This window comes from Coenobita brevimanus, chromosome 62 (assembly GCF_032717465.1).
Source record: "Coenobita brevimanus isolate Jiangsu-jjx chromosome 62, ASM3271746v2, whole genome shotgun sequence".
Lineage (NCBI taxonomy): Eukaryota > Metazoa > Arthropoda > Malacostraca > Decapoda > Coenobitidae > Coenobita > Coenobita brevimanus.
In genome coordinates this window covers 3,876,293-3,937,278 of record NC_137015.1, presented here as the reverse complement: position 1 = coordinate 3,937,278, position 60,986 = coordinate 3,876,293, and the positions used below count along the sequence as shown (strand labels likewise).

Below are 60,986 nucleotides of genomic sequence, written 5' to 3'. Positions count from 1 at the left end.
GTGGATTAATCAGCAGCTCTAACTCACGCTTGATCTGGACAGTAGAGCATTTATTACATTTTTGTCCATTTTACCACTACCATAGCATCCACTGTATGGAAGTGAAAAAGCAGATTTTGCTTACTCAAAAAACAGTTTCTCTGGGTTACAGGGTTGCCTAGACATTGAAGGAAGACTGGCCGAAGCTATTTATCCCTACAGTATATGCAGGAATGGCCAACTGTAGGAGGGAAAAACTCAATATCATAATGAGTTACATTCATATGGCTTGGACATACAGATGTTTGCCTGTGTTCACCTCTGCATCGAAAAGAAACACATTCCACATAAGATCTGCATCATTGGATCTGTACACATTCACTTGTAGCATTAGAGAATATTGCATGTGTATGATGCTTTTGTGTGTGTGTTTTAAAATAATTTATTTTGTTTTTCTTATGAATTTTGCTTCAATCATTTAGTAGAAACACAAGTAACTGACTTTCAAGGAGCTGTTGTTTATAATATTGTACCATATTTTGAAAGATCATAGATTATGTATGGTATAAAATTTACAATGTTGCTTTTTTCATATTTTTGTATCCATTTTCCTTAACGAAGAACAGTTGTCAGAAATGTAATGTTACTTGAAAAATATTCAAGTAAGTTTTATCTTAGCAAAAGCATACTATAGTCATTTTACCTTAACTTGGTCTGGATTTTTGTCCTTTTGCAGCTTATTTCACATAGGAGGTGTGGAGGACAAAGAGAATATTATGGCTCTGCATCCTTTCCATAGCACTTCTTCATGAAAAACTTCATATTTCAGCATTAATCTACTTTTACAACACAGCATTCAAGATGGAGAGATGTCAGTTTAAGGCCAGGTTAGTGTAAAAGCAGTATACAATAAAACCTCACTATAATAGACTAATTGGGGCCCAAGCCATTCCAAAAAATGTGAAAGACTGATAGAAGCGACATCTGGGCTTCCCCCTGCTGACCCAGACTTTTTCTGATATATCAGACATTAGTCAGGATTGGACCAACGTTTTTTCACTACCATTACCATATTGTACTGTATTATACATTCACTACAGTAATTAAATGGTATTATATAATTATACTGTACTGTATACTGATAAACATGTCTTTCATTTACCTTATTGTGGCGAACATAGCTGAAGTGGTCAGGCAGTCCGGACTGCTAGCTTTATCGTACGTTTTCCAACACACAAGGATTTAGTCCTGTCGGCTCCTCAATTCCGATAAAAGCAAATTCCGGTATATTGCAGTCTGTTATATCGAGGTTTTACTGTAGTACTGTACTTATTTTCAGAAATGCACCTGGGAAGAATTGCCAGTGCAGTTGAGAGTCTCTGGTAATATATAATAGCAATAACACTAGTATAAAATTACTATGCTCCTTTTACACTAGCTTGGCCAAAATTCCCATCTCCCCATCTTGAATGCTGAGTTGTAAATGTATATTGACACTAGATTAGATGCCAGTCAAAAAGAAGAGCAATAGAAAGCTTGTAGTGGCAACATTGTCTCTTTTGGCCAGAGCAGTGTGAAATTAGCTGCAGTAAGATGAGAGTAAGACAGGGTGGCAGTGAAGTTAGCAGGGGAGTGAAAGATAAAAATGGTAGATTATTAGTGGAGAAGGGAGAAAAAGTGAGCAAATGGAGAGAACACTTTAAGGAATTGTTGAACATAGAGAATGGAAGTAATGCGAGTATAATTGGCTAGCAAATGGCTGGGAGAAGGAGGGAGGTGAGAAGACAGGAAGAAATCTGTAGGATAGAAGTTGTGGAAGCAATGAAGAAAGTCAAATTGGGGAAAGCCCCAGGAATTGATGGAGTGTGTGATGAAATGCTGAAGCATGGGGGAGAGATAGTAGTAGAATGGATGTGGAAGATGTGCAGATTGGCCTGGGAGGAAGGTAGAGTTCCGGAGGCTTAGAAGTCAGGTATAATTATTCCCATGTACAAAGGGAAAGGGGAAAAAGAAGAGTGTGGTAATCATAGGGGCATTTGTCTTCTTAGTGTAATAGGAGAAGTGTATGGTAGGATACTTATTGACAGAGTTAGGGAAAGAACAGAGGAATTAGTTGGAGAAGAACAGGGAGGCTTTAGGAATGGCAGAGGTTCTGTAGATCAGATATTCATTCTTAGATCTTTAGTGGAAAAGTTTCTAGAGAAGGGAAAGAAGTTGTACAGTATGAGGCTTTCATGGATTTGGAGAAAGCGTATGACAGGGTGGATAGACAAGGATTGTGGAAAATATTAAGAATATATGGAGTAGATGGGAAGTTATCGAATGCTGTGAAGAGTATGATGGTGCTAAGGCTGCAGTGCGTGTGGATGGTGAACTGAGTGAATTTTTCTCTTTGAAGGTTGGGTTGAAACAGAGATGTGTCATGTCTCCTTGGTTGTTCAATCTGTACATGGATGGGGTAATGAAAGAGATACAAGGTAGGGTAGTGGATGTTGGAGTGGCCCTGGTGAGAGACAGTAGTGTTTGGAAACTCCCTGTACTGTTGTTTGCAGATGATACTGTGTTGTTGAGTAAAGACAAAGGGGAGCTGCAAGGCTTGGTGGATGAGTTTGGGAGAGTGTGTAAGAAACGGAATCTAAAGGTGAATGTAGGGAAGAGTAAAGTGATGGTCTTTGAGAGAGGTGAAGTCAGTGAATGTACAGTGAGGTTGGATGGTGAGGAAATGGAAAATGTGAGTATGTTTAAGTACTTGAGTAGTGTGATGAGTAAGGATGGAAGTTTGGAGGGTGAAGTGCTTGAAACGGTACAACAAGGAAGAAAGGTTGCTGGTTCCTTGAAAGCAGTGATAAGAAACAGGGAAGTGAGCATGGAAGTGAAAAAGTTACTACATGACAGTATTGTGATACCAACTCTAATGTATGGAAGTGAAGCTTGGACGTTGCTGGAAGGACACAAGTCAAGAGTGAGAGCAGTGGAAATGAGTTATTTAAGAGGAGCCTGTGGAGTCACATGGAGAGACAGGCTGACAAATGAGGATATAAAGGAGTGTTGTGGTGTGGATGTGGATGTGATAGGAAGCATTAGGAGGAACACATTGAGGTGGTTTGGCCATGTGGAGAGGATGGAGGGTGAGAGACTGATGAGGAGAGTGTATGTGAGTAAGGTGGAGGGGGGGAGAAGGAGGGGGAGGCCGAGGATGAGATGGAGAGTTGGGGTGGAGAGGTATATGAGAGAAGGGTGTGTGAATTGGGAGCAGGGCAGTGAAATGGCGGGGGATAGGGTGACGTGTTGGCGATTTGTTTGTGGCCACCCCGTATGGGATTTAGGCATCTGAAAATAGATAGATAGATAGAAGATGAGAAAGTGGGTCAAGTTGAATTAAAAAGAGTATAGAATGAGAGGGTAGGGTTTGGAAGTTACTGGTACTATTGTTTACTGATGATACTTTTCTGTTAATAGGGGGGCGCGGTAGCACAGTGGTAGCGCGCCGGACTCGTAATCGGGGGATTGCGAGTTCGAGCCTCGCCCGGTCTGCCGTGCTGGGAGTGGTAGCTCGCTCTTGTAACCCTAGCGGGGCTATATAGTCCAATACAGGGCTTAGCTCGGGGGAACTCCATTTCTCCCCCATTTTCTGTAAATAGTGGGAGTTGCAAGACTTGAAGAATGAGTTTGGAAGTGGGGAGGGGGAAAAAAAAAAAACATTCAAGAATGTAGCATATATGAGAGAGGGGGGTGTGAGCTGGGAGCAGGGGAGTGAAATGGCGGGGGACAGGGCGACTTGGAGGCGATTTGTTTGTGGCCACCCCAAACGGGATTGAGGCGTCTGGCAATAGATAGATAGAATAGATAGAAGAATGTAGCAAAGAATAAGGTTATGGTCTTTGAGAGGTAATGAGGTCACAGAGTGCAGGGTGAGGCTGAATGATCAGGAAAGTGAATGCCTTCAGATATCTAGGTACCGTAGTTTATAATCAAGGCTGGGAATTTAGTGTAGGAATTGCAAGAAAATGAACACCAGGGAAGGAGGTTGCAGGTACACTCTTGAGGGCACAGTATTAAGGAATAGGTGAGTGAGCATGGAAGTAAAGCAGTTACTGCATGATAATATTGTGATCCCCATTCTAATGTTGTTGTTACTTGAACCGTCTGGCTGAGCAGACTCTTTGACCACTGGTAACTGCTTCTGTAGGGTTGTCCTACAGGTAGAGTACAGTACATAAAGCATGTAGGGTTCCGGTGTTCCCTTGTGGTAAACAGTGCTGCACAAGGGTCAAACCAACCAGGGTCCTTCGCATGGTGAGGTACGGGGAATATGAGGAGGTTTGGCTCGAGGGTTGAAGACATGAGGAAGTACTGTACTGATCAAAACATTATCACTCCCTTGAAGTTTATTCAGGTTGTGTTTGTGGTAGTTTATAGCTGTAATATAGCTACTGTGTTAAGTTCTTAGCATAATACGGGAGTGTAAGATTTGTTGAGTGACCTTGGTTTATCTGGCCGAGCAGACCCATCAGCTGCCCCTGCAAAGCCTCCCTGTGCAGTGAACCAGAGTCTGTGTTGCAGATAGCATACAGGGAGATTTGTTCCCCAGGTGGCTGCTCCATTTGCACCTCTCCAGCCAGTTAACAGAGACACCATAGTAGGCTCCACATTGCCTGGTTATTTGGTTCCATGTTACACTCCAGCATTGTAAATGGTTTCTTGGGTTACAGGAAGCCATTAGGCTTGTCACTCAATGATAAGAAGGGTAGTAAAAGGTGACAGGAATGTTGGGAGGAAAGTGGAATACAGGAGGGGGCATACACAGAAAAGAATGATAAAGGTGAAGGAAGATGTAGACAGCACTACATTGTGTGTGGATGATGAGCACCCCTACCAGGAGATAGTGTTTGTTTGGAATGAAGTATAACTGAGCATTATATAGTATGTGCTTGTAGACAGAATAATGCCTGTGTGTGTCAGTGCCATTGCAGTTGAAAGAAGTCAGTACCTGAGTATCTGATCATAAGGTTGAAGTATGTAATGTGAAATTGGGTGAAGCACGAATGAAACTGGTGAGAAGGTTGCTTAGCATGAAAGTCATCCATCATCAAATCCTATGTTGCCCCATGAGGAGCGTAGGAGCTTGGGGCTAGGCAAGTTGGTCCTGACATTTAAGATGAGAGTGACCAGCCTCACTCATCCCTGAGTGGCATTACTTGAGCAATAACCCCAACCATCCCTTGGATATAAACCTTCATGGGCTCAATCCGATTGGAGCGACATAATTACCCACTAAACCACCAGACACCACAATTTGGTTATGCAATTGAGTGGAAAAATTCAGAAGCAAATCATTACAATAGCTAAGGTATGATTATGGGTTGTATAAAACAATAATACCCTGTAACTGCTTTATTCATAGTCACCTGTAAATACTACAACAGAAATGAGTGCTGTTCTATTATATTTACAGTACAGATGTATTATTTACATCATTGTGTGAACATTTGTGTTAAGTTGCCGTACTTGTCTTATTTCCAAATGAATGAACACTTGCAGCCTGAAAAGGAAAATAAATAACATTTAGTTCTTCCTGAGTACCTGAAATTTTGTACGACCTTTAATTTTTCACACTTAACAAGTAAATGCTGCCCATGTCATAGAAAACCAAGATACAATAATTATCGCTGGATTACCCCTAAGTAGTGATGCAGCGGTTGTGTTTTGGGAAGTACAGTCTATCTATCTATCTATTGCCAGACGCCTCAATCCCGTTTGGGGTGGCCACAAACAAATCGCCTCCAAGTCACCCTGTCTCCCGCCATTTCACTGCCCTGCTCCCAACTCACACCCCCCTCTCTCATATACCTCTCCACCCCATCCCTCCATCTCATCCTCGGCCTCCCCCTTCCTCTTCCCCCCTCCACCTCACTCACATACACTCTCTTCGTCAGTCTTTCACCCTCCATCCTCTCCACATGGCCAAACCACCTCAGTGTGTTCCTCATAACGCTTCCTATCACATCCACATCAACACTACAACGCTCCTTTATATCCTCATTCGTCAGCCTGTCTCTCCACGTGACTCCACAGGCTCCTCTTAAATAACTCATTTCCACTGCTCTCACTCTTGACTTGTGTCCTTCCAACAATGTACAGTACTGCATATTAAAAACTTCCCTATGCAATACCTGTAAAGCAAAATCTTGGCAATCTGTTATAGTTTTGCAGTTTGCTAAGTGGATTTCAAAATGCAGTGCACTGCATTAAACTGAATGTGCCATAATACATATGTATGTGCATATTAAAGACTAAGCCTCAACATGGTCAAATGACAGAAAACACTGTCAATTTTGAGGCTCTGTGCTTGATCTTAAGAGTCACTATCTGATACCAGGAAGGGCATCTGGAGAGGGACGCTTTCACACACAGCAACTGCACGGTTACACAGATGTCCATGAACTCTCTTCCTTCTCCCAAAAGAAGGATGGAGGGCTGTAGGTGAGGTGTAGTTTAAACCTACTGTTTCACCAGCTTCATGCTCAGATGAGCATGGAGCTACAACAGCAACAACAGTGTTGCAAGACCCACAAGACACAACATAAGCTGTTCAGTCATGGGTGAAAGTTAGCCTAATATTTCACCTCTTCTACTTTATCATTTAACTCTGCTAGCTAACATTCTTAAGCTGAGAGGGCCTGATGCTTTCTTCTGCCCATAAATGATAAATCTCTTTGGTGTTGTGTGTCAGGAAGGAGAGTGATATGATGAGAGTATGCAGTAGATGGAGTGTAGTAGTAAATACACTTTTGACCCTAACTGTACTTCATATAACTGACCTGTTATGCAACTCACATTTAACATAACTGGTTTGAGTGTCAGGATGCTACGTTGTCTCCATTAGGCAACACCAAGTGACACTTAAAAACTTCTTGAAATGCTTGCAAGAAGAGAGGCTCCACCTCCCTTATGGTTACATCTCTTTCCAGTTCCTGGGAAATACTGGTCACACCTTTGTGTGGGATGCCACACGGTACAATGTGGCTAAACCAACGTAGTTCAGTGTTGCAGTTAAGACCCAAACCATGTGTCGTCACATGCCGACCCTGCAGACCTGAAATAACTGTGAGTATAAATACCTGATATTTAATCCACCTATGTATAACCAGAAACCTTAATCATGTAAAAGGCAGCCACAAGCAAATCACATCCATGTCACCTGTCACCCTCTTCTCGGCCATTGGCCTGCCTTCACTCCAGTGCACACTCCCTCCCATACCTCTCTCCAATTCATCCCTCCATGGCATCCTTTGTCTCCCCTTCTATCTCACTCACATTACATTCTTCTAATCAGCTTCCCATTCTCCACCACCTTCATAAGGCCAAACCATCTCAGGGTACTTGTCCTAATGCTTTCAGTTGCATCCACATCAACACAACAGTTCTGTTTCACTTCCTTATTTGCTTCTCTGTCCTTCCATGTAATTCCACATGCTCATCTCAAATAACTTATTTCAGTCCTTGCAAAAATTAAGCGACAGGAAACATCAGATGGGACAGGTCATAACTTTGCCATGAACCTAAAACATGTCATGCTTCTGAATGAACTTCCACCTAGGGGGTGGCTATGGTGCAGCTAATTCTCTTCTATGAACTAGAAGCTTAAGTATGTTTGATGACTGTAGTTACAGGCTTGTAACTACGCATCAGTCCTACAGTAGACCTCCCAGGATCAGTGGTTGCCAAACAACAACCATCTACTTCAGACCGAAGTACTAAACATGTGGAACCATGAAGGCTGTAATATAGGGCTTTGCTAAAGTATGTAGAAATGAAGCATCTTGCATCCCAAAATTTGGAGGGTGTGACTGTCTGAATGGACTGCTCCAAATATATTCCTACATCTAAAAACTATATAATTCTTTCACTACTATAGTACTCTCCTTGGATTAATAATACTGTCTGGCAGAAGAAAAAATAAAAATTATATTCTCAGGCTGAAGGTGTTAACTGTAATTTATATACAGACCCAATGCACATATCTTGTTTTCTCCAACCCACACTCCTGTATGAGGTGATGTGTGTGCACTGATGCCCAACCATCGCAGTGTGCGGATGACAGTCTTCTCTAAAGCACACACGTACCTGCACAAAAATGAATCAGCTGGACAGCTGTCAACACTAAGAATAAGAATATTCAAAATCTATGCTGGAAAAAAATGCTGTGGAATTGTTTTAGAGTTTGTATTTAGCTTACTGGTGACCTATTACTAGTCCACAAATTAAATGTAGATGGGTGACAGGCTTTGTGCTTCACAATACTGTATTAACATCACATACTTTCAAACTGAGCAATATGGAGGATACAATACTACCTAGAATCTCACCCAGCACCTCACCATTTGATTCCTGGACTGAAGGATGGGAGGTGCAATATTGGGTATACAATGAGTTGACCAGGCCCATGGAAGGTAATGAGTCCTCCACGATTAGTGCAGTAGAAGTCAGCCCCAGTCGCCCTCAACTTCGTTTCAATCTCAGGTGTGTAGTCAGCTTTGCGGATACCAGTTGTGTACACTGCAATGAAAAAAAAAGATAAGCAACACAACATTGTGGGAATCTAACTTGTCACACAAGATGCTGCATGACAAAGTGTTAATCCCACATTTACTATATTTATTGGTAAGAGACAATAGCATACCAAGAATATGAAATGTCAGTGGAAATGAGACAATTCAAGAACTGATGCTAGTAAATAGATAGGACAGTGTATGCAATAGTGTGACAATACCAAAACGAAAGGAGCAAGGATCTACTGATCAAAATGTAGGTAAATAGGAATGTAAACATTATCATCACATGGAAAATAGATTATCTGGCATGGCAGAAATTACCTAATCCTTTATTGTTCCATCAAGAATGTCTGGGCCAAGCATACAGTAATCATTCCAGGCATTTAAGGTAAGGATGACTATACTGGCTTTCTTCTAACTTGGCCAAGAGTTTTGTCTACTGCAGCTTAATTCACAAATCTCAGTGGCAGAATAGTACAATACTATGGCTCTACATCCTTTCCACTGCACTTTTCATGACTAACATCATATTCTAAGGTTGAGCTATGGCTATAGCTGCATTCAAGATGAAGAGTACGAAGTTTAGGCCACATGAAAGTAAAAAGGGTATACTGGTAGCTGCTTGACCCTAAATGACATTATGGGAGCAATAAACCCCAACCACTCCACAGATGTAAACTAGTAAGGGCCACAAAGCATCAAAAGATATATATATATAAATATATATATACTGTATATATATGGTATATACATACATACCGCTATATATATATATATATACATATATACGGTATATACGTACATACCGGTATATATATATATATATATATATGTATACGGTATATATGTACATACCGGTATTGTATATATATATATATATATACCGAATATATATATAGATATATTAATCTAGTGGCTCAGTGGTAATGCTCCTGCCTAGCATCGGCTAAGATGGGGGTTCATGCCTTGCTCGGGATGCGAAAAGTTTGACGAAGCGGGTGGTTACTGTTCCCTTTGAGGATGGGGATGGGTGGGTGCATTTGTGAAGGTCAAGGCTTTGTCCTTACATTGGACTCTATGAGCTCTCAGCTCTCTTCTGGGAGGGTAAAAAGCTGGATCACAACCATCACATGATCCTGACTGACCCGTTGAATTACCATACACACACACATGTATCCTGTGTGTATATGTATATATATATGTACTCTCAATTATCTGGCATAATTCAGCCAAGCCCTATGCCCATTTACAATGCCGGATATTACATAGTACCCATCCCACTGGCTCAATATTCTGCTTTGAGTTGGATACTGTGTTACTATCTGTCTTGAACCTTTTTCCTAAAAATGTTCCCATGAGTAAAAGATGAAAATTAAGCATAAAATACAATAAAGTAATGATACAATACTGTAATACACCTTTAGTTGGCTATGGTTTACAAGCCGGTTGATACACCTCAACGCTGGATATTGCATAGAACTGCTGGTTACATCCCATTTTGGTGCCAGATATTGCATAATTTCACCAGATATTGCTTTAACAGGCAAGCCAGCAGCTCCGGATATTGCACTGGGCCAGATATTGTGACAACGTATAATTGGGAGTTTATATACCAGGTGTGTATATATATATATATATATATATATATATATATATATATATATATCTGTCTATCTATTGCCAGACACCATAATCCCATAATGGGTGGCCATTGACTTTGAGCTATTTGTTTTACGGGGAGGGGCACTAACCCTCCACCAACCCACTTCTTGACACATTGGGAGCACGTATGGTTTGGTTATATGGTTACCACCCAGTGTTGTAAATGGTTTCTTGGCTTACAGGAAACCATTTGGCTTGTCACTCAATGTAAAGCTACCTGTAAAGGAAAGAAAAACAATAAGAAGTGACAGGAAAGATGGGAGAATATATATATATATATATATATATATATATATATATATATATATATATATATATATATATAGATATATATATATACTGTTTATAAAAACACTACTATACATGCTTTGCATGTAATCATTCCAACAATCATGATTAATCTAGTCCACATTTCCTAGCCTCACCAGAGTCATGTTCCAGAAGCAGTAACGTGTGCCCTGCCTCCTTTCCCATCTTCACATTGTTGTGCACCGTTGCTGCCACAGATTTCTGGTATTCCCATGCTTGCATATACTGCAACCGACCCAGTCTCTGGACATGAACCAATTTACTGACCATAGTGAAAAATATTGCAAGGTATCAAATGCACGACCATGCCTAAATGACTCACAACGGAACAGCTAAACAGGACTGTTGTACATGTGTCTTATTTTCCATCAAAAAAAGTCTATATAGTGGTTAAAATAATGAATGCAAAATTGTTCACTTCTGAAAACGACCCATGCTATCTACAAAAGGGTCTTGCATCATCTTCAGTTTACGCCAGCCTTGCCTCAGTAAATGTTCAATCCTTAAGATTTCAGTTTTAGGTATGGTGGCATTCTTTCGAAACTCGTACTGTACATTAGTATAAAACCCTGTTTTTTTTTCAGCTGCTCGAAGACACTGCTTGTATAAACGAAGAACTTCCAATTGTATTTTACTATGTCGTGTCATTGCTTCAGACAACCATTCAGCGTTATGTCACCTGCCCGTTTACTTGCAACAGAACCAGTATCATGTACGTTTTCTTACCAATACATTATTCAGCTATGTAACAACCAATGAAGACATGAGTGCCAGAAATGCCCGGGACTTAACATAGATTCAGGGAAGTAGACCAGAATTCTCTGCGTGGTGTGCAAGACCTAAATACACAGCGACGAAGCTGCACACTCTGGGTTTTCAAAGTTATTATCAGTGAAAAGTTAAAATTTCAGTGATACTCTGGGCGAAAGTTGACTGATGAAATTCACCCGACGATGTATTCTCCCAAACTCTTGTTTTGGTGTTACGTCATGAACGAGTGGCAATCTCCATAACGTTTGTAAGGGTTCACATTTCCATATTTTATATATATATATATATATATATATATATATATATATATATATATATATATATATCTGATTTTTTGTGTAATAAAATATATACAGTAATGTGAATAGTGTGCTAATAAGGCTGCTTGTGTTGCCAGTTTTCAAAATTTTCGCATTGTTTTCTCCAGAAATTGAGTTATTTGAGTCACGCTTTTATAAAGTATATTATGAACGAGTATATTGCACTAATGCGCTTTTCATAGCTGTGAGGTCAGTAATGTTCCCCGAATAAAGGGTGGGGAATCTTATCTGTAGACTACTCCATCCGGTTGTCCTCTCAACCTGATATTGTACATCCTTTGTTTTATGTCGAGTTAGTCCGTACTTAACCGTCGTAATTGTAAGTTGTTGTGTCCCTAAACTCCGCCTCAAGCGTAAGTAAAGAGATGAACCATGGGGTAAACATCATCCAAGTTACTGACGTCCTCTTATGATCGTTAAGCAGTTTTTCATCACAAACTTGATATTCATATTAAACAGTGGCGCAGTCACAGGCAGTGGGGCTAAGCCGTATCTTTGAGAGGCTTACAAGGCCTACAATGGAGGTGTGTTATTAATCAGAAATTTCATATGGGGGGAGAGTAGATGGGCAAGGCGATTGGAGGATACGGGATTATTCCCCTCAACTAAACAGGTAGATCATTATAGCTCTGCTAGGGTTATAGGAAAGCGCTACCCCTCCCAGCACAGGCGGCTACCCGGGCACGGCGCGAACTCTCGACTTCCCGATCTCGAGTCACACGCTTTACCACTGAGCCACCCAGTTTCCCAAGGCGATTAGGAGGCTCGGGCCACTCAGTCCCCCCGCCCCCCAAAAGCTACGTCCTTGCTGATTCGTTGAGGTACAATACTGTTTATTATCCACATTATAGCTTTACATTTTTTCTTATTTCCATTTATGGCTGCGTTTCATATACACTTGTGAAACGGTCAGTCCGTCTACTATCATCTTAATTAAGGGTTCCAAACCCTTATTATGAGCTTCCCACTAGCTTCATCCAACCATCTCAGTTCCCTAGCCTCATCACCATCCATATTTCGCCTTCTCACACCCTCATTCATTTATCTTTTTAGCCTGCCACGCCTCGTTCCACATTCAAATTCACTCAGTTTTCATATTACCGGAGGCAGTCAGGTCTGCTCGAGTGGGGAAGCTAGGATGGGGGTGTTCTGGGTGGGTGAGGAGTCACTGGTACCATAGGGGGCAGCGGGGACCAAGAGTCTGACTGGGGGGGCCCCAGACCCCTCAGATCCCCACGTAGCTACACCAGTGCATTTTGCAAACAAAAAGCAAGACTGTGCTTAATTATGAAGAATCATGGAATCTCGCCATTTTTTTATCGTTCTTTTTGTGTTCCGCTGGATTCATGGTGAATACCGTGTGGGTTGTTAGCTGTCATTCTCAGTAGTTCATAAATCAGTATTTGGGTTAAGTTACAATTGGTCCGTCCACACGATCCGGGGACACCTGTGGTGTTTCAATGGAGTGTGGTATTGGAGAATGCTTAGAAAATAATCGTGTCGTGGTAATGAACTTAAGCACAGTCCCTGCATCTGACCCATTACTTCATCACCATGCTGCGAAACTGATAAGCTTGCTCTGACACCTCAAGTGCATGATGATAGTGTGAAAGGGCCTTAACAATACGATACTGTTATCCCTTCCCCTCGTTTCTATTATTTCTGCAACATGGTATCGAGGTATATTGGTATTGGTGATGTGGTTTCTGCTGTCACTGTTCATTTGACATTGCTTGCTGTGGTTTGCTTTTTATATATTTATCTGTTTATTTTTATTTTCACTTCTTAAATCTCGTATCTACTATTTTTCTTCCCTAATACTGTTTCTGCCACTTCATTTTCATTCTCTATGGTGTGGGCTTGTTACTTTGATTTTCTTTGCAGTCATGTCTGTTTTTGCATATTGTTTTTGCCTTTTCGTTCTTTTTGACATCCAAGTATAGCGTAAGTGAATACATCAAAGACTGTGTGTGAAGACAGTATTTCGTGTACCCGTGCCCCGAGTCATTTAACATGCTAGCAGGTCTCTTGCTGTACCCCCAAAATAGATAGGTAAGTAAACAAAAATATATAAATAAAATTGAATAATAACACAGACTTCAAACATTACTTAGAAACCATTTACAACGCTGGGTGGTTACCATATAACCAACCCATACGTGCTCCCTACGTGTCAACAAGTGGGTTGGTGGGGGGTTAGTGCCCCTCCCTGTAAAATAGGTAACTCAAAGTCAAGTGGTCACCCCTTACGGGATTATGGCGTCTGGCAATAGATAGATAGATAGATAGGTTATGCTCTGTATGTCTCTTCTTTCGTTCTCTTAAAAACCTCTTCTGCCACTGGACAGGGGATGGAGTGTGAAGTGACGTGTGGAGTGTGTTCTGAGGTATATGGTCCGGGTGAGGGTGAGCCCGTAATACTCCCAGGATGTGGTCACGCCTTCTGCAGGGGGTGCCTGCGAGGAGTTGCAGAGGCAGGAGCAGTGGTCACCTGCCCCACCTGTAGAACCCCCCATGAGGGTCACCCACCTCACACTTTGCCCCCTGCCTTCTCGCTGTTGAATATTGCTCTTCACTATGCTCGAACACAGGTGAGTAATATTGCTTACAGGAACTAGAAGACGAATCACAACTAAAAATGACATGACAAAATGTCAGTGCATTATAGAAATTCTCTGTAATATTTACCATTCTTCCTAGGGTGACGGTACGATGGAGGAATGTGGGGTGCACGGACGGCAGCGAGAGTTTTGGTGCCGAGTGTGCTGCGAGGCATTGTGTGGCCACTGCCTGCTGGAGGCCCATGTGCTTGAGGGCCACTTAGTACAACCAGCACATCAGGTGGTGATGGAGCAGCAGCGGGAAGTGAGGCAACGAGGTCGGCAGCTGCTGATAGAGGTGAGGCGTCGGCAGGAGGTTCTCACAGCGAGTCTAACGCACCTATTAGCCCGCCTGGCCCGTGTGGCACAGACCTCTCAAAGCCTGAGTGCTGCAGCTGCCAGAACCATCACCCTTCTCCACCAGGCCAGCGCTGCTACCACCCTGGAGCCAGCCTTCCTCACCACAACCCTTATGGAGAGTCTGCAAGCAGACGTGGCCAAGATGGAACTGGAAGCAGGAGAGTCCAAGAAACCACTCCGGGGACGCTGTGCCTCCTGCAGCCAGGCGTCAGATCCAGCGCAGTTCCCACCTTGGGTGGAGGTGAGCCAAGAAGCACCCTCTGGACTACAATCATCGGAAATGACGGAGGCTTCCAGACAAGAATCAGTGTGGGAGCAGGTGGAGGCAAATGACACAGAAAAGCATCCTGGCCTTCCTGTGGCCCACCCACAGCGAGATACGTCACACCATCAGCAAGGCGAGTGCAACCTTGTGAGAGAGGAGGTCCAGGACGAGGAGGAAAGCCCCATAGAAAATTTTGGACGGCCAGTGCGGTGTTTTGTGGAAGACGGACAGGGACGGCGCGGGGTGCTGAGGTGGGAGAGTGGACGCCTTCGGATATATGCCCTCACACTCCAACCACACAACACTGACGACTACCACATCACTCACTCTGACGACCACCGAGACTCACGCACACCTGATCACCAAACCCACAGGGACATCATCATACAGGTTTGTGTTGAAATGAAAAAATACAGGAGAGTGCCATCAGAAAGTAACTGGAGAACTTTTATTTGTTGTTGTTGTCTCTTTTACCCCTGGGGGTAGGGGGTTTCAAGAATACTCCCCCAGTATCCCTGCTTGTCGTACGAGGCGACTAAAAGGGTTGGTGGTGGGTTAGTGCCCCACCCCGTAAAAAGAACTAACTAAAAAAGCAAATAAAGTGCCTCGGACCCGGACGGACCATACGTTGACGACTAAGGAACGGACAAAGGACATTCTTAGGGTGGGAACATGGAATGTGAGAGGAGTGAATGATGAAGTGAAAGAAAGAGAGATTGTTCAGGTGCTTGAGGATGCAAAAGTGGATACCAGGTATATGTGGATTGACTGAAACTAAATGGAAAGGTGAAAGGGTGAGAGAATGGGAATATGGTTTAGGTATATGTGCGGGAGTCAATGAGAATGAGAGGGCAAGAGAGGGAGTATGTCTGATGATAAGCAAGAAGTGGAAGGAGAATATAAGAGAGTATGGAACAGTGGGTGCAAGGATTGTATGGGTGAGGATGAAAGTAGGTATACAAGCGTGGGCGATTGTATGTGTGTATGCCCCAACAGAGGATCGAGTGGCAAGAGTGAAAGATGAGTTTTGGGCGAGAGTAGAAGCATGTATGGACAAGTTTGAGAGGAGCGAGAGAGTGCTGTTGATTGGAGACATGAATGGCAAAGTTGGGAATGTACGAGTGGATGGAGTGGTTGGTCAGTGGGGTGTGCCAGCTGAAGTAGATGGGAATGGTAGTGCTTTGGTGGACATCTGTGCTTGTAAGGGGTTGGCAATAGCCAACACCTACTTTCGTCATATATAAGATGATCCACCGGTATACATGGAGAGTAATGAGGAGGATGGATGGTGAACTTGTTGAACGAAAGGCAATGATAGACTACGTGTGTGTGGATGAGCGAATGAGAAGACAAGTGTTGGATGCAAGAGTGTGGAGAGGGTGGGGGAATGGAGTCTCGGACCATCACTTAGTGATGACCAAGGTAGAGCTGCAAAGAAAGTGGTTGAGGAGACGAAGGGGAAGACAGGAGGAAGCAGCTCCTGTGAGAAGAGTGGAGAAATTGCAAGATAGTGAGAAAATGACAGAGTATAGGAGCATAGTGGAAGAAAGATTGGGAAGGTATGAGCTAGAGCAGATGGAAGGGGTGGAAGACGTATGTAAGATATTCATGGAAGAGATAGGCGCAGCGTGTGAGGCGGTTTGTGGAGTGAGGAGGAGATGCAATGGTGTGCAAGGGACAGCATGGTGGAATGATGAGGTGAAACGAGCTGTGGGACAAAAGAAGAAGGCATATAATGAATGGTTAGCGAGTAGAGGTAGCGGAGATGAGTGAGAGAAGAGAGAGGTATATGTGAGCAGGAGAAGGGAGGTTAAGAGACTGGTGAAGGAGAGTAAGAAGAAAGTGGATGAAGAGTTTGGGAGGAATCTGAGTGTGAAATGGAGGGAGAGTAAAAAATTGTTTTGGAAGGAGGTAAAGAAAGTAAGGCAGTGTGAAAGGGGAAATAGTAGAGGAGTAAAAGATAGGAATAATAGATTGTTAGTGGAGAAGAGAGAGAAAATGAGGAGATGGAAGGAGCACTTTGAGGATTTGTTGAATGTAGAGAGTGAGAGCAGTGCGAGTATAAGTGGTTGGGGAATGGCTGGGAGAAGAAGAGATGAGAGGAGGGAGGAAGAGATCAGTAGGGCGGAAGTAGTGGATGCGATGCAGAAGATTAAGTTGGGAAAGGCCCCAGGAATTGATGGAGTGTGTGGTGAAATGCTTAGGTATGGGGGTGAGATTGTTGTGGAGTGGATCCGGAAGTTGTGTAGATTGGCTTGGGAAGAGGGAAGGGTTCCAGAGGACTGGAAATCAGGTATAATTGTTCCTTTATACAAAGGAAAAGGGGAGAGAGAAGTATGTGGTAACCATAGGGGTATTTGCCTTCTTAGTGTGACTGGTAAAATATATGGTAGAATACTCATTCATTGATAGGGTTAGGCATATGACAGAGGAGCTAGTTGAGAAGAACAAGGGGGATTTAGGAAGGGAAAAGGGTGTGTAGATCAGATATTTGTTCTAAGATGTTTAGTGGAGAAGTATCTAGAGAAGGGAAGGAAAGTGTATGCTGCCTTCATGGACTTGGAGAAAGCTTATGACAGAATAGATAGGCAAGGTATGTGGAAGGTATTAAGAATATATGGAGTGGAGGGAAAATTGTTGAGTGCTGTGAAGAGTATGTATGAGGGAGCTAGGGCTACGGTGCGAGTGGATGGTGAGCTGAGTGAGTTCTTTGATCTCAATGTGGGACTGAAACAGGGTTGTGTGATGTCTCCATGGCTGTTTAATATATACATGGATGGGGTTGTAAAGGAGGTGCAAGGTAGGGCAGTGGATGTGGGGGTGGCTCTAATGAATGAGGGTGAGATTTGGAAGCTTCCGGTGTTGCTGTTTGCTGATGATACAGTATTGTTGAGTGAAGATGAATGGAAGTTGCAAGGTTTGGTGAATGAATCTGGGACAGTGTGTAGGAGGAGGAATCTGAAAGTTAATGTAAACAAAAGTAAAGTTATGGTGTTTGAGAGGAATGAAGTCACAGAGTGTGCAGTGAGGTTGGATGGTGAGGATATGGAGAATGTGAGTGCATTTAAGTACTTGGGTAGTGTGATGAGTAAGGATGGAACTTTGGGGGATGAAGTGCGTGAAAGGGTACAGCAGGGAAGGAAGGTTGTTGGTACACTGAAAGCAGTGATGAGAAATAGGGAGGTGAGTATGGAAGTTAAGAAGTCACTGCATGATGGTATTGTGATCCCTACCCTGACGTATGGAAGCGAGGCATGGACCTTGCAAGAGGGGAACAAGTCAAGAGTGAGAGCAGTGGAAATGAGTTACTTGAGAGGAGCATGTGGAGTGACGTGGAGGGACAGGTTGACGAATGAAGAAGTGAAGGAACGTTGTGGGGTGGATGTGGATGTGGTTGAGAAGATTAGGAGAAATACACTGAGGTGGTTCGGACATGTGAAGAGAATGGAGAATGAAAGACTGACTAAGAGGGTGTATGTAGGTGAGGTGGAGGGAGGGAGAGGGAGGGGTAGACCGAGGATGAGGTGGAGGGATGGAGTTGAGAGGTATATGAGGGAGGGGGGGTAAGTTGGGAGGAGGGTAGTCAAATGGTGGGTGACAGAACGACTTGGAGGCGTTTTGTCTGTGGCCACCCTTTGCGGGATTAGGGCGTAGGGCTATAGATAGATAGATAGATAGTTGTCTCTTCAAACATTACGTTCTCACTATATCTACTGCACAGTCTTACTTTTGCTTTAATCTACCTATCTATTACTACACGCTTTAATCCCGTAAGGGATGGCCATAAATAAATCGCATTTACATCGTCCTGTCTTCAACCATTCTCTTTCGGCTCTTTCGTAGATCTCGCAACTCCATCTCTCAACCTCATCCTTGGTCTCCTTCTCTCCCCCTCCGCCTCACTCACATACACTCTTCTACTCAGTCTTTTATTTTCCATCCTCTCCACATGAACAAACCATCTCAGAGTATTTCTCTTGACTTTTTCAGTCACATCCACATCAGTACCGCAACGGTCATTTACTTCCTCGTTTACTGTACCCGTCTGTCTCTTCATATACCTACACATGCTCTTCTCAAACGAGTAATTGCCACTGCTCTCTGTTTTAATAATTTCTTTACTTTCCTGTAAGCTTAAACATCTGTCAGCCCAGACCATAATTCCTTGCAGTAGTCAGGGATAGTAAAAAGGTGTAGTCAAGGACAAAAGTTCACCTACTGTTTTATTATATGTCTGCCTCACACTTGGCATGCCTGTCACTTTCCTTCCTGACGCATCTTATCACAGAATCATCTATGAGCGGAGAAACATACGGACGTTCTCTCAGCTTGGGAATCTTAACCACTAGACGAAAGTGAGAAGTGTGAAATAATAGGTGAACATTTTGTCTCCATTTGTATCAGTATTATCTTCCTTAGTCTCACATAGAATGATGAGGTGTTTCCATTCATCTTGAGTAATGAATTCATAAAACTAGGATCTACCTATATGCCTAAATATTTACATCTTTTCCTGGAGAATCTCTGTATCTGCCTCTCTACCTCTTTGTCATCCTCCCTATCTTCGCATTTGCCTCCATACGTACTTCCATATGTATATTCTCATCTCCTTACCTGCCTGCCTACCTCTGCCTGATCGACTATCTTCCTTCATCTTTACCTCAATGTTTTTCCGCAGTGCCACCCTACCTGCCTGCCAGCCAGGCTGCCTGTCTGTCTCCTCACTTCTTCGCCCAGCATTCTTCTCATAGCTGAATTTTCTGTATATATGTATTTGCAGCAAATAGTTATACAGCTACGCGGATTTCTTTTGTTTTCGTTTGAGTCACCACTAAATACAGTATGTAGTCACAGTAATTTCTACACACTCGTTTCTAAGCTGCTGATAACGTTGCTGGTGCCGTAGGGTGGGATAGGTGTTGTTGTTGTTTATGATATATGATTTGAATGCGTGTGTGTGTGTGTGTGTGTGTGTGTGTGTGTGTGTGTGTGTGTGTAACGATGGTTTCTATGTGCTAACCACCCAGGCACCGCCGTCGTGGTACAATGCTGGCTAGAAAGCTGACGGCCCGATAGCGATAGGGTTAAAACCGTGCAAGCAACTGGTGCCACTAAACTCAGGTGTCCATTAACACTTTTTGGGTTCGTAGGTAAAGAGTACACAGAGTGACACTTAGAGGAGGTAAGTGTGGTAACCTGGATGAGGCAGTGGCAGTAGATCCCTGTAGGCTATATTGGGTGAATAGCCCGCCACAGGCCCAGAGATCTACTGTATGGTATGCTGATGAGCGACATGGTTTAGCGCATCATGAGCCTGTCCCCACCTTTACCTTATCTTTATGGGATGATAAATTATTACTGTGCTTTGACTTGTTTTGATTCACTTATTCTCTATGAAGAGCAGCCTCACAGTGTATAATTTATTTATTTATCTGTAACATTTTCTTTGTCTCATAAATTTATTCCTGTCCACACTTTACTCTTTTGTGTTTCTTGACATTTCGTCTTCATCTTTTAGCCTCACTTATAACATTGCCTTCCATCTCCTGCAGCTGCCCCTGGTGGAGTTCCTCATTCCTCGTGATGCCCCTGTGGTCTTTCTCGACATCAGAACCAAAGAACGCTGTTTGGGCCGTGTTTACATACGTCTGTGGGGACACCTCCGCCGGGCACGGCATTTCCTTGCGCTCTGCGTTGGGAGCCGGGGACCCTCCTACCGTGGGGGAATGTTCCACGGGGTCGCCAAGAGAGGTGCAGATGGAGAGACACTGGCTGGAGGGCGCTATCTCACCGGGGATGGAGGTACTAGCGTAAAGGGAGTGATGGGAGGGTTGGAGTGGGGAGGAGAGTACGCCGTAGAGAAGCGGGAAGGACTGGTTGTTGGAGCGAGCGGTGGACGGCCGGATTTGGACGCTTTCTTCCACATTTGCACACGTCCTGACACCAAGGGGAGGTTTGGCTGTGCATTTGGAGAAGTCGTGGACAGAAAGGAAGAAACAGAGGTGGAACAAGTGGAGAAAAGAGCAGGAATGGAGGCGCTGCGTGCGGCCGTTAGTCACTTGTCTTCAGAGTCGGTGTACATTGCTGACTGTGGCCTCGTACTACATCCACCAGATCTGTAATTATCAAACAAATTCGGAAAAGGAGTTATGAATCGGAACCTCTGGAGAAAGGGATAAAATGAACAACGAAAAATATTCAGGAGTTATCAGAATTAATAAGGACAAAAGGAAATACCAAAATCTTTAATGCTCCTATATAGAATATTTTAATATCTGGGATAGATACGGGACATGCTCGTAATATACCGAGTAGAGAAAGAATGCCAAAGCTATTTTTGGGCAAGTCTGTTAGTGGCTGGGTGATACGATAAACAGCGTTGCAGTCTCTCACGTTGAAGTTTCGTGTTCAAATCCAGCCGGGGGTATGGAAAAACACCCTAAGATTAAAGCATCAGAATATAACAAAAACGATACCTGAAAGGGAGTCATGAATCGGGACACAGGAAAAAAAAAATACAGGTACTACTACTACTACTAATAATAATCTGGGACAGGAGTTATGAACTGGGATTAAGCAAATGGAACACAAATGACGAATCCGAGAGAGAAGTAATAGACGGGGGGGAAAAAAAAAATCATGATAAACACTGGATTTATGATAACCAATGTGAGCAAATTGTATTGCTAGAGGTGCCTTGTCGATGCAAATTTAATGTGTTATATCAGGTTATATGTTGCACATTAAAAGATTCCTTGTGTTTGTTTGCATCTTGGAGAACATGTTTTATTCCAGTGGTTTCCAACCTGTGGGGCTCAGCCCCTTAGGGGGGCACGAAGGGCTGCCTGGGGGGGCGCGAAGACTTGATAAAGAGGGTAATTATATTTGAAAACTATGAATTATGATGGAATTCAGTAATTTCTAAATATAGAGAAAATATTTCAGATATGAATAAGAAATCTAGTTATGTGAATATATAAACAAAGATTAAGAATCTATGATATTTATTAACATGTGCCAACTATGCCGGTAAAATACAGTATTTGAGGAAGGAGGGTGCAGGGAACGTGTCATTCAGTGAGGGGGGGCGAGAATTAGAAAAGGTTGGAAACCACTGCTTTAATCCCATCAAATAAATAAATAACGCTAGAAAACTATGACATTATTTTCATTTGCTGCATAAGAAAAGGAGTTGGACTTTATCATAAATGATTTCCGAGCTGTTTATCATGGTGAACTGCAATGAATGCAAAGTTGTGAGAGGAAATAATAAAGATGTAGTTGGACCGACCGTTTGTTGCCTCTGTGCTGCCCCCCCTCCCTACTCTTATTACGCTTTAAAAATAACTCTGGTGTGATGATTCAGTTATGTTATACCTGCCCCCACCTGCTACTCAAAGAGATGAGTCACCAAAAGAACGGCCATCCTGTCAAGTGGACGATTCGTTGCGGGGCCCTTGGGATCAGAGCCATGGCTCTGCTTGGGATAATATGTGAACTTTTTCTGAGTTCTAAATTCTTGTATGAAATTACGTTCCTTTGATATTCTTGTTCAGTGTTTAAATGATTTAATTAATACATTGCAACACCACTGATACATAAAAAAAAAATAAAGTTAATTTTCGCTTTTACTCGAATGCCACTAAGCACTGCAGCTGCTTGTTGTTAGTTGATTGTTGATGATCGGGAGGGTGTTGTGCAGTACCGTTTTGGATACTGACTGTCCCCGCTCTGCCTCAGTATTGTGAATGTCTCTGCCTGCCTTTGATATCATAAGGATTCAGTGATGTGGATTACAATTGAGCTACGGAAGTGGTGTACTGTGGATTCGGCGCCTACAGAACACATCCTTCAGTGCCGAGCTGAGGACTGAGGTAAACCGTTTGTTCTGTTCATGTGAAATACTTCTCTAATAATATTAAACTGTGATCCTTTGGCTTGTTAGGCCATTGTTTATCTGATGTGCACATCAGGACAAGGGCAAAGTTACGCGTTAGGTCATTTGTTCACTTAAGCAAGCAGAGTAACCATCCAACTTTTTTTTTTAATCGGTATTGTTTGTATTGTGCTAAATAATTTCGTATAAATTGGTCTCGACAAAAGCAATGTTTTCATTTTGTATTTATTTTTGTATGACAGGAATGATGACTTCCTAGACATTACTCAGTTCTGATCTTGGCATTCTTGGGTCCCCAGCCTTGGCACTTTTCGATGCTAGCCATGGTCTCACATTGTGGGATAGTTATAAGAATCACACAGACCAAACGTAACAACCTAACCGAGCCGAAAACGAAGGTCCTAACAGGCGGACCTTTTTTGTGTATCAGCTGCACAAAAAAGGTCCGCCTGTAGCTCATTGACCAGACGACATTTTCAGTGGTCCCCAGTGGCATCCCCAACAGCCTACACAGCTCCGAACACATTTTGGTTTTCACAGTTGCCCCCAGCCCGCTTTTCGGGGCCTTCGTTCGGCGGATGGAGACCGCATTCGAGCTGTCCCCAGCTGCATTGGAACATTACTGGGAGGGATGGGGCCATAGGGATAGGGCTTCCTAACAGATGGACCCGAATCAGCTAATATAAAAGAAACATTGTCAAGTTCATATATTTATCAATGACTTGAAATGAGATACCCGACGTAATATTGCCAAGATAGTTTATACCCCCCGTAAAGAAAATACGGAGAGACTGTTATGTGCCCGAGCACAAGGCATCTTGCTGCTTATCTCGCAGCCTGTTGGAGGCTCCACAACACTCTGACCCGAAAAAAAAAAAAAAAAGTCTGATGCATATTATCATCAGAATTTAGTATCAGATGCCCAATGGAATATTGCTGATATAACTAACACACTCCTTTCAGAAAATACCTCATGTTCATGTACTAATAGTATACCTATTAATAAACCAAACCAGTAATCATTAGATATTATAACTTCTCCATAGTTGTTTACTTACGCCTTTTTGCAACACTTGGCATTCGTCACATGTCAACTTACCTCCGATGTTTCAAAGTACAGTAGGTGCGTGGTGAGGTTGCTGTTGGTTAGCCCCTTCATTTCGATGACGTTTCTTATTTTCATTGCCTTTAGACGAATTTCTTCACTCCTGAATATATTAGTATAAGTTGCGTGAAGTGGATTTTCCAGCCAAACCAATAACCACATTCTATTTTCTAAAGTTTCTCGACATATGGAAGGTGCTGGGAGAGGTGTCTTTTCCTTCTGTCAGTTTACTACATCCATTTTGGGCCACCCAGAACTACCAACCCCACGCATCAACAAAGGCAGACGTCCCCATGTTAGTAAGCTCCCGAAAGCCATTCGGAAGGACTGTGAAATCCAAAGGTGCATTTGGTTCGGGCCAGACCCATGTTCGGGTCCGAAAGGTTAGGGACGACTGTGAAAACGGCTGTAAAGCAGTATAGTCTGTTCGTTCTGTCTCCTGTGGCATCCTTGACAAATTATAATAAACTTCTGTGGTTTGCACTTACTGTACAACTAGCATCATCTTACAGTCGATATTCAGTATTATCTAATTTTTATTGCACCATGTGCTACATGTAAAAAAATGAAAATCCAAATTGTGCATAGTTGGAAAAAAAAAATTGTCGACAGACATGCGCACAGGTGTCGTTATATATATATATATATATATATATATATATATATATATATATATATATATATATATATATATATATATATAAGGCAGAGAGAGAGAGAGAGAGAGAGAGAGAGAGAGAGAGGCAAATAACAGTGAACATTTCATCACTGGCGATTTTTTGTTATTACACTTAGTAACCTCGTCTTGTATGTGACTGCTGCTGTTGCGTTGCCCAGCTAACGTTGTTGCTGTTTGTCTCTTAATTCTAGCTTGTTGTTGTTCATACCACCTTCGTCTTTTCTTCTCTTTCACCTGCTCCTCCTTTTCTTTGCCTTTTTTCTTCTTTATTCTGTCTTGATTCTCGTCCTTCGTCTTCCGTTTTCTCCCAGTTGGCCCTCTGCAATCATATATCCATTTATCTGGTGTTCTTATGCTCTGCCTCTTGATTCTGATTCATCTTTATTTGTACCTTGTTTTGCATCCCCCTTTGCTTTGTCCTTCATCTTCTCCATTTTTTTCTTCTTGTTCTGGCTAAGGTGTAGCAAGTGACGCCATTAACAAATACTGCACCACATATTTATTATCAGCGGAGCCTTGTTATGTCTCGTATAGAGATAAAACGTCCAAGAATTGAATCGCAAAAGACCCCCTCCTGATTCACTCAAGGATAAACCGAGGCATTTGTGTGCGTGTTGCTCATCCTTTATTGCGTGCACAGACCAAGGTGGGGGGAAGGAAGGGGAGAAAAGGCATGGGGGTGGTGGGGGTGGGGGTGGATATGAGTGGGTGGGTATTTTGAGGGGGAGGGTCACGGTGGATGTGGGTAAGACAGAATGGGTATATGGGGGGGGAGGTTAGAATGGGTGTGGGTGGTGTGGGTAGAATAGAGTGATGTGGGTTGGCCAGGGTTGTGGTGTGGGTAGGACAGGGTTATAGTGTGGGTGGTTTGAGTAGGACAGGGTTGTGGTGTGGGTAGGGTAGAGTGGTGATGTAGGTGGGACAAAATAGGTGTGGGTGGTGTGGGTAGGGCGGTGACTTTGATGTAGGATAGGATAGGTTAAAATAGGGTAAGGTTAAGGCAGGGCTTGGTAGCAGTGTAGGGTGGTAGTGACAGAGTGAATAGGCAGGTGGTTGGGTGGAGTGGTCAGTACATGTTGAGTTGTGGGTAGAGTTGTGTTGGCAAGGTAGGACGGGATGAAGGTAAGGTAGGGTAGGGAAGGGTAGCAGTGATGTAGTGAAGGGTGAATGGAGTGGGTAGTACAGGGTGAGGGTAAGGCAGAGTTGGGTAGAATAGGGTAAGGCAAGAGTGCGTGGGATAGGGTGGTGGTGACAGAGTGAGTATGGTGTGGGCAGTGCAGGTTGAGGATTAGGTAGGGATGGGTAAGGCAGGGCAAGGAAGAGATGGGTAGGGTAGGATAAGGTATGGTTAGGTAGGGTAGAGTAAGGTATGGTTGGGTAGGGTAGGGTAAGGTATGGTTGGGTAGGGTAAGGTAAGGCATGGTTGGGTAGAGTAGGGTAAGGTTTGGTTGGGTGGGGTAGGGTAAGGTGTGGTTGGGTGGGGTAGGGTAATGTATGGTTGGGTGGGGTAGGGTAAGGTATGGTTGGGTAGGGTAGGATATGCTATAGTTGGGTAGGGTAGGATATGGTATAGCTGTGTAGGGTAGGGTAAGGCATGGTTGGTTAGGGTAGGGTATGCTATGGTTGAGTAGGGCTGGGTAAGGTATGGTTGCGTAAGGTGGGGTAAGGCATGGTTGGTTAGGGTAAAGCAGTTCTAGGTGGGGCAGGGTAGGGTAAGGCAAGACTGGGTAAAGCAGGGCTGGGTTGGGTGGTGGTGACATAGTGGGGGGAGGGTGTTGTGGGCAGTAGAGGGTGGGTGGGCGTGTAGGGTGGTGTTGGCAAGGTAGGACAGGGCGAGGGTAAGGTAGGGTGGTGGCAGTGACAGTGTGGTGGTGGTCGTCACTGGGGTAGGATGAACAGGGGTGCCGCTCCCGTCGCCCTGGCTAACCCCGTCGCTAAATTGTCGTCACAGTTTCAGCAGGAGCAGCAGCAGCCCAAAGGTGAGGTGGCACTCGGAACAATGAGGCACTATTCTCGTTGGCCCTCATTCGTAACGCCTCATTTTCAGCGATTTATTTTGTGTACTGCACCATTCTGTTTCCTTGTATGTTATTTAAGTCTTATTAAATAGGGTAAGTAAATAGCATGCAAGGGAATATCATGTGCAAAATAAATCCATTGGTCAAGGGGTCGTCTTCCTGTTGGCCTTGCAGATGCGTAACACCTCTGCCTCAGCGACTGTGGACAATACACATTAGCCTTTTCATTTCGATGACGTAATATGTATTCCATTCTCGCTACTACCAGACGATTATTTTCAAGTTAGGAAGGGCCTGTAGTATAGGATGGATTAATAACGGCCGTATCTAACCCCTCCAGTGTGAAAATTATCCCCGAAATTGAGGAAAATCGTCTGGAGGTAGGAAGAATAAAAAAAAAAAAAAGCGTCACCGGATTGAAGGGGATTCCAGTGTGCTGTTAATGAAGTGGTGGTATTACAGGGAGATAAGTATTATAAGAGAGTAGGTGTAATATGCAAAATAAGTTAAAAGAGTTGTAAGTCTCATTTGCCAGAGGGAGTATAGGGGGGAAATCGATCTCCTTCAGGATGTGAGGAATCTGAACTGTTTTTTTGTAACTACAGCCACACGATTTTTGTTGGGCGTAGGTTTGGTCTCCTAAAATTTAACTTGCAGGACTGGGAGCCACTCTTAAAATAAACTCGTCTAATGGTGACTAGAGTGAGGCAGTAATTTTAAGCCTTGAGAGAGAGAGAGGAAATAGCGACATAATTAGTTAAGGAAAAACTGACCTTGAATAATTTATCTTGTTTAAAGTAGACTAAAACTTTTGTGATGTTTACCCTGAAACTCTGAACTGAAGTCTTGTTATCTGTTCTGTCATCATTTACTTTTCCACATCAGCCACATTCGGGGCATTTATTGCCCGCTCTGACAGACTGTTCACTTAATTTATCGCTCAGTTTTCTTCTATGCGGCCTGTTGTTTTGTCGGTGAAGGAAGCTCCCAAACACCTTTTCTTAAGCGATTAATTTTGCTTATTACACCTTACTTTCAGTATCGCCATACTGTGCATAAATGACGTACGAATGAATATTAATCATCCATATCCAAAAATAAATCGCTAAGAAGGCACTAGGGAGCCTCCTTACCATAAACAATACGGGCCTTAAAATGCACTCTCTTGGTGTGTATTGTTGAAGTGGCGCCGACCCCCGCATTTCCTTCTCATACATCAGAAAGAAATTTGATAGAGTACCGTGGGCCTCATCTCCCGCCCCTGCTGATTGGCTGTGAGGGTGGGGAGGGATCTGATACCTCACATCGTCTACTTCATAATTTTACCATCTACACTTCCACAACCTAATCTTTTTCCTTCCTTTACTGTCCCCATATAGACACATACGAATATTCTTCCCTCTTTTAAAATCACGTTCCCCTTCATCACCCCTCCCATCACTACTGCCTCCAGTCTTCCCCTTTTCCACCTTAGTTTTTCTCAAGTAGGCGGAGATTTTTGTTCTTTTACAGTTTTTTGTTTTTCGTAGCTCAGTGGCAGGATAAGACAATATTGTGGTTCTGTATAATTTTCCCATAACGAGCACTATATTCTAGTGTTAATCTCTTGTTACAGCTCAGCATACAAATATGGAGAGACGGAAATTTTAGGCTAAGTTAAAATGGACAGAATATACAGTAGTTTACTATTTCTTTCAATACTGTAAGAGAAGTATTTTTGTCAGTGTGTCCCTTTTCTAAATATGTCGTTTCCACGGGTCTTGCAAAACGATCAACGAGAATGATGTGTAATTCCGTGTTTGGGTGTGATACATCCATATTAAAGATAATGAAATACTAGAAAAGAATATCCATTGGCTGATGTTTGTCTTATTGTCATTTTAACCCCTTCAGTTTTATGTTCTTTTTTCTGTGACTACCTGCAGATATTATATTGATTCTAAGTAGAGGCCTTTTGAAGTGAGGTGGTTAATGGAGCGACCTTGATAATGTTCGTGAAACCCATTTTGACGTTCCATAATGGTGATGGCACAACATGTGATGTGGGTGTATACTCGTCCTCCATGCCAGCAGAGCGCCACATTCTCACACTTTCTTATGCCTGTTTGCCATCTGTTGTCACAATGGCACTTCTTCCTGGCACCTGTCTGGCATTCCTGTACCATGAGGCTGCGGCTGTTTTACCTTTGGACTTACCTGTATTGTCAGATTAATATAAGCTGTTACGTGATGGAGATACATATAAACTACAGGGCAATAAACTATGTACTAGAATAATTTTTAATTAGATATACAGGGGGTGTTTCAAAAGTACTTCAGGCTCAGAAATAAAGAGGATACCGGTAAAGTTCCCTTCACCAGTAGCTTCACTTTACTGCCACACGTATCCACATGTAATTATTATCTTCAGTGATTTAAAGGGGTATTGATCATAACAGATTATATTACTTACAGTTACACTACTAAAATCTTACTGTATTCTCTAATAAAATGGAGAGAGAGAGAGAGAGAGAGAGAGAGAGAGAGAGAGAGAGAGAGAGAGAGAGAGAGAGAGAGAGTACCTTTGATCGTAATGAAGCCTCTCCACTCTGCAAAATGTTCTGAAGTATCCAGGAATATTTAAAAGAGAATTTGATAAATTGACTCATGGTCGGAATAACTACTAGTATTTTGTTCCATCTAATGCCAGACGATTTTATTCGGCTGAGAGTGAGTCATAGTAGCCTGAGAGTCAATGCTTTGCCATTAACTGCATCATTATCGGGGCAACGTTTGTATTGTATCTCATTAACTGTGAGTGAGTAGTAAGAGCCGGAAGCTTTAACTAAAAGGAAAGGAAGAATCACAACCATCTCCTTCTCCCCTCTCTTCTCCTTCCATTTGTGTGTGTGTGTGTGTGTGTGTGTGTGTGTGTGTGTGTGTGTGTGTGTGTGTGTGTGTGTGTGTGTGTGTGTGTGTGTGTGTGTGTGTGTGTGTGTGTGTGTCGCGGATCAAGGGAGCTGAAAATTGAGTGTCCACAGCAAGACTAACGAGAAACGCTCGTGAAGTGCCACATGAGTGTTGTAATTAGCAGTTTAGCTTTTTTTATATTCAGCTAAGTAATGGTGTGTTGCGTGCCCCTGTCAAGCAAAGAGTGTCATGCATAACATTTCTGGCGTTATGGTGTTTACATTCACCCAGATTTTTACCTTCGCCGAGGTTTTATTAATGTATTTTTAGCCCGGTTTATTTGTTTGTCTCTGTTTCTGTCATCAACATTATGATGAACGTACGTACTGGAATTACATCATATTTGGAATAATAACTGACGACCATCAGAAGAACAAGCAGTTAAAAATTCAAGTCGAAAAACATGAGATCAAAAGAGGAATGGTGTTGCCTTAGTGGAGGTATGGTGTGATCTTAACAGGTGCTCTTATGAAAAGCTGATGTCTTGGGATTGGAAGTACTTAAGAGGAAACAGTACCCCGTACAAGCGTTAAAAAAATGATGTGTGTCTGTGTAGTGGCAGCATATGGTTGGCCGGAGGGGAATAAGGGTGGTGTGATATTAATACCGGCTGTCCTGTCACTGTCTTGGCCCATACTCCATCATGCTCCCTCTCCACACTGACTCCCGCCCGACGCTGATGTCTCTCACTTCACTACTCTATTTTTTTTCTTGCTCTAGCTACCTCCAGACTATTTTATTCAACTTAGGATAGCGTTTTGGAGCTGGAGAAGGGAGGTAGTTATAGCCTTAATTAACCTCTTCACAACTAGAGCTCGTGCCTGTCAAAAATAAATGATAAGAGACGTCATGTGATTTAAGGAGTGAAGCCCATTGGTCACTTATTTACGGGTTGAGAGGCGATACCCTTCCTGTTGGCGCCACCCTCTGTATGTAGGTTATAGTGGAGATCATAGAGAGGTTAACCTATACCGCCAGTCCGTCAGGAGCGTTCACATGTCAGTGAGGGGAGATATGTGACGACGAGGGAAAACTAACCGATATGCGAAACTAAATGAGCCATCGTCATCTTCAGCATCATCATCATCTTTATCATCATCATCATCATCATCATCATCATCATCATCCGCTTCTCCTCCTCCTCCTCCTCCTCCTCCTCATCATCATCATCATCATCATCATCACAAACTCCTAACGTTACTTCACCTTCCTTCAGATATCAGAATAGCAGCGGATGAAATCTAACAAGAATTTCGTGGAAGAGATCTCCCGTAGACTAAAATAATAGTAATAATAATAATAATAATAATAATAATAATAATAATAACCCTGTGTAACAAAAATATCAGAGAGTGTAGTGATGGAGTTACTGAAGATTGCATATGAGTTTTCGTACCTCATCAGCTTTTGAATTTTAAAATAATAATGACTGTAATGTGGAAGTGATGTCTTGTAATGCGTATTATGTCATGAGGGATAAGTTGACCAGTAATCTGAAAAGCTTGATAAGGAAGAGAAAAAGCCTGTGCAATAAAATGTCTTTCATATATATTTTGTTTTTGCTAGCAACAGACGACTGCATTGTGCCTAACTCTGCTTATGAATTACCAACTTTTTCTTTTTTTTTCATTTCGGCTAACGATAGGAGACTTTATTGGTGCAGTGGTAACGCTCTCGCTTGCCAACTGGTGGACGGGAGTTCGCGCCTCGCTCAGGTTGCGAAAAGTTTCACTGACGAAGTGGGTGGTTACTGTCCCCCTTGAGCAAGGGGACGGGTGTGTGCGTGTGTGAAGGTCACAGCCTTGCCCTTAGATCGGACTATATGAGCTCTCAGCTCCCTTCCGGGAGGGTAAAAGCTGACGATCACGACCATCAAGTGATCTTGACCGACTCGGTGAATTACACACGCACACACACACACACACTTAAAACATTACTCCGTTGACGTTTTGGCCAAGAATTTAAGAACTTCGTAAATTATGCCAGCCGCAGTCAGAGAGCAGGGAAAGAGTGAGATGAAAACTAAATGAATGAAGAAGACACCCACTACCTAGCACCCTACTGTACCCATAATAGATTCGTTAATGTAGGGTACGTAGATATTAATGGATTTCTTATTCTTGTTGCCTCCAGACGATTATATTCAGCTTTGGGTAGATTTTTCGAGCTGGAGGGTGTTGTTATAGCCTCCATTAACCCCTTCACAACGAGGATGGGACGTTAGGAGCGAAATGAAGTGAAAATTAAATGAAAAAGATTGAATGGGTTAAGGAATATGTCTCGTTGGGCAAGGGTTAAGAAGTGACGTGAGATGAATGAACAAGACAGGCCCTTCCCTTCGTCCCACTGGCTGCTTCCCTATAATAAGAGTAGACTCCTTAGCCCGGGTACTAGTTTATTAATACACCGTGAGGGAGGGGTGTGGGGCCAACCTTCACTCCATGGCCGTAACCTTGAGCTGCTGTTTTCATCGGCTTTCATGATTCATCCTTTCGTCAGCATTTACCAGCTTTGTGCATTTTTACCCCTTCAATCCGGTGACGCCCCCTCCTTTTTTTTTTTTTTTTTTTTTAGTTTATTGTTTTTGCTGCCAGACGATTTTATACAGCTTAGGGAAGATTGTGAGCTTAAGGGATTGGAGATAACTAATTAAAATCGTTTCAGAAAATACATAATTGGATTGAAGAGGTTAAGTTCAATTAAATCGTATGAAGGTCAAAGAATTAGATAAAATAATTCATGGTAGTTGATAAATCTTGGTTGATGCTCAGATTGGTTGTGTATCGTCTCCGGCGCCAAGATTGCCCAACGGGATTGTTTTGATGTCCTACTCTTGTTATCGGGATGTCAGCCAGAGGAGTGGGAGAAGGGGAGAGACATGGGAAGAGGGGAGAAGTAGGGAGAGAAGAGAAAAGAGGAAGAATGAGGAGAGGAGAAGGGGGAGGAGGAGAGTAAGGAGAAGAGAAGGAGGGAGAGGAGAGAAAAGAGAAGGAGGGAAAGGAAAGAAAAGGGGAGAAGGAGGGAGAGGAGAGAAAAGAGGATGAATGATAAGAGGAGAGGCAGACAAATGAGAATAAAGAGGAAGAGTGATGAGAGGAGAAGGAGGGAGGCGAAAGAAAACCGGAAGAGTGAGGTTTGGAGAGGGAGGGGTTGGGAATATGACGGAGAGGGGGTGAGGGGAAGGAGGGAGTGATAGAGAAGGGGATGAGAAGGAAATGATTGAAATATGAGGAAGAGGGAGGAGAGAAGAAGGAGGGAGTGAATGAACGATTGGGGTAGGAGAATGAGAAGGTGAGAGAAAGGAGGAAGAGGGGGGAGGAGAAAGAGGGAGAAGAGAGGAAAGACGAAGGGTGTAGAGGCCAAATGTGGAAAGGTTTAAGAGGGAAGGACGGGAGGGAGGGAGAGATTGGAGAGATGGCAAAGAGGAAGGGCTAAATATGGAGAGGTAGAAGAGTTTTGGAGAAAAGAGAGGTTAAAACTGAAAAGAAAAAAATGGAGTAGGGAAAGGAGAGGCTAGGGTTTGAGAAAGAGTTAGGTTATAGATGAGAAAGTGAGAAAAGTGAATAAATAATGAATGAAACGAAAGGAGATGAGAGACGAAAGAGTGTGAGAGGTGTAGACTGGAGGAAGGATAGATGGATGGAAGGAGAAGGGAAGAGTCACTCACTGAAATGGGGAAAATACGGGAAATAAGGAGAGGTGTAAAAAGAGTGAGATATAAAGGAGGAAGAAGATGGAGAGAGAGAGAGAGAGAGAGAGAGAGAGAGAGAGAGAGAGAGAGAGAGAGAGAGTGTCACTGAATGTGGTGCATGGAAGGTGAAGGTCATGCCTGTATCATTCCGAATTCATTATCTATTTTTACCATAGCTACCAGACGCTGACGAGGTGCCTACACGCAGTGGCATTCTGCACCTTGGGTGGGGTAGCTGCGGGATCCACCTAGGAACCAAACGTCCTCAAATTTTCCTGCATCTCGCCCTGGGAAGGAAGGAACCCCGTTTACCACAAGGGGGAGCCGGATCCCTGAACGGTGTATGTACTGTAGGACGGCTCCGCAAAAGCAGTTTCATATCTATAGTGGACGAGTGGGCTGGACTAGACAGACGGGGGTGTAGGAGCAACAACAGCAACAACATCCATAGCTACCGTCTGAACGTACATTCTTCCATCCTTTCATCAGTGGACTTCCTTCTTTCTTCATCAGTTCTTGTGTGCAGTCATCATCCGTTCCTCGCCTTTTTAACTTTCACTTAACACTGCCATGATCGAAACAGCTCTGGCCTTGCATTCCAGGTATTCCGAGACGATTTTACTTTGCTGAGAATGAGTCAGAGCAGCCTGGGAGTGTTAACCTACCTACCAAATCGTCCTGTGTGGGATGAGAAAGAAAATACGTGGCTTATGTATAGTTCATTTCTTTAACTTCCGGATATTTTCGTCTTTTTGCAGCTTATTTACCGTAGCGGAGTGAAAAGACGATACTGCGATTCTAAATCCTTCCTATAGCACTTCTTCGTGACAAGCACCATAACCTAGTGCCAGTCTCTTGTTGCAGCTCAGCATTCAAAACTGAGATTGTAAATTTTTGCCTGTAGTGTTTTTACTCTAACTTGGCCGAGATTTTCGTCTTTTTGCAGCTTATATCACACAAATTACTGGTAAAAAAAGATAATGTTACCGATTCATATTCTAGTGTCAGTCTCACGTTACAACTGAGAATTGGAAATGAAGAGACTGCAATTTTCGGCCAGGTTGGAGTAAAAGGAGTATAGCTGAAGTGAATAAAGTATAGCAGCATGGACGAGGTGAGTCAGAGTGGTTGACCTCAAACGTTTAAGGGAAAGCTAAGATGGAGTGATATGTCCGGTGGTTCGCTCCGCCGGAAGTCACGCTTCCCCCCAAACCTGCACTATCTCAGCCCCCTCCCCCTTGTCTCTCTCTCCCAGCCCCCTTTCCCTAAGCTCCCTCTCCCGCTAACCTCTCCCCCTTGCTGTCTATCCCCAAGCCCGCTCCCCCAAATCCCTTGTTCTTACAACTATCCTTTACGAATAAACAAATATGCCTGATACTCTGCGTTGTACGATGTCACTATGCACACACACACACACACACACACACACACACACACACACACACACACACACACACACACACACACACACACACATGGGGGGGGAGGATTCCAATTTTGCCGTCATCTAACAAACCTCAGAGCTCTTACACTCCTCCGTAGTAAAATCTAACAAACACTGCACAGTAAGATACAGCTACAACAACATTAACAAATAAAGAAAAGTAGAATTAGACCCTCATCAAGGACAGACGTGTAGTAATTCCTAGACACTGTTTGGTAGAGGAAATCCCACCGGATCCCAAAGGTTAATGCTTTCACCACCAGAGTTTATTTATTTTTATTTTTTTACACTGAATAAACTAGTCTGGTGATGGTATGAAGGACGCTGTGATAGTGTTAGGCGAAGTGGAAATTTGTCCTGACCTCTTTGCCATAATATTTTCCTTTAACTGTACGTAGACTTTCATCGATTTGCAGCTTATTTCACGTAGCTTATTTGTTTATTTCGCATACGGTACCTTATTATTTTTTTTATTTCACGTATACTTTTGCCCAAAGGATAGCTGTGTTGCGGTTGAGAATTAGACCCATGTTGATAATAGCGTTTCTTATTCAAAAATAGTTCAAGAATAATCCTCTGAAGCCTGGGACACTACTCACCCTGGGACACCCCGTATAAAAGACGACATGATACTGAGAGGGGTTAATGGGGATTGTTCATAACCTTTTCAGTACCATTCTCTCTCTCTCTCTCTCTCTCTCTCTCTCTCTCTCTCTCTCTCTCTCTCTCTCTCTCTCTCCTGTAAATTATAAAAATGTCATATTATTGAGGCGGTGGCTCAATCGGTAGAGAGGTGACCTGCAGTCCTTACGGACCCAGGTTCGAATCCTGGCTGGGGCAGGGAACAGTTTAAGGATTTGAATTTCTTTAAATCAGGCTTTACTGATCTACCAGAAGACCCGCCGACATGTCATAAAAATACCCCCGCTAATACCAATACACCAGTCCTGTATGAGACAGCCCTAGCATGTATTCAATATGGACGGTGGGTGTTAGCGCCGAAGTGGTGACATGTAGAGGTGTATGGTATGTAGGAGGACTGCTGGGCCTTGATAGCAGGCTGTGAAGCCTATGCCCAGAGTCGGACACATAAAAAAAAAAAAAAAAAAAAAAAGTCCAAAACAATATTACAAGGATAACTCTAACACCGTCTTAGATTTTTTTTTTTTTTTTTCAAATTTAACTCCTGTTCTTGAGATTTATTTTTAATTCTTATGGTGGTTAGAGTCGAGGCAATTTTATTCATGTTAAAATTACCCTTGACAGGATCTTATACCATTTAGACTCTCATACACCTCACCCCACCTTGAGATGGGAAAGAAGGTCTGGATGAGAGAGAGAGAGCGAGAGAGAGAGAGAGAGAGAGAGAGAGAGTTTAACATCATCCAGACATCTATACTTCATGGCTGATGCACCAAATTTCTTGTGAATTCTCCCTTCTATATCTGGTACCGACTTGGAATGAGAGGGAGAGAGAGAGAGAGAGAGAGAGAGAGAGAGAGAGAGAGAGAGAGAGAGAGAGAGAGAGAGAGAGAGAGAGAGAGTTTAACATCAGCCAGACATCTATACCGTATGAGTAATGCATCAGGCTTCATGTGAAATCTCATTTGCATACCTGGGATCGCCTAGGAATTAGAGAGAGAGAGAGAGAGAGAGAGAGAGAGAGAGAGAGAGAGAGAGAGAGAGAGAGAGAGAGAGAGAGATAGGAGATGCAAGACAACACCATATAGGGACATGTGAGATGATTGTTGTTGTGGTAGGTGTTGCTATAAAGAGATATACCTCGGTGTATGCCAACTATGTGCCCTCTCTCTGCCTTACCGATCCTCACACTAGGCCTGAACCAGGTAGACGTAGGCACTCCAGGGTACGGACAGGTAAACACATAGATTATTCTGCTGGGGTAAAGTAATGTTACGGTCATAGAGATGGTTTATTAAGGCAGGTCAGTATATGTAACAGCGAGGTAACTGTCGACTAAGAAGCAAAGTTGACGAAGGATATGCCGTAAACAGATGGTTGAAATGTGTATGTAGGCGTCCATGACAAAGGTTGCACCCCATTATTATGTGTCTGATGTACCTGAATTTTGGGAACTCTTTAAGTGTCGTAAAGTATGCATGAGAAAGCGGAGATGAAGTTGAGGAGCGAGGGGTGATAAGGGAGTTGGGGGGGGGGGTAAGATGGAGGAGGGGTTGTTTTTGTTGCAACCCCAGGCTCATTTAAAGGTGAACCCAGCGAACTTCAGGCTTAAGTTAACTTCTGCAGTCCATCATATTTATTGCAGAGGATAGGGAAGGAGATGAGAGACGTTATCAGTGCCACCACGGGAAGGCGTGTCTCTCCAGCACCTGGGGGAGAGGGTAAGATTGTAAAGTGAGGTAGAAGCGACGGATGAGAGGAAAGATGGAGAGACTGAGGTGTCATGAGTGGTTAAAGGAAGGGGAACCATGAATGTGGGGTAAGATGGGGAGGAGAGGTGGGGGAAGAGATGGAAGGGAAGATGGAAACGTTGTGGTATGGTGGAGGGGTGAGGATGAGGGGTAAAGAGGAGACATGGAGGCGAAATGGAGGGGGAGGTAGAAAGGAAGACTTAGAGTGGAGGATGAGGGGCAAGGTGGAGGTGAATATCAGAGGTGAGGCAGAGGCAGTGTGAGTGAGGGTGCCAGCTGCCTGCCTAAATATGACCTTGTCCGCCTCGCATAGTGCTGATGTGGTGGGGATGAGAGGGACTGTGGTAGTGGTAGGCATGTTGGGAGGGTCTGTGGTGGTAGTGGTGAGGGTGGGAATTGTGGTAATGGGGGGAGGGTTGTGGTAGTGGTGGTTGTTGCGGTAGTAATGGTGAGGGAGCGTTATGCTGATGTGGTGGTGGTGGGGAAGGTGTGGAAGTGATGGAGGGGAGCGTGATGATAGTGGTGGTGTGATGGTAGTGGTGTGGTGGGTTGTGGGGGGGTGCTGTGGTGGCGGTGGTGATGCTGCCAGGGACAAAGCTGCAATTTCTCATCATCACATCATTTCCTTCTCGCTCTCAAGAGGTTAGGCAGAGCGAAGGGCAAAGAGGAAGTGCGCACAAAGAGAAGTATCGGTATTTATTTTAAGAAGGTTACTTTCAAGCAGATATATTACACACACACACACACACACACACACACACACACACACACACACACACACACACACACACACACACACACACACACACACACACACACACGGGACATTTTATGGAGTGTGTGACCGAGGAATGAAAATGAAGAGTGTCGTGAATTAAATAGTGGTGAGACTTGGGTGGTGAGGGAAGGGGGACGAGGAGAAGGGGAAGAGGGTGAGGTGAAGCGAGAGGGAGTTGGCGAAGGCGTGAGGGGAGGAGAAGAGGGGAAATGGAGGGGGGAGAAGGGGGCGAAATTAGGAGAGGGCGAGGGGCAGGAAAGAAGAGAGTGAAGCTGGGAGAGGGGGAGAGGGGAGGAGAAGAATGGGGTGAAGTTAGGAGAGGGGGAGGGGGAAAAGAGGGTAAGGGAGAGAGGGGAGGAGGAGAATGGGATGGGAGGGGAAAGTGAGAGCGGGTGAGGCAAGGTGAGAGGAGGAAGAGGGATTGAAGGAAAGGGGGGAAGAAAAGGGGGCGAGGGGAGGAGAGAAGAAGAGGGCGAAGGGAGGGGAGAAGAGGGTGAGGGGAGAGATGTGGAAACCTTGCACAGGTGAATCTAGGAGCCATTCTTGTGGGGTTAGGAGCCTCCCTATTACCTCGTCCATGACAGTGTTCTTTGCATGTGTAGCCTATTATTATTATTATTATTATTATTATTATTATCCTCCTCCTCCTCCTCCTGCATCTTCTTCTTTGCGTCACGTATCCTGTCATCTCTACAGCTCGTCATGGGAGACCGTGATGCCAAGAACACCTGCAGAAAATACACTTATTATCCTAAATATAAAAGCAAACTATTTACTGAATGTCAAGCACTGTGTATAGAGTCTAAACTTGTCTTCAGAATTATTAAGAATTTTCCCCTTCACTTGTGCGGATTTCCTTTCAATAAATAGTAACTAAATAAATAAGACAAAATCCGACAATGACAAATTAGTAGTTTAGATTTCTTGATGAATTTTAAGATAATGATGAAACTGCCTGTCATCGGGGTTAGCGCCTTCAATCATGAGGTCAATATTTAGCCTCTCTAGTGCGATAAATGTCTCCTAAGCTAAATAAACTAGACTGGTAGTAGCAGGAATAAATGGAAAAAGACATTAACGTAGTAGAGTGGACATATCCAAGGCGGTAGTGAGCTTGTCTTTCTTTCCTACCCCAAAATACAGTATATATATATATATATATATATATATATATATATATATATATATATATATATATATATACGGTAAAAAAAAAAGGTATATATATATATATCTATATCTATATATATATATATATATATATATATATATATATATATATATATATATATATATATATATATATATATATATATATATATATATATACGGTAAATGAATAAATAAGGTAAATAAATAAATAGATACAGTTAAAATATTCCACTCGTAATAATATTCAAGTTGTGTGTTGTTGTGTTCAGATAAACATTATCTGTGAGGCCGTTGAGTAGAGGAGTCAGGATGTGGATTTATGAAGGTACTGGCTGCCAACACACAAGGCCCAGGTTGTGTGAACTGTCTGCCACCACTGCCACCATCATAACCACCTGCCGCACAACACTACCATCACAACCACACCAGCCACACTACCACAATCACCACCACACCTACCACACCACCACAACCACCAGCATCAGTTACCTTAATATGCCTCTCAGTACAGTACCACCACCACCACACGTGTCACATCACCACAGTCACCAGCCTCAGTACTCATACTTGCCCTTCACCACCATCACCAGTTCACCACCACCACCACCACAGTTACCCGCACATTCCGCACACCACCACCACTACCACACCTGTCACACTTACCACTATCACCAACACACCTGCCAAACAGCACTACCACATCTGCCATACCTACCACACAAACTACCACCTACTACGCACACTCAAGCTCTACCACCACCACCACCACCACTACAGACGGTTACTGACACGCTGGCAAGGAGCAAAGGATTTAAAGCACTTGTTCACTTCTACTTTATTGCAGACAATGTAAAACTCGTGCCCAACACCACAGCCTTCACTACACCACCCTTTCTCCACTTTGTCTTATTTTAGGTGATCAGGGGCCGTGAGTAATAAATATATAAGTGAATAAATAAGATAATAATAATAATAATAATAATAATAATAATAATACAATAAATAAAAAATCTGTATTCCCTAACATCCTTGTATTCATTAACTGTATTCATTAATTTTCTTGAGCTGTACTTATATGTGTAAGATCTTTTATTTATAAGTTTATCTAAACTCCCCCGTATTCACAAACTGTCTCAGGCTTTGATTATACATAAGATTGTTTGTATATGCCCTTACCCCATCTCGTTCAGCCACCAGACACTTCACAGCCAAAATAAAGTGAATATTAAAGCGAAAAATACAACCAAATTTATATTAATTCTAAACTTCCACAGATACTTGTTTTTCGATGAACCTGGCTAAGAGTCTTTATTAATCTGATCCGGTCTCCATAACAGTTAATTATTATCAGGAATGTTTTCATTCTATCATTTTTTGGCTTATTAGTAACTCGTTTGATTGTGAAGCGTTTAGTAGGTATTTGGGTGAAGGTAAGAGTATAAACAGGCAATCTTAAAAGCAGCTTAAGAAAAATTTATGAATACCGCACCAGTTTCTTGGCTGACACACCCATCATAATTTGTATATAATTATGTAAACCTGACGTGGAACTTAACCTTTTGCAGCCTTTACTTGATTCTCGCTTAATTTGATATACATTTTCTGAGGAGAGAGAGAGAGAGAGAGAGAGAGAGAGAGAGAGAGAGAGAGAGAGAGAAGGGGGCGAGGGCGTAAAAAGCACTGGCAGGGAAGTAAGAAAAGCTATGGTAGGAATGTAAGAATGTCTGCTCATTGGGGTGACGATGTTGGAAGGTTGGTGGATGTGAAGGTTAATGGGTTGTCACTGTCTATGTCGTGTGAATGTTGGCGAAGTTAAGTGAATGTTAGTGAATTAATGTTTGAATGTTTATGTCAAGCTTGAGATGTACAGTTGTGTATGGTGCGTGAGTGATTGTGGATTAAAACCATATACTGTCTGAATGTTGATGTATGAAGAGGCTAGTGTGAATGTAGAAGTGAATGGTTTGTGAATGTTGGTGTATATGGATGTTTGTGAATGTGGTTGTTGGTGGATGTGGATGTTGGTGGATGTGGATGTTGGTGGATGTGGGTGTTGGTGGATGTGGATGTTGGTGAATGTGGATGTTGGTGGATATTGGTGGATGTGGATGTTGGTGGATGTGGGTGTTGGTGAGTGTTAATGTTGGTGGGTGTGGATGTTGGTGAATGTCGATATTGGTGGATGTGGATGTTGGTGGATGTGGATGTTGGTGAGTGTTAATGTTGGTGGGTGTGGATGTTGGTGAATGTTGTTGGTGGATATGGATGTTGGTGAATGTGGATGTTGTTGGTGGATATGTATATGTAGACGAAATATGAATACATTAGATAACAAGAGCTTCAAAAATTCATAACATTTTTGTATTTGTGTATCATTATCATCACTTTCTTATGTATCATCATTATCATCACTCATCATAGTCATTAACATTATCTTTTTCTTTATCATCATCAACACCATCTTCACAACCATCAACATCCATTTACACAAAGGCCTCTCCCAATTCTGTGTATAAACATCCCCACATTTCACATAAACTCCTTCACCATCATGACGTCTGTTATATTTTCGTCTAAGTGTCGTCACAAGATTTAATTCAACTAGGGGGAGATTTCCGGCGGAGAGAAAAAATAAATAACTAAATAGAATAAATAAAATACATAACAATCTCTTAACCCCTTCACCACTAATAGTTTTTTTTGTGTGTGTGTGTGTTTAATTTTTGCTGTTGTCAGAGAATCTTCATTTTAGAGAGAGTCCTGGTGGTGAAGTGGTGAGGAGGTGATATTAGACGCAAAGTGTTTACTCTGAGATCAAAGTGAACGTGTTATGAGGTGTGTGTGTGTGTGTGTGTGTGTGTGTGTGTGTGTATTAGGTAAATAACGAGAAATAAATATGTATGGTATGTGAGATAGGAAGTGCATGTATGTTTGTAAGTGTATATGTGTGTGTGTGTGTGTGTGTGTGTGTGTGTGTGTGTGTGTGCGCGCGTAGTGATGTGTGCTGTGGTAATATTATGGCATCGGCTGGGTTATTTGGAGCACAGGATGTTTACACAGGCACACCCGTACACATACCACACGCACACTGATATCTAACTTACGCACACAGCCACATGCCTCAACACGCGTACGCCACCAAAACACACACACACACACACACACACACACACACACACACACACACACACACACACACACACACACACACACACACACACACACACACATACACACACACACATACCTTCCTTATGTAGACATCTACACCTTCCACACACCAAACACGCTTACGCAAACACACTAGATATTAGACAAATAAACACACACACACACACACACACACACACACACACACACACACACACACACACACACACACACACACACACACACACACACATTTGCCAACACCGTCTTCCCCATATTTTTTTGTGTTAGGCATTGGACAAGAAGCATATATTTAACCCTCTCTTAAGTCATCACTCTGTGTCCGCAGTATCAATACAATATGAACATGAATGCGATGATTTAGTTTAGTTACATTTGTGTTGCGTAATTTACTATAGTGACGCGAGCATGCATCTTCTGTATACGTAAAGATAGGTCATCATCGTCGTCAGTATCCTTATCATCGCTTTTGTCGTCTTCGTCGTCCTCACCACTACCACCTTGTTTGTCCTGTGGATATGAATTGGGGAGATATAGAGAATGACACATTAATTTTGGGGTTATAATAATCATAATAACCCAGTTTCAGTTCCCCTTCTTGTGTATCGCACAATTTATGATGCTGATATATAGAATGGGATAGTCCAATACGCTGAAGAAAGAAGCTAAGTAGATGTATGCAGTATTTGCAACCCCAGGTTTATCTGAACGAGACCCTGGTGGACTGCAGGCTGAAGTTGCCCCTCTTCCTGCGGGCCACCATCCTTCTTTTGGGGGACCGGGAGGGAGCTGAGGGACGTTTGTATAGCCGGATAGCTCCACCATCCATTTAAGTCGATGCCACCATGTGAAGGCGCCCATGTCCAGCGAAAATAGATATACGGAAACACAAATGGAATACAATATGTAGAGTGGGCAGCTGTTAATGAAGTAAATGTTGTTCTCGCGATTATCTGAACTGGAGTAAACAAAGCATAGATGACTTCCGCCATAATGGAGGGAGTGTCACCCGCCTAGCCAAAGTAAACACGGTAATTCTTAAGTATTGTATGGCCGTTTGATCTCGTGCATTACTATTTTTTTTGTTTACTGTTATCTTAACCTAATATTTCCATCTCTTCATCTTGAATACCGACTTGCAAGAAGAGATTAGGACTAGAGTATGATGCTAGTTACGAATAAGTGCCGTGGAAAAGGTGTTGAGTCCTAGGATTGTCTTGTTCTGCCTTTGTCCCATGTGGAATAAGCTGCAGAAGGACAAAATCAAGGTCAGGTTAAATTGAAAGGACTATAGGCAATCCATGTTTTTTCGTCAGTCATGCAGATCTTAACCTCTTTCCCATGTCTTTTTATTTTATTTTATTTTTGCTACCACCAGACGATTACATTCATCTTAGGAGACTTTGAACTGGAGGGGTTAGGTATAGCCATCATTAGCCACTTCACTCCGATGATGTATTCTGTTTTATTTTTCCAGACCATTTTGTTCAGCTCGGGATAGGCGTGTCGAACTGAAGAAGTTAAACAAAACCCTCATTAACCCCCTCAATTCTAGAGGTCTGTCCTGAGTTGAATAAAATCGTCTGGCGGTAACTAGAGTAAAATACGATACTACGCCATTGAATTGAAAACCTTACCCCTTCACTACAGGGATTCTCTCAGCAACTTAATAAAATCGTCTAGTAGCAGCAAGATTAACCCCTTCAGTCCGTTGACCTGTTACATTGATGCGTTCTTGCTGTCTCCACACAGTTTTATTCAGGTCTAGGGGGACTTAGGGAAACGGTATATGGAGGCTGTAGGCGTCCCTCCACATCAAAAGTTTCTGGCAAAATCTTAATAAAAACCGTCTGGATATAGGAAGAATAAAATAGAGAAGCTGTCATCGTATTGAAGGAGTTGAAATAGCATCTGACTGAACTGGAATAAAACCGTCTGGAGATAGCATGAATAAAATATACGTTATGGGATTGATAGGTGAAACACTCGCATAAATACGTCATCAGTCTGAAGGGGCTCTGAGTGAAGTGTTTACAATAACGGGATAGGTGAGAGACATTGCCGGAAGTGGCCCAGTCTGTTTACTATAGGGTCTGCTGTCGGAGGGGGATGCCTTGGTGGCAGTTGCAAAGACTTCCCTCAACTCCCTCCCTGTTCCCCGAAAGGCAAAGGTGAACTGCAGGTGGAGAGCAAATTCCGCCTGTGTCTGGATGAGTCAGAAACTAAGCTGAAAAAATCTCCTGGAGGTAGGAAGAATAAATATACAAGTAAGTGATGGGATGGAAGAGGCTACTGGTGAAGACATCTTATATATATAAATATATATATATATATATATATATATATATATATATATGTGTGTGTGTGTGTGTGTGTGTGTGTATAAAAAAAGTGGTAGTGAGTCAGGCAGTGATAGGTGTTAACTCGGTCGCCTCCACCTTACTCATATCAGCACCATCATTTACACCCTTCAGGAACCCTCACGCCTCCGATAATGCACGACACCTCCACTCGTGATGTGTGCAGGGTCAACCTTTACATTTCTTACATCCATTTGTGTGTGTGTTTTCTCGCCAAGATTTTCATTTAGATTGGAAAATGCTTGTTTTATAATTCAAACAAATTCAACAAGCAAACATGGAAGCAGTTTATTGAGCATAGTATCAACTTAGAAAAAACAATATGGCCATACTGTGGTTGTGAATGATTCCTTTTATTATTATTTGTATTTCTTGCGGAAGAATTGTGACGTCTAGTGTTACCTGCGTGTAGAAAGTTAAGGGTTAGGTCTCGTTATGTTATTTAAGCCCCAAACGCACTAGGCCTATTGTATATTACTATTTCAACTTCCAGATGTATTTTCAGCTTTTTGAGTGGACTACAGTCCCCGTTGTTTCGTCAGAGGTAGCATTCAGGCATTCATATTGGTAAGGAATTTAACCATCGAAATGAAATACTAAAACATATATATTTTTTAAGTACGTAATCTCAATACCTAATCAGTTCCCACCATACACAAACATAGCCTTCCACGAATCAGTCGGAAAACTCATAGGTGTTGTCCCCATTATTTTTCCATCCGACGACGCCCCTGATGAAAGGATTAGGGGTAAAGCCTGTATTATAAGCCATAACACATTGTCTTATCGTTTGGTACATCTTCACACCCAGGACCACTATGGCGTAGAGTTATCAGGAGACCCACCTCACCCTCGCCTCCACCACTACAGAAATCAAGTGAGTACCGAGTTACAGCCAGCCATAACACACGCTCGCTTATATTCGCCACGCTAAAACAGTCAGAGGTAAAAGTTCAGATCTCTAACCCTTGAAGCAGTGATGGCAATACTGCTCCCTGACTAAGAAATCGCTGTTATTCTAATTCGGATGATATTCTGTTTCTAAACTTCTCTAGCAATGAGTTTAAACAGCGCAGATAATAATTAATCCTTAATTTACAATAACGCAATCTGTAATAACTATATGGTAATATTAATACCACTGAAATACACAAGCTAAACCTGGACAGATGTGAGTTCTTTTACTTGTCAGCAGCGAGGTGCAGTTTTACCACTAACTTTACTGAGACTGATATATGTAAAGTTCGATGTTTATTTTATTCCTGCATTTTCTTTATTTCATTATTTGGTTTCCGCTTTAATACACCCATCAGTTAATCAATATGTACCCCACTGAACAGACCAGTGTAACCCCTTCCCATAAACCTGACCTAAATAACTCATCCATATTCTAGGAAGAAAAAGTTTGCTAACAACGGTGCTTAAAATCACAGCGAGATGGAAGTCACAGAGCACTTAGTTATCCCAAGCTAATTTTCCACATAAAAACCCTTAATGATTTCAAGTGTTCAAAGGACCTGGCTACCGAGATGTGGGATAATAGATGCTGTAGCTTTAAGATAATTGACTTTACGTGGTTCATAAATACCAGTGTTTAGTCTTTTGATGTCTGTGTAATATCAGGTCCAAGGAGAGAAGCTAAAGGACTGGAATGAACCCCAGGATAGAGTCAAGAGCAAATGTTATGATGTTTATGGCGGTGCAGTTCAGTTTGTTGGCGTACAGTATGTGGCTGGGATACTGAGGCAGATGGACTCAAGTGTCATGCCAGTCAGGTCCAGAAGGCTGATGTCTGCCTTGCCTTGGCTGCTGTAAATTTATTGCAGCTGAGTATGTGGCTTAATAATCAGAAAAAAAAAAAAAAAAAAAAGGCCTTCAAGATATTGGGAGATCTTTCTTAGGTTAAAATATGAAGATGATCTTATACAAAAACTGGAATTTGAACACCGAGTAGAAATACGAAGATCGGACGATTTCAGTGAGTTTTAAAATTCCAAGCGGAGATACTGAAAATAAGTGAAACATTAATCTTTCTTTTCCGTGAGGCTGGGTGGAGGCCTACGTACAGTACACCTATCTGAAACGTGACTGCCAAGGAATACAGCTCATTTCGTCACCAACTCATTTCATCACCACATTTTAGACCTGTTTTTAACCCCTATCCTACCCGTTTCGTGACCATGTTGTGCTTGTTTAATGAAGTGTGCTGTTGACGAAATGGTGACGAAACGGGATATGGCGAGGAAACGGGTTAGAGACGAAACGAGTTTTCGGTTACGCATCGGGTTGGTGATGAATCGCAATGATGATTTAAACAGGCACCGGCTGCAGAGTCTGACAGTTTTAACGCGATTTATCTCTTCAAAGTCGATGTCACTTACAAACAGGCTTGCGTCAGTTAAGGAAAGTTCCGAGTGAAGGAGCTCAAGAGTATGGATGTAAAGCTGACGAATAAATGTAGCTAATCAGTCCTAGTAATAGTTACTTTGTAAATGCTTGGGCGTTGTGTTTAGTTGCTCCTTCACCCCCAAGGAAAAAATTTGGGAATAGCTAAAAACAGAGAAAGTAGACTCGCAGTGACCTACTATAAATCAAATTTCGTTATCTTCTGCAAGAGTAGCGTTTCTAGCATATCACTGAGTGCTGATCGATACTGTTGTGTCTTTATAAAGTTAATAATCGGTACATTTTGATTGATAACTTATAGATTTATTATACCGTCCGCAGTAACATGGAACATGTAGCCTAACTTAAGAAAAAGCTAAGGAAGAGGACAAAATTCTTCGAAATTCGTGAGACATATCTAGCTTATCGGTAATTATAACGTAGAAAGTGTATAGTGTTGTAACTGAACGTCATACACCCCCCACCCCATCTCGTAACATACCAGCTCCCCCTATCTCATCACCCACATATAAACCCAGTCACCGAGTTCCTTGCCAACTGCCTCCTTTTTGTCATTATTTTTGGCACGCGTGGTGGGTGCACAGGTGGCGCGTCATTACCGGGGCGTCATGCAGGTGTTGACCCACAGGTATTGCAGTTGACGGCAAAAAGAAGAAGGAGGAAGAGGAGGAGGAGGAGAAGAAGAAGAAGAAGAAGAAAGAAGAAGAAGAAAAAGAAAAAGAAAAAGTGTCCAAATGTCGGTTTAACTCTTCAGTCCGATTACCTGTTTTTTAATTTGTTATGGGTGTTTCCTGGAGGTTATATTCAACTTTGGAACGGCCTCTTGTACTGTAGGGGTTACTAAAGGTTCAGTCTAACCCTGCCAGTTCGAAAAGTCAGTTCTAAGATGAATATAATCGTCTGTCATTAGCAAGAATAAAAAATAAAATGTATGGATTGAAGGGGTTAACTACCACACGATGACAGTTTTGTTGTGACATCTTGCTATTACCAGACGATTTTATTCAGCATAGGAGAGCCTTTGGTGGTGAAGGGATTATTGAAGGCGACATGTAACCTTTGCAGTTCAGTGTCTCTCCTGAGCCGAATAAAAAGATGTGGAGATAGTAAGAATTTTAAAAAGTCCACGGATTGAAGGAATCAACGAGGTTATCTAAAGTTAATTTCGGTTATGATGATTGAGGTTAGCATAGACTGGATTAGGTTTTGTGGGATAAGGTTAGGTTAGGTAGGATTCAGTTAGATTTGTTGATATTAGGTTAGGTAGGGTTATGTGTCACGTAATGTTTATATACTCAATGAAGGAAAAACCAAAGACGAGAAGCCTGTAAAGATGTTCGAGAGAGAGAGAGAGAGAGAGAGAGAGAGAGAGAGAGAGAGAGATTAAAGACACAGAAATGCCCAGGCCAGACAGCGTTTAACAGAGTAATAGACAGAGGAAAATATAGACTGAGGTTTACCGCGGCATCCTGCACATGGACTTGGTGATGACGCGCAGGAATTGCATTTGGCGGGAAAAAATTGTGTCGAAATACAGGATTAAATTATGTCCTAAAGATATCCAGTAGTTTCACCCAGGTAACATCAAAGCAATAAGTTCAGCCCGCAGGAGCTTAGGTTAGGTTTGGGTAAATTTTATATATATATATATATATATATATATATATATATATATATATATATATATATATATATATATATATATACCGAGTAATTATGTTAAATGCGCCAGGTGTTGACAGACAGGTATTTCAAATGGCAGAAATAAAGTGTATTAAGATGCAGGTTTAAATTATGGCGCGAATTTCTGTTCAAATTAAGTGTTTAAATGCCCCCACCCCCCTTTTTTTATGACACCATCTGTTGAGCATGTGATCTGCCAGCATGTAACCCTGAGATAGGAACAAATAATAATAATAATAATAATAAAATAATAATAATAATAATAAACACATGAAGAAACCTGGCTTTGAAGTAAGGAAGAGTTGAGTATGCCTTTTAAGTCCTTCACTTCCCTGAGGTAATTTTTTTTTTTCTTCAGATGATTTGACTCGGCTTGGGAGAGACTTTATTCGAACTGAGAGAGAGAGAGAGAGAGAGAGAGAGAGAGAGAGAGAGAGAGAGAGAGAGAGAGAGAGAGAAGTGTCCGTTAAAGAAAATAATAATAGTTAATAATCCTCCAAGTCAGTCATATCAACAGTAAGCCTTGAGCCACCCCTTCACTACAAAACATCCTCTGTAAGCTGAAGGAAATTGTCTGCTTATAGTCTGAAAAAATGTAAAGAAAATCGTTTGAGTAAATAGATTAATACTTTCGATCCCAGAAAGTGTTTTAATTTTATTTTTTGCTACTTTCAAACGATTTTATTCAGTTTATCAAAGTACCCTCGTAGTAAAAGGGTTAATGGAGAATATATCTGGCCCCCTTCAGTTCGAAAATCTCTCTTGGGTAGAATTAAATTGCCTGAATATGGAGGGAGTAGTAGTAGTAGTAGTAGTGGTGGTAGTGGTGGTGGTGGTGGTGGTGGTGGTAGTAGTAGTAGTAGTAGTAGTGGTAGTAGTAGTAGTAGTGGTAGTAGTAGTAGTAGTAGTAGTAGTAATAATAATAATAATAATAATAATAATAATAATAATAAAATAATACCAGTAATAATATAATAATGATAATAATAATAATAATAATAATAATAATAATAATAACAATAATAATAGTAATAATAATAATAACGTAATAGGAATTAGTAAATAAATAAGGCTCTAGTATTTCTGCCTGGGTGGGAGAGAGAAAATAACCCTTGAAATTCCCGCCTTGTGTAGCCTCGTACTCCATTAAATCCGTGTTACGTAAGCCGTGACGCTTGAAGGCCACGGCAGGATGGGGGTAGGGGGTGAGAGACATTGCATATCGGGCGAGCTATTTGTTGGTGGCAGGATGGTTGTACAGGAACAACAGTAATGATGATAGTGATGATTGATGATGATAATGATGGTACTACTACTACTACTACTACTACTACTACTAATAATAATAATAATGACAGTTGCTTAGATATTTTTTTATAGTACGAAAGCACACACACACACACACACACACACACACACACACACACACACACACACACACACACACACACACACACACACACACACAGCAAAAGACGCATGTTTTTCATTGAGCACATAGTAAACCCCAATCCACAGCTTTTCCAAAAAAATTTATGATTCGTCCATTCATACAACAACAGAAAATATGAAGACGAACGCCCACTAACCATCACCCGCCTTCAGACCCTCACATTTAATGCTTTTTGCTGGTTGTCCTTGCTTTTGGCGCGCGACCTCCACAAACAGGTCGGTTAGAAGCACAAACGGCGCAGACGGAGGAGCTAAAAGGAGGACTGGGAGTGCGTTTGCCAAGTTTGCCCCCGCAGTCACTGGGTTGGCAGGGGGGAAAAAGACGGGAATTGATATGGAAATGATGAGAGAGAGAGAGAGAGAGAGAGAGAGAGAGAGAGAGAGAGAGAGAGAGAGAGAGAAGACAGATAAGTCACAATGTTAGCCGGGGAGAAAGGCAATAATTTATTATGTAGACTGCAGAGAGAGAGAGAGAGAGAGAGAGAGAGAAGAGCATCATTTATTTCAGATCAGGAGAATAAAACTAGTATTTTCGTTTACAGTTTTGATATTCATGTGAGGTAGAGTGGTGTGATGAACCCCTTCACTACGAGGACGTTATTTTCATCCTACGTTTGGTAACTCCAGACGATTTTATTCCGTTTTTAAGAGAGACTTTTCAAGCTAAAGTGATATATACAGTAGAATTCAATATATATATTTGGGGGGTTACGAGAAATCTCCCCTGAACTTAAAATAATCGTCTCAAGGTTGCTAGAAGAAAATGACGTTCACAGGCTGAAGGATTATTTATTTATTTATTTATATTATTGAATCATCATCATCATCACCATCATCATCATCACCACCGCCATCTTCTTCATCATCTTCTTCTTCTTCTTCATCATCATCATCATCATCATCATCATATTATTATTATTATTATTATTATCATCATTATTTGACTCACTTTTCCCGCCACTTCCAGAATCGGACTTCGAGCAATGGCGGGCGGGGCTGGCCAGGAGGCTGAGGCCGGAGCCGAAACAACCAGAACCAGAGGTCAGGCCCAAGCCGGAACCTGATGCAGCTCCGAAACCTCAGCCAGACCGAAGATGGGGAAAGAAACCGGAAATTGAGAGAAAACCCGAACCTGAAAAGAAACCAGATTCACCATGGATGAGGAAACAAGAAACCGATAGACAACCCGAGCCTTTCAAGAAACCAGAACCGGAAAAGAAACCAGAGCCGATGTGGAAGAGAAAACTTGAACCCATAAAGAAACCCGAACTTGAGACCAGACCTGAGCCAGAAAAGAAAATGGAACCCGAGAGAAAACAGGAGCCACTTTGGAAGAGAAGACAAGAACCCGAAAAGAAACCAGAGCCTGAAAAGAGACCTGAAGTCCTGAGAAAACCAGAAGTTGAGAAGAAACCTGAAATCCTAAGAAAACAAGAGCCAGAAAAGAAACCCGAAATTCAGAGAAGACCGGAACCTGAAAAGAAACCAGAGCCTGAAAAGAAAAATGAAATTCTGAGAAGGCCGGAACCCGAGAGGAAAGTGGAACCTATTAGGAAAAGAGAATCATTTAGAAAACCAGAGCCTGAAAAGAATCCAGAACCTATAAAGAAACCGGAACCCACAAAGAAAATTGAGCCTGAGAGGAGGATAGAGCCTTTGAAGAAGCCAGAAATAGAAAAGAAACCTGAACCCATAAAGAAACCTGAAATTCAGACACGACCGGAGCCAGAAAAGAAACCCGAGCCTTTGAAGAAACTGGAAGTCCTGAAGAGACCGGAACCCGAAAGGAGATTGGATATTGAGAAGAAACCAGCACTTGTAAGAAGACTAGACGTTGAGAGAAAACCGGAACCAGTAAAGAAACCCGAAGTTGCTGTAAAGAAACCGGAAGCTGAAAGGAAACCAGAGCCTGAGAAGAAGCCAGAACCATTATTCAAAAGAAAACCAGAATTCGAAGTCAGGCAAGAACCTGAGAGAAAACCGGAGCCAGAGAAAAAAACTGAACCACTGTGGAAGAGGAGGACTGAAATGATCAAGGCAGAACCGTTAACAAAACCAGTGATAGAAAAGAAAGTTCCAGAACCAGCAAAGTCAGTGGAACCCAAGAAGGACCTGGAGACGATATGGATAACAAAACAAGGCCTGAAGAAAAGCGAGGCTGAAAGGAAGCTTCCAGAACCCGAAAAGAAACCAGTACCAATATGGAAGCGGAAGCAGGAGCCAAAACCAACTGAAGCCCCGATCAATAATATCACCTCCGACGACTCTGATGATAGCACCAACTCAGACAGGACAATTCCAGAATCTAGTAAGAAACTCGTAGAACCCCAAAAGAAACCCGTACCTCTGTGGAAACGGAAGCAGGAACAAAAGCAAGTGGAAGTCCCGGTCACCAATACCACCCCTAACCAAGACGAATCCAACGAAAGCTCCGACTCCGAGTGCGATCTGTTGTGTCCCATTTGCCACGAACTGTACGACAGTGAGGCTGAGGACCAGCGTCCCGTCCTTCTGCCTCGCTGTGGACATACTTTCTGCCGTGCCTGCCTCCTCAAGATCAAGGGGAAGGGTCACTTCCCGTGTCCCACCTGCTGCAAACGCCATTTTAAGCCACCCCTGGAGGACATACCAATTGTTGAGGACATCCTCAAGCGAGCTGACGCCTTCAGAGAGGAGAAGGTTGGTGATTACTGGCATGCAATGAATTTACATAATCATCCTTGGTAGTGGATGGCTTATTAACATAGTCCCTGGGAAGCAGTTCCATGAGAGTAGAGCGGGACCAAAAGTCTTGTAGCTGACCTAAATCAATGCCTTCAGCCGGGGGACACAACCACATTAGCAAATATATAATCCGGATTGAGTCTGCTACATTATACATCTCTTTTTTTACACATCAAATCTTATCACTGGGGATATGCAAAATGGGTACTGCCCACGTACTCCCTTCAGGTCAAGAGAGGCAACTAAAAGGAAAGGGATTCGAGGGCTGAAAACCCTCCCTTCCTTGTAGTGTGTTCCTCCCAAAAGCATGCAGGACAAGGAACTGGAAGAGAATCTTGTGAGGTTGCGTGATTGAATGGGCGTGGATGTAATGATGATTAGAGGAACATGAGATGGATGAAGTGATTTATGAAATGAAAATGGATGCAATTAACCTTGGAACGAAGTCGAAAGGAGAGGAGGTAGAGGTGTTTTAGGATGTAAGGTGGAAAGGATATCTTGGATAAATGAAAGGGCAAGATGAAATGAGGAAGTTGGCATAATGGAGACGAGTTTTTAAGGGCAAAGATGTGAATGCAAGACTTCTGTTGATTAAAATGAAAAAGAGCTATGAGAGGTGGATGACTCCGTAGTCTGCGTGTGGACCAGATGGTGAGAGGAGTGCAAATGAAAGAGGATGGGGAAGGGGGGGAGGATAATGTTGTCGAATAACTTGTTTCTGAAAAGTAATTAGAAAAAAAAAGGAGAGATCTGCTTGTAGATTTTGCACTGTAGAGGCGACCTAGAAAGTGCATGGCAGATTTGACAGAGAGGCTTCCTAGCGAAATGTACGAGGCAGTAGAAAAGCTTTTAAGTTAAGGGGGAAAGTATTTTTTTTCTGCTGAACAGAGCATGTATGTAGGTAGCAAGGGAGGGAGATGTTTTGGGGTAAAGGTGGGGTGTCCATAGCTGTTCTTGTTTATGAACAAACTTGTGAGGGTGGTATATGAAAGGCTACTGGGGAGAGGGGAGAGTTTAAAAAGGCAAGGGGATGGGTTAATGGAGAGAGAAGACAATTCAAGATTGCAAGAAACGGTATTGGGGGGAAGTGAAAATTTAGGAATGCAAGGAGAAGGGGTATTGGAGAGAGGGAAAAGTTTAGAAATGCAAGGGAAGGGGTTTGGGGGAAATAGAAAACTTCAAATGAGCAAGAAGGGGTACTGGGGAGAGGGGAAAGTAAAAAAAATGCGAGGGAAAAGGGTATTGAGGAGAGAGAAACTTTAAGCGTGCAAGAACGGGTACTGGGGAGAGAGGAAAGTAAAAAAAAAAAAAATGCAAGGGGAGAAGATATTGGGAAGAGGTAAAGTTCAGCAATACAAGATGGAGAGGTGTGGGGGAGAGGGGGAAAGTTTAACAGTACAAGGAGATGGGGTACTGGGGAGAGGGGAAGGCTCAGAAATGCAGAAAGAATGGGATACTGAGACTGAACCGGTTGTTGCTTGCAGATGACACAGCGCTGGTCGGGGGCTCAAAAGGTAAAATTCAGCATGTGGTGTCTGAATTTGTGAGAAGAGAGAAGTGAGAGTAAATGTGAGAAACAGTAAGATGATGATATGTAGTAGGAACACACAGCAGAATAAGAGTCAGACGAAGTGAAATAGATCAAGAGAGACTAGAATGATTTAGATATGGACGAGGGGGTAGTAGCCGATGAGAGAAACCAAAAGTAGGCCTTATATAGGGTGGGAAGAAGGGGCGAAATTGTTAAGGATGCTGAAGAATGAGTGGAAAGAGAGATCTGCATCGATGTGGAAAAGAGCGAATTGGAATAAAGAGGTAGTGAAGCGATCAGGGTAAACTTCAGGGAATACGATAGGGCGTGATTGTGAGTGAGAAGTATGCTTTGGTATACAGACTTGTACACGACAGCGGAGAGAGAGAGAGAGAGAGAGAGAGAGAGAGAGAGAGAGGTTGCTTTCTCCTGCTTTCCAACTGCACCCTATAAAGAAAACTAATAAAAAAAAAAAATCTGCGCTATGGTTTGTGTATGTTAAACTGATTTGTTACATACAAAAACATATTAATCCTTTTACTACATTGACATTATTCAAGCTTATCCATCCTGCCTCCAGACAGTTTTATTCAGCGTAAGAGAAAGTAGTGAAGGGGTAAATGAAGGCTTTATATATAACCCCTCCTATTGAAATGCCTTCTCTGAGCAGAATGAAATCGTCCGGAGATAGCAAGAATAATAATAAAAAAAGACGTCCTCGGGCTGAAGCAATTGCTAGTATATCCATCAATTAATGTATAGGACGAAACGTGTCAGCACTGTCAATAATGTGGACACTTTAATTTTTCCAAATTGTTAAAAGATTGTGTAAGAGTGCCAGGGAAGCCTAGGAATGAGGAACCTGAAAACTGATGTCAATTTAAATTTGGTTATAATCCCGTCAGTGCGATTACATTCTCCTTGCATGAAGAAAGCCATCCGATATACAAGAATGTTTTTAATATGAACTTCATCGTACTGAAGGGGTTAAGTGTGGGTGTGTTTATTCAGGGCCGGATCCTGCCCTTTGGAAAAAGGGAGGAAAGGGTGTGATTCCTACCGAATTACCAAATTCCTCAGAATTTATTACCGAAATCTCCCTTTTCATTGAAATTATTTGGTAATAAACTTTACTGCATTTTGTTTGGTAAGATTCTTCTTTTATTATAGCAATAATTGGTCTGCCGAAAATGGGTGGGGGGCGTACGACCCCTAAATCCGTCCCTGTACGTGTGTGTGTGTGTGTGTGTGTGTGTGTGTGTGTGTGTGTGTGTGTGTGTGTGTGTGTGTGTGTGTGTGTGTGTGTGTGTGTGTGTGTGTGTGCGCGTGTGTGTGTGTGTGCGCGCTCGCGTCTCTAATACCAGCGTGTGTGGTACGGTGACAGCTGGGGCACTGCGAGAAGCACGGGGAAGTGTTGGGGTTCTGGTGCCAGAACTGCCGACGGCCCCTGTGTGGCAGCTGCAGGGTGGAGCGTGGCCACAACGTCATGCAGACCCGCCTTGTGCTGAAGGAGAAGCGTGACCAGTTGACGCAGCAGGGCAAGGAGATTCTGGCAAGTGTGGACCAGGTAAAATGTTATGCTCATTTTACTCCAATTTAGCCTAAAACTGCCATCTCTCCATTGTGAATGCTGAGGTGTGGCAATATAGTGACACTCGAGTATGGCAGTAGTCACGACGAAGTGCTGTTGAAAGGATGTAGAGCCCTGTTGTTGTCTTATGCTGCCACAAAGGTGTGTGAAAGAAGTTGCAAAACATCGAAAATTTGGGCCAAGTTAGTGTAAAAGAACTATTTTTTTTAGCCCATGTATAACGGCAGTATGCTTAAGGATTAAATCACATATTTTTTGTGATAATTTCTGAAGCGCGTGAAGGATAGAGGGAGCTTATAAACTCTAAATTATTGTTGGCTGCTTCTGTGATGTGGAAAGCAGGTTAATTGTATCTGATAATCATAGTCAGTCCAAATATGCTTGTCAGAAATTGTGGACTTTCCATCTTAACAATACAGGTTTTAAGTATATGACTGCAAAGTTGGTTGTTTTCACCTTCAACTTCATTTAGGTACCATCCACTTTATAGCTAAACTAAATATTGTAACGAAAAATAAAACTATTTTGTAAATTAACTGGTACAGGGACTTTTGTACTGTAAAAAAAAATTGGTTGACGTGTTTTTTAATACTTCCGCAGGAGAAGAAGAAGATCCTGGAATCCGTCAAGACCTGCTCAGCTCAACTGCTCAAGGTCAGTTCAGGCCAAAACTTATGATCAGTTGTCTGCTGTAACTGCGACTGGTTTTCGCAGGAAGGAAAGGAGTACAGAATATTTTCATGTCTCTTGCTGTTCCTGGGGAAAAAAAAAAAAGTGAAGTAATATAAACATTCTGGTTATTATAGGGAGCTGACTGTTTGTGAGCCTATAATTTTGAACAGACGGGAAATGAAATTAATATGGAAGAAAGGATAATGAAGAACTTATTATTAATATCATCATCATCATCATAACGTCTTTTTCCCCTCTAATGATGGAGTGAAATAGAGTCCAGAAAAGAAGGGAAAATCAAACACGATAGAGAGAGGACTAACAGCAGCATGCCCAGTGAGCTGAAGTTTCGTATGGGATTGTTTGTGTATACATTTTTCCTAACTCAGCTATTAAAGACTTCGCAACCGAGGAAGAGTAAGTAGTAAAGTGAAACACACACACACACACACACACACACACACACACACACACACACACACACACACACACACACACACACACACACACACACACACACACACACACACACACACACACACACACACACACACACACACACACACACAAGTATTACTTAACTGCTATGGAGAGTTGCTTTATTGTAAAAATTAGATAAGATCCATTGTTAATTCTGTACTTCCCCAGGTGTGTGAGGCGAGTGCAGTGGCTGAAGACTCCTCGCAAGACGTGAAGGAGATGTTGTCAGAGTATAAGCAGGCGGTCGATATGCAGTTCCTCCTGGGCAGCCTCAAGCGCATGAAGTCCATCCTGAGCAGTCTGAAGCGGGGCGCCTCCTCCATCTCCGCCAGCAGTGACACGGAAACTGAACGCACGGGTGACACTCCCAAGCTGAGCCGACGTAGGTCAATGAACACAGCCAGATACCGAAGTAAGAGCTCGGACAACAAGCACAAGAAGCTGGTGCACATTGAGGAGATGAACAAGAACGGGAAACCAGCCACCAAAGCCATGACACAGCTGAATAAGAAACCTGATGTTCGTGGGTTGAATTACTCGCAGCAGCAGGGTATCTCCGGCATGACAGGGGAGCAGCGGGCTAAGGTGTCGAGTGAGGGGCCCCTGCTAGGTGTGGAGGCATCAGCGCTTTGGCCGCTAACCTGCTGCGTCTATGATGAGGACGGCAGGCGGGCCCGGGTGGCGTGGGAGGACGGCAGGCTCCATATGTGGGCCCTGGGAGACCACGTGGACGATGCTCACTTTATGATCAAGGTGAGTGGCTGTAGAAGTCGTTGTAGTGACGGTAATATTGAGTCAGTGGGTGAATCTTCGTACCTGGGTGGAATGATTTCGGACAGCAAAATCATGCTTTTTCAACCGAATTATATCGTTAAAAACGGATTTTGTATCACAAAAACATTGCATTGCACATCCCACTAGTCATCTGGGCAGTAGATCCACCCCTTCTTAGTGGTCGGCTCTAAATACCTAAGGTCATTTTCGTCCCTTTGACAGCACAGTGATTTTCGTCATACGGTATGTTCATATTTATTAGCAAATTTCACAGTGACCTACCCTTGGTCTCAGGTGGTGTTTGAGAGGATGTGTCACTGCTGCCAAGTTGTCTAGCGCAGAGCATAGCGTTTAATTCCTAGAATGAGGGAGAAAGAATTCAGCCAATATACTCTCCATGCATGTCGTAAAAGGCAGCTAAAACTGTCAAGAAGTCGTTCTCCTCTCCTCTCTTGTGCCATGGTTCCATCACATTACACTTGTACAGTAATTGTATCTAGGACTTCCATTGTAATCATTTTCATTTTAACAAATCATTAGGGATTGATCTCTCTTCCCTGTGTGAACATGGAAAACTGTTTTCAGGTGATGATAATGATAATAATACTAATGATTACAAGGGCAGTAAGTTCAGTAACTGAGTTCCTCCCATGTTATGTACAGCTGGCGGTGCTGCAGAGTGTCATCCCACAGGACAACCCTGAAGTGTTCATGGATCTGAGTGTAGACGATCGTTACCTTGGCCGTTTCTATGTCCGCTTGTGGGGCCACCTCCGCCGGGCACACCACTTCCTCGCACTCTGTATGGGCACCCACGGACCATCCTACCGTGGGGCTAAGTTCGAGGAGGTGTTCTCAAGGGGCCTGAAGGGCGAATGTCTGCATGCCGGGCCCTATCTCACCCCCGAGGGCGGTCACAGTGCCCAGGGTGTTATGGACAACCTGGAATGGGATGGAAAATTCAAGGGTCCTCAGAGGGAACGTTTGGTGGTTGGCGCCGGGAGTGGGAGGCCTGATAGAGATTCTTGCTTCGACATCTGTACTATAGAAAACAAGAGCAGGTACTTTGCGTGTCCCTTCGGCGAGGTGGTAGACGGGTGGGATGTGGTGCTGGCTGCCAAAGACCACCGACCCGTCAGAGCGGTCACTATGATGGACGTCGGGGTTGTCATACCAGATTTCTCAGCCGCCGCCATTGCAGCTGCCAGCACTTAACTGCAGGCACATACCACTGAATCCTTCTGGGGGAGAGGGGACAAATTAACTGCTTTTTTTTTTGTTTTTAACTTTCCACAGGATATTGCATCGTTTAGTTACCACAGAAGTTGGCCGAATATGTTACATTGCCACTGAAATTACCTGAATTTATTTAATTACTACTGATATTGCTTGAATTTCAGGATTAAAATAATTGTTTCACTTCACGAAGTAAATGTCGTCACTACGATACTCATATCTGTTACATATCTTGCATACATAAATGTGTGCCTATATTCTTCTTATATTCCACATTGTCTAAATCAGCAGAAGCTGTTTGCCCTAGTTCTGCCCCTTTGAGTGACCCCACCTCCTTTCACCGCTCCTCACCTGTACGCATCCCACATACCCTCACGGTGCTACTCAACAAAGTCACAGCCACACGCGTGTTTCTCCGCGTTCCCCTGGGCTTACGAGGCTCCCTGACACCTCTTCATTAGCATTTTTTTTATTACACCTGAATTTTACAGTTTACTTCACCAGTATACTGCATTATTAATGTCAGCATAATTTGCATATCGAATGCTGTGTGTCATATGTAGATGTAAATTGGCCAGAGAAAAGCTCCAGGAGTCCTGCTGAGCCCTCGAACCCGGAAGAATGATGGCGTAAAAAAAAAAAAAAAATCCCTATATGAACATCAGATAACAGTGAACAGTTAAGATCCAATAGCAGTGGCAAATAATGCTCTACCTCACGTTTATCATGAACACCAAAGTTCTCTATGATCACTGCAGTGTCATTTGTTATCATCAGAAATCCATTTTACATCCACTGTACTTCAACTATGTCCAGTATGCTTTTTTATTGTATATGACGTTTAAGGAGAGATCTGTGAAATATTAATAAGGCTGACTGTGACTCGTATTACGGTTATGAACAACTCGCATTCTTGTACTGTATTAATTTTAGTTTTCCGTTTTACTGCAGAAGTAATGAATGCAACATTTTCGTTGTGCATATGTATTTATTTATAAGCCTTTGCCAAGGTGATACGTTTAGTTCTGCTATACCCTCACTTATGTCAACCTGTTTATATATTAACCACAAGCTGAGTAACAATGTACAGCAAAGCACCTTCACGTGTGTGGGGCACTGAGGCTTGAACCTACCTCGCCTCCGCAGACCGTTCGTGCCCCACACACGTGAGAGTGCTTTACGGTACCATGTTGCTCATATGTCAGCCTGTTTCTGTCCTACTGCCCCATGATGATGAGATTCTTTACTGCAGCCACCGAACTCGTACGCTGTGAAATTACAAACATCTGCGCTATGCCGCAAAAAATTTGGATTGTTATAGAAATCTTAAGTGCAAAATGCCTCTAATATACAGGAAACGAAGCTGAATATAAACTCATCACAGAAAGTCTGTAGGTCGTGAATTCCTTTTTGACGGGAATTCTGATGCCAGCCAGAGCTTATAAGGTTAGCCATCAAAGGTCACCTATTAATACTGAAATTCTTGAAGGTGAGCCACTGACACGAAGTCCCTAATCAAAAATGTTAAAATGTATGAGGGACATCTAGCGAATGAATCAAGTTTAGTCTTTCTTGTAGTTTGTTAGAATATCTTGTGCGTGTTAAGAATGAATGTAACGTTATATTCCACATTGTGTTGGAGAAAGATGAGTGTTTATAGAGAAACCGACAAAAGCATGATGGATACATATTGTTATCCACACCAATAAATAATTTTCACTTGTGCCAATAAAATGATACCTACTGACGATGCCTAATTTGCGTATTACCCTCTCATGAACTACCTCATGTGACCTCCATGGTTGCTGGTCGGGATGATGGTCAAGTGCTATTGTAAGATAGGATCCCCAAAAAGAGAAATGGATTTTTTTTTTCTCATGTAATGGGAGTTTTTTCAGCTGTGTAATGCCGCCAGTCAAGAATACCAATCAGTTATCCTCAAATATTGCCACCAATACATGCGATTTACGGTAGCTCAG

General features: G+C 42.7%; 3 protein-coding genes across 5 annotated transcripts; 2 read left to right on the top strand and 1 right to left on the bottom strand.

Moving 5' to 3' along the window:
• Positions 1 to 5,369: 5,369 nt before the first annotated feature.
• Lipt2 (Lipoyl(octanoyl) transferase 2) lies at positions 5,370 to 10,913 on the bottom strand. Of its 2 annotated transcripts, none has more exons than XM_080275572.1 (5): positions 10,622 to 10,913; positions 8,361 to 8,538; positions 7,991 to 8,106; positions 6,817 to 7,075; positions 5,370 to 5,521 (listed from the first exon to the last, which is right to left on the bottom strand). In XM_080275572.1, the coding sequence occupies exons 1-4, from the start codon at positions 10,773 to 10,775 to the stop codon at positions 6,840 to 6,842; spliced, it is 684 nt and encodes a 227-aa protein (XP_080131698.1). In that variant the 5' UTR covers positions 10,776 to 10,913; the 3' UTR covers positions 5,370 to 5,521; positions 6,817 to 6,839. The 2 variants fall into 2 exon arrangements, with proteins under 2 accessions (XP_080131698.1, XP_080131697.1); XM_080275571.1 differs by having other exon boundaries at positions 5,461 to 5,521; positions 6,801 to 7,075.
• A 993-nt stretch (positions 10,914 to 11,906) lies between these two features.
• LOC145403938 (uncharacterized) lies at positions 11,907 to 20,943 on the top strand. Its single transcript, XM_080275540.1, has 4 exons — positions 11,907 to 11,949; positions 13,945 to 14,187; positions 14,297 to 15,141; positions 20,364 to 20,943. Exons 2-4 carry the CDS (start codon positions 13,948 to 13,950, stop codon positions 20,941 to 20,943), a joined length of 1,665 nt encoding a protein of 554 aa, XP_080131666.1. The 5' UTR covers positions 11,907 to 11,949; positions 13,945 to 13,947.
• Positions 20,944 to 26,355: 5,412 nt separating this feature from the next.
• Positions 26,356 to 60,018, top strand: LOC145404088 (uncharacterized). Of its 2 annotated transcripts, XM_080275695.1 has the most exons (8): positions 26,377 to 26,481; positions 39,772 to 39,855; positions 45,270 to 45,335; positions 50,967 to 52,678; positions 55,639 to 55,821; positions 56,446 to 56,499; positions 57,166 to 57,750; positions 58,435 to 60,018. In XM_080275695.1, exons 4-8 carry the CDS (start codon positions 51,158 to 51,160, stop codon positions 58,984 to 58,986), a joined length of 2,895 nt encoding a protein of 964 aa, XP_080131821.1. In that variant the 5' UTR covers positions 26,377 to 26,481; positions 39,772 to 39,855; positions 45,270 to 45,335; positions 50,967 to 51,157; the 3' UTR covers positions 58,987 to 60,018. The 2 variants fall into 2 exon arrangements, with proteins under 2 accessions (XP_080131820.1, XP_080131821.1); XM_080275694.1 differs by lacking the exon at positions 39,772 to 39,855 and having other exon boundaries at positions 26,356 to 26,481.
• The last annotated feature ends 968 nt before the right edge of the window (positions 60,019 to 60,986 follow it).

Coding starts and splice junctions, on each gene's coding strand:
- LOC145403938 (XM_080275540.1), top strand. CDS start 13,948: ATGGAGTGTGAAGTGACGTGTGGAGTGTGTTCTGAGGTATATGGTCCG. Junction 14,188..14,296: donor TTCACTATGCTCGAACACAG/GTGAGTAATATT, acceptor CATTCTTCCTAG/GGTGACGGTACGATGGAGGA. Junction 15,142..20,363: donor AACACTGACGACTACCACAT/CACTCACTCTGA, acceptor CATTGCCTTCCA/TCTCCTGCAGCTGCCCCTGG.
- Lipt2 (XM_080275572.1), bottom strand. CDS start 10,775: ATGGTCAGTAAATTGGTTCATGTCCAGAGACTGGGTCGGTTGCAGTAT. Junction 8,107..8,360: donor TTCAGTCCAGGAATCAAATG/GTGAGGTGCTGG, acceptor ATTTTTGTGCAG/GTACGTGTGTGCTTTAGAGA. Junction 7,076..7,990: donor AAACAAGATATGTGCATTGG/GTCTGTATATAA, acceptor CAGTTATTTCAG/GTCTGCAGGGTCGGCATGTG.
- LOC145404088 (XM_080275694.1), top strand. CDS start 26,394: ATGAACAGGGGTGCCGCTCCCGTCGCCCTGGCTAACCCCGTCGCTAAA. Junction 26,482..45,269: donor GGAGCAGCAGCAGCCCAAAG/GTGAGGTGGCAC, acceptor CTTCACACCCAG/GACCACTATGGCGTAGAGTT. Junction 52,679..55,638: donor ACGCCTTCAGAGAGGAGAAG/GTTGGTGATTAC, acceptor GTACGGTGACAG/CTGGGGCACTGCGAGAAGCA.